The sequence below is a fragment of the Arvicola amphibius genome, chromosome 8 (genome assembly GCF_903992535.2).
Source record: "Arvicola amphibius chromosome 8, mArvAmp1.2, whole genome shotgun sequence".
Classification (NCBI taxonomy): domain Eukaryota; kingdom Metazoa; phylum Chordata; class Mammalia; order Rodentia; family Cricetidae; genus Arvicola; species Arvicola amphibius.
In genome coordinates this window covers 49,044,332-49,116,420 of record NC_052054.1, presented here as the reverse complement: position 1 = coordinate 49,116,420, position 72,089 = coordinate 49,044,332, and the positions used below count along the sequence as shown (strand labels likewise).

At 43.2% G+C, this 72,089-nt stretch overlaps 1 protein-coding gene across 1 annotated transcript; it reads left to right on the top strand.

The window, feature by feature from the left end:
- The first annotated feature begins 19,585 nt into the window (after nucleotides 1–19,585).
- Nucleotides 19,586–25,239, top strand: Marcks (myristoylated alanine rich protein kinase C substrate). The gene is made up of 2 exons (XM_038339183.1): nucleotides 19,586–20,067; nucleotides 21,711–25,239. The coding sequence occupies exons 1-2, from the start codon at nucleotides 19,966–19,968 to the stop codon at nucleotides 22,554–22,556; spliced, it is 948 nt and encodes a 315-aa protein (XP_038195111.1). The 5' UTR covers nucleotides 19,586–19,965; the 3' UTR covers nucleotides 22,557–25,239.
- The last annotated feature ends 46,850 nt before the right edge of the window (nucleotides 25,240–72,089 follow it).

Genomic DNA, 72,089 nt, shown 5'->3' with positions numbered 1-72,089 from the left:
ACACTTTCTTCTATCAGGGTTGCCTGATCAGGGTGTCTCTTCCCAGCAATAGAACAATGACTAAGACAGTAGAGAGTCTTGCCTGCGTTATTGAGGATGTTATAGTTTTTAGGAGCTAAAGAGATAAGTCATTGAATAAAGCCTTTGCAGCACCTTCAAGAGGACCCCAGTTGGAATTCCAAGGACCCACATAAATGTTGAGTGTTGTAGTGTGTACCTGTAACCCCAGAACTTGGAGGTGAAGGAAGGAATAGAGACTAATAAATCCCAGGCCATGCAGTCTAGGTAAAGGGTAAGACACAGATTCAATGAGAGACTCTGCCTCAAAACTAAAATGGAACCAGGCAGTGTTGGCACATGCCTTTAATCCCATCACTCTGGAGGTACAGGCAGGCAGATCTCTGAGTTTAAGACCAGCCTGGTCTACAGAATGAGTTCCAGGACAGCCAGGGCTACACAGAGAAACCCTGTCTTGAAAAACAAATGAACAGTAAGATATAATGCAGTACAGAATGACACCTGAAATCAGCCTCTGGTTCCATACTTACATACATAGTTGAGCACACTCACATACAAATACACACATACAACCTTCCCTTTTTAATGCTTCTGTTTTTGAAAATGAAAGCATTTTCTGGATAGAGAATAGTAATGCACAGAGCAGGAGTGATGTTTGGCACAGATCACTTCCTGTACCACGTCTTCCCAAGATCCATTGCACCGGAAGACAATCACAGGTACCACAAGTATAAGGCAAAGGTACTCTGTGTAATGTCTGTGTATATGGATGCAGAGTGTCTACCTACACAAAAGCCACAGCCAAGCCCAGTCATTGAGATATGGGAACTCCACTTGGCTTCCAAACAGTAGATGTAGAAGAGGCTTTGCCATCTGGGTAATTGTCAAGGGAAACAGGTGTGCAAAAATCCTCAATCTGGATACTACTTGATGCATGTGGGCCTGCTCCTGCAATTGATAACTGCCTCACAGGGGGTTGGAAGTCCACTCCCACCCCCAATCCCCGCACCCCCTTCAAAGCCCTGTTTTCACATTGTTTCCTTATCTACTTGTTCCACTGGCCTCTCTTCCAAGCAATTTCTTGCCTTTGAATCTCTCAGGCAATGCATACCCTAAGTCTTTCCTATTTAGAGCAAGCTATATATCTACCACTTGCAAACTTTAATTTTGACGAAGTAACATATAAGTGAGCTGGCTACTCTATGAATTTCTGGTTTTAAATTAAAAAAAATAGTGTTGTATATGCTCTGACCTAAAGGCATTAACTAGTATTTTGTTTGTGAATGTTAGTGCTTAAGAATAGAGTGGAGATGTTGTGGGTGTGGTTTGTGCCTGAAATCCCAACACCTGCTAGGCTGAAGGGGGGAGGTTGCTGTGCACTGTTGATCAGCCTGAGTGACACAGGGAGCTCTTGACTGAATAAAGAAATCGTGATGAAGACACATAGGTGGTTCAATCTTTCAGGGTTCTTCTTGTGAACAAATTGGTATACACGACCTTAATGTGAGTCCCAGGCTTCTGTATATTCCAGGAAAAGAAGTAAGTCTCCCATACAGATGATAGCCAGCGCACTCATCAACATCAAATTCATTCCCTGCCCTTGGTTTAAACTTGTTAAAATAACTGTCTAGTTTTCCTTATTTCAAACTTTGTTAACTGAAATTCATAAATTTACTCTGGCTCAGGATATTCCGTAAGCAAATCTCAACAACCTGACAATTCCTGATACAGTTGTAGCACTCGTGAGTATTGAGGGTGGTTAAAGAACTCCATGGCCCCCTATGCCACCTCAGGACAGACAATAAATTCTAGCTCAACAATACAGGCTAGGGGTTTCCATGTTTAATGAAATATAAAACCTATCAATGAGACGGTCGATGGTAGTTAATTTTGTAGGAAAAATCTGAAAATAACACTGTAAAAACTTGGCTGAGCTTGCAGCCAGCTGAAGCCTTTACATACGCATTGGGTAAAGAAAGACAAGATCACAAGTTCCTGTCAATAGAGACGCTACTTATTTGAGCTCGGGTAGAATTTGAGAGATTTAACTGCATGTGGGTTTATTGTCTTCTAGTTTAGGGCTTACTGACTTGTTCTGGATGTTCTTCCTCAAGAGCCTGTGAGAGAGCAATAAGGGGAACTATTGGTAGAGCTCGTCCCATACGAGCGGCAGCACCTGAAAGGCTGGGGCCCTAGACGAAATGCTGCTGTCAGCTACTGCAGTTTGACAGCCTCGGTCACATCCTCCAGTTTGTGGCACACGTGTAAGAAATCGGCTTTAAAATAACAGAAAAAAGTATATGTTTCCTGGGAATAATTTGCATACTGTACAATTACAGCCCTAAACCCATATTTAAGGATGCATTCAGAGTCCTGTCATGCGCTTCAAGGGAAAACTAGATATTATGCATCTAAGGATATTATGTAAGTTAACTACTTCAGTATGACCCCATCGAATAGTCAGAGAAGAAATCTTTCTAAAGTAAAACTGTGCATAACAAATGCAGTTGAATACTGACTTCAAAAACAAAAACAAAACAACAAGGCTAGAGAGATACCTCAGTGGTTAAGAACACTGGCTGTTCTTCCAGGGGACCTGAGTTCAATTCCCAGCACCAACACGACAGTTCACAACTGTCTGTCACTCCAGTTTCAGAGAATCCAACATCCTCTTCTGGCCTCCGTGGGCACCAGGCATGCAAGTGGTACACAGACATATATGCAGACAACACATACATACACATAAAATTTTTAAATTAAAAAAAGTAAAATAAAAGCTGTGTTAGACATCAGAATATATTATGATCATATATTACAAATTAATCAAACTGTACTAATGTAAGAACAGGCAGAAAGTTCAGCCAAACAGAATTAAACCCATGTTTTTTTCTAGAAGCTAGTACATACTGACAGTAGCATGTCAGGCTAATTGTCAGGCACAAGGGAAAAGAAAGTCAAGTGAGATCTCTGCTTCATGCTGTATTTCAAAATAAATAGTTAAATGGATAATTATATAAAAATTACAACAAGAAAGAAGAGCATATATAGTCTTAAAGAGCAAAGTCATTCCTAAACAGAGAACCGAACCAGAAGCCATAACCTATACCAGGCTTTTTCTTTTGGGCCACCAACCAGTTTCCAAATCATGAAATGGAGACTTATTATTAGTTTTGAATGCTTGACTCAACTTGGGCTCATCTGGATAGCTCTTTTAACTTATATTAACCTGTTTCTCTCTATCTACCTTTTGCCTTGGAGCTTTTAACTTTTTCTTTCTGTTTATCGTTCCCTGTTTCTCCTGTGTGCCTGGCTGGCTGGCAGCTGCCTGGCTTCTGGCCTCAGGTGTCTCCCACATTCTCTCCACCTCCTTCTTCTCTTGTTCCCCTCCTGAGCCTAGATTTCGCCTCCTATTTATTCTCTCTGGTCACCAGGCCCCCATCCTTTCTCCTGTCTAGTTGTTGGTTGGTCAGCTCTTTATTAGACCAATCAGGTGCCGTGGGCAGGCAAGGTGAAACAAATGCAACTCATCTTTGCATAATTACACACATTCTTACATGTTAAACAAATGTAACACACCTTTACACAGTTAAAGTAATAACCTGCCGCATATGCAAACGGAACACATCTTTGCCTAGTTAATATTCTACAAACATAAACAACTGACTACATTGTTTTCCGTGACTGACTTCAGATTTTTACATGGGGCTGGAGAGACAGTTCGGCAGCTGGGAACTCACAGTACTCTTAACAGAGGACCCGGATGTGGTTCCCAGAGTCCTTATGGCAGCTCATACCCACCTGTAACTCCAGTACCAGGGCACTGGAAAGCCTGGTCTGGCCTCCATGGGTACCTGCTTACATGTGGTACACATAAACTCACGCAAATACATGTATAAATTAATTAATTACAAATTTTAAGGTTAATGTTTACTAATGAACACTAAATTTCCACTTAGCAAAGCATGATATATGTCATGTTAAAGGACGATATTAAAAAGGAAATATTCACAACACATGGCAGAAATTATATTGGGTGTTACCTACCATGTATAAGGACTAGATTTCCCTAAATCAATAATGAAAAGAAAACAAATAGTCCAACACTAAAATAAAAGAACGATGATGAACAAAATTAAAAAGAGAATATAAAAAATTATTTTGTGATTTCCTATCAGACACAAGGCAAATTAGCAATCAAAAGATGGCAGTTTTGATAAAGGAATTGGAAAAATGCATTTTCACCCGTGTTCAGTTTTCACGGGATTTGCTGGGTTAATTTGACAGGAGCCATGGATATACTGAAACCTACTTCCTTTAAATTCAAAAGGAAAAAATCTTTTCAAATGTATTTTGGCAGAACAGTGGTGGCTCACACCTTTAATCCCAGCACTCAGGAGGCAGACACAGGTGAATCTTTGTAAGTTTGAGGCCAGCCTGGTCTACAGAGTCAGTGACAGGACGGCTAAGGCCGGGGCTACACAGAGAAATTGTCTTGGAAAACAAACGAAAAAAAGAAAAGGAAAGGAAAAAGAAAGGAAGGAAAAAGGAAGAAAGAAAGAAAAGTATTTTAAAGACAGGGTCTCACATCAGGTTCTTCTGGAACTAAGAGATCCCCATCTCTGCCTCCTGAGTTCTAATATTAACAGTGTGTGACAGCACACTAGGTCTCTAAGTTCTTTTTGTTTAACTTTGCTTTGTGTGTGTCTGTGTGTGTATGTGTGTGTGTGTGTGTGTGTGTGTGTGTGTGTGTATGTCTATGTGTGTGTGTATGTGTGAGTATACCCACATGCTCTTAAAGGACAGAAGAGGGGAATCAGGACGTTGAAGCTGGAGTTACAGGTGATTGTATTTGGACCAACACGGGTGCTAGAAATGAAACATTGCAAGCCCTCTGCATGAGCAATGAATGCCCACAACAGTCATTTCTCTGTGCCAGAATTATTTTAAGGTAGGGTCTTGCTATGTTGCCCTGGCTGGTCTAGAACTCACAGTAGGTCTTCCTAGTTCTGTGTCCCAAGTTCTGAGATGACAGTAACAGACCACCACACCTGACTAAAATCGTACTGTTTCACACAGCCCATCCTACAGGAAGCCTTATAGATGTGGACAAAAATATACATAAATATTAATGATATAATAGGGAATTTTTAAATAACCAAGATATTCATCAAATATATTTTTTAACATTTTCTGTATGAACAATGAAAATTAACCTGGGTATTTAAAGAGGATGAGATTGTTCAATAGATACTGAGAGGACTATTTCAGTGCTGCCAGCCTACTTGAAAAATGGAGCATTCCAGATTCAATAAGAGAAAACAGACTGAAAAAGAACTCATGTACCATCACACACATGTATACACACATATATGTCACATGTTTGTGTGTGTGTGTGTGTGTGAGAGAGAGAGAGAGAGAGAGAGAGAGAGAGAGAGAGAGAGCTAGTCATGGCAATGCAAGTCTGAAACTCTAGCTCACGTGAGGAGGCAAAGGCAGGAAGATTGCAGTGAGTCTGAGGCTTGGCCAGGATTACATAAACAGCCTGTTTCAAAAAAACAAAACCACAGTTCTGATGGGAAGCCAGGCATGGTTGTACGTGCCTGAATTCTCAGATGCAGGGGCAGAGGCGAGGACTGCCAGAAGTCTGAAGCCAGCCTGAGACCCTGACTCGAGGGAAGCCAAAAAGAATAAATAAGAATTTTCAAAGTATAGTGTTAAGGAGTCCCCATGTTATACAGCATGTCTTGGTAAGACAGAAGCCCAGGATAGTTATAAAACCCCAAACTTCTTTTCCATTCACATTCCCCTTCTCCGTTTTCTGTATTTACATATGAACTATAACTATAGGTCTCATAAAGGCTCAGCAGACACAGAGGCACTGAGAGTTTTTATGGGTATTGTTATGAGCTCCATTTCCACAATGCAACTTTTAAATTTGCTTTTTCTATATAAGCATGACCTAAAAGTCTGTAACTAACATCCCCCTCACTCCCGTGCAGTGTGCGCAACAACAGCTACAAAAGAACTAACACTGTCACCCTGGCGTGGGAAGGCAGTGGTCTGGGTTGAACATTATTTGTTGAATTGGTTGACAGCTGGAGTCTATAGGATGAGAATAAGATTTATAAGATTTAAACCTGATAAGTGTTTTTGTTTTAAGGTTCCTGAGCCTGAAGGGCAAGGAGTTTTTTAAACCTGGCATGATGATTAATCCTCATCTCATCGTCAACTTGGCTGGGCTTGAAATCACTTCCGGTGTCTCTGTGAAAATGTCCCAGAGGGGTTTAACAGAGTGATGGAGATTCCATGTTAGTTAGGGTTTCAGTTGCTGTGATGAAGACCATGGAAGGAAAGGGTCTATTTCACCTCTCAAATTAGAATCCATCATGAAAGGTGTCAGTGCAGGAACTAAAAACAAGAACCTGGAGGCAGGAGCTGAAACAGAAGCTGTGGAGGAGTGCTGTTGACAGGTTTGCTCCCCAAGGTTAGTTCAACCTGCTTTCTTATACAACCCAGGACCATATATCCAGGGGTGACACCATCCACAAGGGATTGGGCCCTTCCGCATCAATCACTAAGAAAGAAAGTGTACACAGGCTTGTCCACAGGCCAACTAGCGAAGGCATTTTCTCAGTTGAAGCTCCCTCTTCCCAAAAGACTCTGGCTTTGTTAAGGTGACAAAAAAGACCACGTGAGAATGGGTGAAACCATACAGTGGTCCAGTGTCCCCAAAACAGAAGGCAAGAAAGCTAGAGAAGCAGAGGCTCCTGCTTCATGGTCCTCTGAGTAGTCCTAGCCACACACTGCGAGCGCCATGACCTCTACCATGCCTTCCCACCTGGTGCTACCCTTTCAAAGTGTGAGCAAAGCAAACCCTTCCCCTACAGAAATGCATTTAGTCGGGTGTCTGTTCATACCATGGTGTAACAGCAGTCTAGGGATTTCCCCCTTTTAGGCTTCCCTATGTCTCTGGTCGTAAAATGAATTTTATATTGTTTTGGGAGCTGGGAAGTGGCTAGAAGACAGTTTTTACCAACATGTAGACATTGGTCTTCAAATGCCAGTAGAATTGGCATTTTCATACCTATACTAATTCTTCCACCCTTACCACTGGAGTCAGATTTACAGTCATTTAATGATGCAGTCCTCATAGAACAGGACTTCCCATATAGACAGATAGATAGATAGATAGATAGATAGATAGATAGATAGATAGATAGATAGATGATAGATGATAGATAGATATAGATATAGATATAGATATAATCTTTAGAATCAATCCCTCAAAGCTCAAAGAAAGTGGTTTTCAGCCTTCCTAATGCTGCCACCCTTTAATACAGTTCCTCATGTTGTGGTGACCCACAAGCATAAAATTATTTTCATCACTACTTTATAGCTGTAATTTTGCTATAAATTTGTCATAAATCATAATACAAATATTAGTGTTTTCTAATGGTTTTAGGTGAACCCCGTGAAAGGGTCATGTGACCACCTAAGGGGTGGCGACCTACAGGTTGAGAAACTCTGTTCTAAGAGATAATACCCCTACTTTTCTCAAGTTTCATGGAGGGAAAATGTCACCTAGCGCCAAATTCCAAGTAAGAATATAGCAGAGCCTGGACTCCAAGCTTAGTTTATTTGATTCCAAAACTGTTATGTTATCCATAGCTCTGCCCCCTGGTGTATTCATATTTCAAAGACTTTGATGATGAGAATAATAACAACTATGAGGATTGTAATTATTACAAATTATCTTTTCAACAGTTTTATTCAAAACTGAAAGAAGAGCAAACGTACAAAAATAAAATTTGCATACATGTAACAAGCTATTTCCCTAAAAAATTCAGGAGTAAACATATTATTCATACATTGTTGCTAACAAGAGTTTTAACTAACACTGGGGGTGGGGGAGGCAGGGAGAGGATCTGAAGAAAACTCATCACCCCATCTGGATTTTCTGGGAGGATGGAACATATGATAATGAAAATTTCTGTAAATTTGTTTGCCATTAATACCCCATTGCTGGCTCTCCTGACTATGGCTCTGATGAGTTGTTCAAGGGAGGATAAGCAGCTCTGCCTTGTAAAATATGTGAGCCACGGAGTAAGAAAATACAGTTTAAAGAAAAGCCTCATGTAGGGCTATAGAGTTTGCTTAATAATAAATGTCTAAATGTCAATTAAAACTGGCATTAATTAAGAAATATAATCCACCTTTCTCATGAGAGAGAGAGGGACTAGAAAAAAGAGTCAACACTAGATGAAATCACCAGCCTCAACGACAGCTTTGCTTTCTAGGGCTGCCATGACCTGCATGATGTCATCCTGGAAACCCAGCTGGGGTGACAAGGAGTGAAGTAATGATGGATTCTCATAGAGAAAAGCTGGGATCCCACAGGCTGTGACCACTTGGATAGAAGACACCTGCTACATAACCCCAGCTCTGTAAGTGTTTACTATGTACAGCACAAGCAAGAGGGTGGCTTGGTCACTGTTCTGTTGCTATGGGGAAACTCCATGCCCAAGGCAACTTACAGAAGAAAGTTTCTAACTGGGGACTTGCTTACACTTTCAGGGAATGAGTCCATGACCATCATGGCCGAGAACATGACAGTGGGTGGGCAGGCGTGACAATGGAGAAGTGGACGAAAACTTATATCCACTCCACAAGCACCAGGCAGAGAGAGAAGCTAATGACAAATGATGTGGACTTTTTGAGCCTCAAAGCCTGTCCCCAGTGACAAGCCCATACCTCCTAATCCTTCTCAAACATTTTACCAATTTCGGGGGTGGGGGAGCAGGACTCAGTAAGCATTCAAATACATGACTCTATTGGGGCCATTCTCATTCAAACCACCACTGAGGGGTTAGCTAGTCTGGGTGGGGGGTCTCTGCAGAGAAGCAACCTAAAGCTCTAAACATGCAGAGGAGTGGTTCTGGTGAATACTTGCTGGACACTGGTCTTAACTAAAGAGCAATCAGTGGTGCTTGAAACAGAGGAGGGCTTTGCCATTTCTCTAAGCCTGATCCGTGAAAGCTATACCATTGCCATGGGGCTGAGGCACTGGGATCCTTGACATGGCTGTGCCCATATCAACAATGCAAATTCAATCTGGACTTCATCTGCTCTTCACACATGGTTTTTGATAATCCCAGTTACCTTAAATTTCTTCGAGAATGCTTTCCAGGAGAAAAGAGAAGTAGAGGTACATTTCAAGTATTTCCTTTACAAATAAACAGTTAGGTGTTCCTTGTTTTTCTTTAACACAGAACCCTCCTGGATATATGCCTGCTGCCCTTGCATGATGGCTGTGCCAATCTTTTCCATATGGGTTCAATTCCTTTCCCCTATCAAGTCACTCATTCCAGAGGTGCCGATCAATCCTCCTTATTTCAGATTACACACTCGCAAGAAAACACAGTGCGTCCTGGGATTTTCTACATGCTAGGCCCTTGGCTACAAATTGAATTGTCTCAGAATGCTCATTCATATTCCTGCCTGTTTTATCCAAATCTCAACAAGAAACTTCCTGCTGCTACCCATTTGCCTTTAGAAATCTCTGTACTATTAATATTTTAAGTTTGATATGAGGCCTCAGTACACTGCCCAGGCAAATTAAAACATCCCACTTCAGCCTCGAGTTTGGTTCAATTGCTAGGTAGCAAGTGTGTGCCACTATAGCCAGTCTCTGAACCAACTTGAAATAGTGGGTGGCTGGAACTTGTTTTGTTTACTGATTGATTGCTGGGGATTAAAGTCACGGTGTCATGCATTCAGGGCAAGTACTCGGCAAATTGAGCTATATTCTTAGTTTGAACTATCAAATTATTATTATTTTGGTTTTCCAAGACAGGGTTTTTCTGTATATATATAGTCCTGGAACTTGGTCTTCAGACCTGACCCTGAACTCAGAGATCTGCCACCTTTGCCTCCTGATTGCTGGCTGAAAGGTATGTGTCACCATGCTTGACAAATGTCAGATTTTTTGTTTGTTTGTTTGCTTGCTTGCTTTTCGAGTCAGGGGTTCCCTATGGCTGTCCTGGAACTCATTACATAGACCAGGCTGGCCTTGAACAGATATTCACCTGCTTCTGCCTCCCTAATGCGGGGATTAAAGGTGTTCACCACCACCTCCCTGTGAAATGTTAAATTTTAACATTTTGAAGCAAGAATTTCTACTCACATTTCACAAAGAAAAGAGAGAGAGAGAGGAAGGAAGGAAGGAAGGAAACTGGCTGAGAGGAATCAAGTCAATTGTTTAGGGCTACAACATGCTCTCAGACCTTTGAACTTGAAATCAACTGACTGCTTCAGATGGTGTCATTCCACTATGGAAGCACTGCTTTGCCCCTAGAGAGATGCATTCTCTGAGGCCCAAGAATGGATTCTGTTGAGTCTGGCCTCATCGTGCATGTCAGATGAGCCTCTATTACTAAGCTCCACCAAAAGTCCTCCTTTGTTCACTTAACATAATTTCTTTATTGACTTTTTGGGACTTTTACATCATATACCCCAATTTTGCTCACCTCCCAGTCCCTCCATATCCTCTCCTCCTTCCTGCAGTGGCCCCACACATGGCAATTAAAAAAAAAAAAAACAACCAAACCAAACAAGAAAGCAAATTAAAAGAAAAAAAAAACAAAGCAAAACAAAACAGCAACAAAAATTCTTTTGTTTCTTGCTTCTCCAGCTCTCCTTTCGTCCTGGTGGTGTTGGGAGCCATGGTGTGTCACACCGTAGACCCTTTCGTTCAACCAGCTTTATTTGCAAATGTCCATCGCAATGGGTCTCTGGTCTGATTCCAGGGTCTAGCTCCTGGTACACCGTCATCACTATATCCTCATTGAAAATCCTCTCGGATTATTCCAAGGCTGCCCCAAGTCATGGAGAGTCTGAGGATATTGTTTCATAGGATCAGTCCCTTCATGAACTCCAGCAAGTTCTAGATGGGATAGATGTTAGGGTGGGCCAACCCCAGGTCTGGTTGTGGGCCTGAGTGGTAGTTGAGCTGGTCAGTCATGGTCACTGCTGCCAACCTCAGAGGAGCTCCCAAATGCCCTAGCTATCAGAGTTGGTTTCCCCACCTGTGGTGAGGGGTGGGGCCATTTCTTGAGTGTGGGAGTTAATTCAACTTTTTTTTTGTTGCAGGGGTGGGGTGTCAATCAAGACAGGGTTTCTCTGTGTAGTCTTGGCTGCCCTGAAACTTGCTCTGCAGACCAGGCTGGCCTCTAACTCACAAAGAACTACCTGCCTTTGCCTCCCAAGTGCTGGGATTAAAGGCATGTCCCACCATTAATGTCTTTTCTTAGTTGGCCCCAAACTGATTATGTAGCCCAGGTAGCCAGCGTTCTTAACCATTGAGCCAACTCCCCAGCCCTAAGTAATACAGTTTCTATAACAACAATAACAACAAAAATCACAGTAAGCAATTACAAGATATAAATGGAACATGCCTGTAACTCAGCATTTGAGTTGGGGAAGGCAGGAGTATCAAAAGTTAAAAGTCATCCTTGGATGTGTAGTGTACATAGTGAGTTCAAGGCCAGTCTGGGATATCTGAGGCCATGTCTCAAAAAAAAAAAAAAAAAAAAAAAGCAGATACACATACACACACAACTGTAAAGTGTCAAAGCAATTGCATTTTCCTTTTAACAGGAGAAAAGTGCTTTCATTGTATGTATAGGCCTGGGAGTATCTCGAAAATATACAAGACTCCCAGGTAAATTTCATGTTTGTCCTCTGCTGCCCAGGGCCTGGTAGAAAGCAGCTGTGTCCTATTCTATCTGGTGAGCAAATGGAAGTCAGTGTTTACTTTAGTTTACTTTCTCTTGCTCTGATAAAATTCTCTGGTGAAAATGACTTGGGAAGGAAGGGATTCTATTCACTTAACTCTTTTAATTGGCAGTCCATCACTAAGCAAAGTCTGGCAGGGACTCAGCGAGGAATATTGGAGGAAGGCTGCTTACTGGCTTACTGAACAACCATGCTACGCTTAGTTAGCTTTCTCATGTAGCCCAGGATCACAGTGTTGGCAATGATGCTACCCACAGTGGGCTGGCTCCTCTTATACAATTAACAATGAAAACAAACCCTAACAGGTCAATTCCTCAACTGAGACGCCCTTCTCAGACAATTCTCGTGTGTCGAGTTGACAATAAAGCTAAGCAGGATGGTGTTCTACGTAATTGTCCTATCACAACATCTAATGTAAAGCTCACGTCAATGAAAAGCCAACCAAACAAGGGAAACTTGCTGAGGTTCTGATTAGCAGAAGATTAAATTTTTAAAAATTGAGACGCTTGGGTTGCCCTAGAACTTGTTCTAGTAGTTCAAGCCGGCCATGAATACACAATCCTCCTCACTAACCCTCCAGGGATTACAAATTTGCGCCACCACAACCTACTGTTGAAGACTTCTAATTGGGTTAGAGATGTAGTTCAGGGGTAGAGTACTTGCTAGAATGTACAAGGTCCTAGATTTGAACCCCATCCTCCCTCTTGTGGGGACACCAAACTTTTATTTATTGTAACAAATATGTTCTTTTAAACATGACATTATAGGGCTGGAGAGATGGCTGGAGAGATGACCTAGCTGCTCTTCTAGAGGATTGGGACTCAATTCCCAGCACCCACATGGGAGCTCACATCTGTCTGTAACTCTAGTTCTAGGGGATCTGACACCTTCACATAGACATCCATGCAGGTGAAACTCCAATGCACACAAAATAAAAGAAAAATATAACATAAATCAGAATCAGGGGGAAATGTTTATTTTTAATTTATTTATTTATTATTTGTTATTTATTTTGGTTTTTCGAGACAGGGTTTCTCTGTAGCTTTGGAGCCTGTCCTGGTACTAGCTCTTATAGTCCAGGCTGGCCCTGAACTCCCAGAGATCCTCCTGCCTCTGCCCCCTGAGTGCTGAGATTAAAGGTGTGCACCACGGCCTGGCAAGATTCAGCTTTTTATCATGTGAAAGCAGTTCAAAGTAAGATGTTAGAACAATGTGAAACAAATCTAGGTAACTTTGTAAGCTGAGGAACCTGACCCTTCCAGTAAAATCTTAGATTGCGCATGTGCATGCAGCCTCCTGTTATCTCTGAAAACAAGTTGAAAGGGAACCTGCCTCCTCTCCCTCCCAACTCACCAACTCACCTTCTCCAAAGGCACACAGGGAAGGTGTCCTGCCTGTTCCAGGAAGGTCGGGAGAGCTTGTTCTGAGAACTGCAACTGTGGGTGAGCGTGGATTCAGAATTTCTAGAAGATCGGGTGTGGTGGCTCACAGTGTGGTGATTGGCTCAAGCACTCTGATAGCTGAGGCAGGAGGATCATGAGAATTGGAGGCCAGGCTGATCTGTACTGTGAGTTTCATACCAGCCTGGGCTAGAGAGAGGAACCCCTATACCCTGCCACCAAGGAGAAAAAAATGCCAGAGTTCTGGAGAAATGTTGAAAATTTTCCTTGTGTCTTGTTCTCACTGGTCTAAAATACACCCTACTCTTCAATCATCTTTTCTGATATTAAAAGCCAACTAATTCAACTGGTATGCTCTTAATGGACATGGGCTCACAATGGTTTTGTAATGAATACTTATATTTCTGCAGGAGATCCAGAGTTCCAGAAACTTCTTTCTTCTTGTAGATATGTTAGCCCGCTTCTTCAGATCAGGTAATCTAACTCTGAGTTTCCAAGCTGTGGAGTACTTTTCTGTGTGTGGGCCAGGGGCAGTTCATGTGGTACATTCTACTATGTGTGGGCCAGGGGCAGTTCATGTGGCACACTGCAGCAAATCCTAGAAGCAGAGAGGTGCATGTTTCACACAGGCTTTACAACATAATAAAGCCCCTCCCTACTCTGTGCTTAGGACAATTACTGAAGCTCGTAGAGGTGCCACTAGGAACTAGGTAACCCTCAATGGACAGTGTTGCATTTTCTTCCCTAGCCTGGTTAAATACCAGCTGTGAATATGTTGGTTAGATGAGGATAATGGTCCGAGTCTAGGGAGAGGCAAGCCAAACACAGACCCCAGCAGCAAGTGGTGAGCACACAGTGTGTCCCTCCCTCCTTTAAACACATCCGTGAAGCAAAGTTGAGCTCTGTACCAGCGAGACCATTTTAGTCTGTGTTTTAATCTGTGCATCTTCTATTCCGTGCTTGGGTATAGGTTGGGAGGGTGAATGGCAATCTTGAAGAGTATTGTAATGGACACTACTACTCAACGGAAAGCTTGTGTGCAACTCAAACAAGCACTCGCTGTTTCTCTAACATCCTCCAGTGCCCCCGAATCGCAATCCCTCATCTTCCATACCATCTAAAATACGACCAAACTTCAAATCTCTCGTTGTCTCAGCTATATAGTAGTGAGTTCTCATTCTCAGCTATATAGTAGTAAGTTCAAGACCAACCTGGACTATATGAGACCATGTCGTAAATAAATAAATATATATGCATATATGTGTCCACACATACATAAGTACACACATATATTTATATAGTATGTGTATATACAATGTATGTGTTTACATATATAATATATGGTATGTGTATATATAATGCAGGTGTATATCTATCCTCTCCAGTCATCCCAGCTCTTGCCTTTTCAAGGATGTGGTGTGTATGAATACAGGGTTTTCCTTTCTGGATAGGCACTTTACCAACTGAGCCATCTCAGACCCATCCACAGTTTTCCTCTTGTCTTTATAACATTTTGCTTTCTTATGAAATCATTTCCAGCCTATCAAGTAAGCTCCAATATCTTTATTCAAGGTGATAACAAAATCTGACTTGTCTTTCTAAACTCTTGGCTCAGTCAAGCAGCTCGACACACCAAGCCCTAAACATACATCCTTTCTCAGCATTCTGCAAAAACTGCTCTGGGAAGTCGGTTATGGCGGTTTAAGCCCGCGAGTCCAGCACTTGGGACACAGAGGTAAGAGGATCGCTGAGATCACAAGCACAGCTTGGATTGGACTACATAGAAGGTTCAAGGAAAGCCTCATTCTATGAATGAGGTTTCAATTGGAAAAAAGAAAGAAAGGCAGTAACTTCTGTAATGTTTTCAGTCCTTATTTTTTTGATTGCACACTACCATTTGGCAAAAGGAGCCCTTCCTCCTCCATACCCTGTTACCAAATTTCCCTGACCACACTCTTGATTTTTTTTTTATTTTTTTTTGCTTGCTCTTGGGAGTTTCTTTTCTTTTCTTTTCTTTTTCTTCTTCAGCCTCTCCTCTTCTGCCTTTCCTCTGATAGCAGAAGTTGCTCACAGTGATTTTTGGATCCTACCTGCTTCCTGTTGCAAGTTCGTATGACCTGGATTCTGATAACATTTGCACTTCGAGTGCTCACTAATCTTTATGCACTCTTTGAAGAACTGTGCGTATGGTGGTGCATCCATAGGTGAGTGTGCCATATGCATGAGTGTGTGTGTGGGTCCAAGACCACGTGCACAAAGATGAAGGTCAGAAGAGACGTCAGGTGTCAATCACTCAACAAAGGGTCTCTCGCTGAACCAGGAGCTAGGCTGGCAGACAGGACATACCAGAGATGTTCTCCCAGCACTGGGTTACAGGCACGCCTAGGCTTTTTACAGGGGTTCTGAGGATTTGAAGCTAGGGCCTCAATGCTTGTAAGCGCTTTCCCTTCCTAAGTCACCTCCCCAGCCCTATACTTATTTTTAAGCTACCCTGACCTCCAGATTTCGGGATCTGTGTACTTGATTTCTGTGCTGCAATGTCTCCTAGCTGCTTCAAAAGACATCATATGCCCCCATGTCGGAACACAAACTCTTCTCTCTCTGGGGGCTCTTTCTGTTTGCACTTCTGCGTGCAGATCTTCACCTGGCTCAACCCTACTGCATCTTTATGCTTCCGCTTCTGTGCCAGATTTAGACAATCCGTCTCTAACTCTTCTGGTTATATTAAACTTTCTTACAGTACCTTGTGTTCTACTGCAGAGCACAGCCATTTAAAATCACATATTTATTTGTTGGTGACTACTGCCTATTGCGATATTAGAAGCATTTGTGTTTGCTGCCTCTTTAGAATAGGTTTCCTCTGGCCAACGAGAGACTGAATATAAGGACCAGGAGACCATGGACTGTCTTTGCCTTTCTTACTTGTTCGAAGTTAAGCCCCATATCACAAGGTTCTCACCTACAGCATGCCCTCGAGATGTTGTGAAATGATCTCTAAAATTTAAGTGCTAATGTTTTATGGAAAAATAACTTTGAGATCTCTTAAACATACTCAGTGTATCCTTAAAGAAGACCATGTATTACCTTTATTAGAAGACATTGTATTACGTTTATTATTTGTTGTGTGTGACGGAAGTGGTGGTATGTGCCTCTGTACATGCTAAGGTACAGGCGCAACTTGCAAGAGTTGATTCTCTCTACACTCCATCTGGGTCCTAGGTTGGAACCTGGGTTTTCAGACTTGAGAGCAAGCACCTTTACCTACAGTGCCACTTCGACAGCCCTTCTCCACATTTTCGAAAATTTCAGAGCAGAATAAAATGGGAACACTGAACTGGCCAATAGTGGTACACAACTGTTAGTTGCCAGCACTTGAGAAACCGATCCTGTGAGTCATGAGTTCTAGACCAGCCTGGGCTGCAAAGGGTTGGAGGTCACAGTAAGACTCTGTATTGTCACACACACTACGTCGCTCCCAAAACAGTACAAATGAAGAATGACCGCCCGTTTTCCCTCTATCGAGTCGGCTACAGGAGCCAGTTTCCTATTTTTAATGTACTTCTTCTGGCTTCTTAAATCTCACTCATAGAAATGAATTTGGCAATTTTTTTCTTTTCTTTTCTCTTCTTTTCTTTTTTCTTTCTTTCTTTTCTTTCTTTCTTTCTTTTTTTTTTTTTTTGTAACCCTTAACTCTGTGAGGGAGACCACCAAAATGCTGGGGCGCTCCAGTACTCTAAGACCATCAGCTCCAAAAGCTTGCAGATGGTCCTTCGGGCAGGCGCACAGCCCACTCAACCTCTTCCATTTGCCCAGCCCTGCCCCCCTCACCCATCCTTGGCCTCTCCTACATCCCATTAGGCCTAGTGGTTGCCTAGGGAGGGTGGAGGGGGGGACAGAAAAGGGGAGTAAGATCTAGAGCTTGCTCAAACCCTCTTCCCCACCTTCTCTCCTGGGGACCGCCAGCTTTCCAACTACGCTGGAAATGTACTTTCTTATCCAAAGGAAATCACGTCTTCAGCTGCAAAGTAGGGTCCGCGGGGGGGAGGGGGGGTCCGACACGACAGCCTGCCTGTTTACACTCGTTTGCTCTCTCCCGCGCTGCTGCTGAGACCGATTGGCTCCCTTGCTCCCCTGACGCTCTACGGCCACGCCCCGGCGCGGCCATCTGGTCCGCGTGGGTCCCGGGGTCTCCACCAGACCCACTCCTACCGCCCCTCCCTTCGAGCGCATCCCCGCCCCCATCCCGCCGGGCTCCGCCCCTTCCCCCTCCCGGCGCTGCGGGCTCCGAATCTTCCCCGCGGTTGCCTGGGAGACGAGCCGATACCAGGCAAATAGGCATTGGAGAAAGAAAAGGGGGGAAAGCTGCACTGCAGCCTGTTAACAAAGGAGCCATAAAAGCAGCCCCCGAATGTCTGAGAGAAAATCTGAAAGCGGACTAGCAATCACCCCAATTTAAAACCGGAGGGGAACTCAGAGGAAGGGGCAAGGTTCCCGTGGGGTGGGGGGACAGATTGGCTTTTGAGCATTTGGGAATCTCCTGGATGGTGGCGTTGGATCAGCCCAGTTGGCTTTTCAAGTTGGAACTGCTAATGAGAGGGATTCGCGTCCATCCTGACGGCTGGGGTCTCAGGCCAGGCCAGAAGGCTCCCTTACGGGTGCGAACACGTTGGTTGGCAAGATGTATTTCGACGGAATGGTCCTTGCAGCTGCTCTGTGGAATATGACTTCGGGATGGACTAATGTATCTAAAGGAACTAACTGGACAGTCAGGAGATGGAGCTTCACACAACGATGTTCTGCTCAGTGACTGTCAAACAGCACTCGAACAAAGGGTTATTGGCTTGAACCAACTGTCCTTTTCACTCAAAGTGTGACCTATTTCCCTACAATGAACAGAAAATAAAACTGTTTGACAATTCCGAGCCAACACCAAGAGAAACGAACCATTCCCTCGACTGCTGGCCTCCATCGCTCACGATGCACGCTCACTAAATGCAAACGACAAAAGATGGTTTGGATTTTTTCATGAGCGAAATTATGGGTGGTAGAGGAATGTTTATTAGGTTGCACCCTCTATTCCCCTCCCCTCCAGTACATTAAATCAACGCCTTTTCTTTGACACACCAACAGCGTCTGGTGCTTCGGTGGTAAGGGGTGTAGTGACCTAGAGAGACATCCTACACAGCGCCTCAAGCCCGAGTTAGACGTGGAGTCTCCAGGGATTTTCGTGCTGCCTCTGAACCTTGCAGGCGATTTCTTCTGAGACTCGGAATCGGTCTTTTAAAATTTCCTCGCTGCTGCCTCCGTTCCAGGAGCACACTCGCGCGCGCACACACACACACACACACACACACACACACACACACACACACACGTTCAAAATGAAAGTCCCTCCGATGTTGGCAGCCGGCTTTGAAAACAACCCTGTCGACGAGAGTAGCAGCCTCCCAACTGTAAATATGGATTCTTGCATTCAAGGCGCTGTCTCGTTTTATCTCAGAGGAAATTCATTATGTCGTTTCATACAGTGATAAAACGCAAGCAGTTTCGATCGTCTGCAAATGGTCCTCACAGTGTTTGGTGGGAAAGTGATCGCTAATTGGAATAGCCGGAGAGACGCGATTTGAAGCGCTCCAAAGACCAATCTCAAAATATTTTATTTCACGCCTGTGGGAGAGGGAAAGGAGCATGGCTTAGGCTGTTTGTTGCTTTGGCATTTCCCACATCTGGCCTACAGACCTAATTCCAACTGGAGATCTCGCTAGATGAAATTCGATATTCGTGGTTTAAATACCTTTCAGTGTGGGACGATTTAACAATTGCAGCAGTTAAAAAAAAAGCCAACCCCCCCAAACCTTGTGCACTATCTGTGAAATCCATATGGAACGAGAAGAAAGAAAACATGCTACGCGCACACAAATCCTACCCATTGTCTTTAACACTTGCATACACACTCATACACGTAAACACACGGGAAGATGGGGGAGGGGAGAAAGTGGCGAGAGACAGACACGGATATAGACCGACCAGAGTCAATGCGAGTCAAGTTAAAGCTTTCTCCGCCCCCATCCATAAGTACTCCCTCCCGTGTTAATTGATTCCAAACAAAGCAAGCCAATCAAGAGATGCATGATTATATTCAGGCCGTGGGAGACGAGAAGCACGTATTTTTTAATTGATTTATTTATTTGGAGGACATTAATTCTCGGTCTGAGGCTGATTTTCAAACCGTTTGCAAAGCGCGGCTCCATTGTTCGCCCGGAGCGCAGGCCCCGCCCCCTGCTTTGTGTGCGGCGCGCGGATTGGCCAGCGAGCGCGGGGGCCGCGTCAGCGCCCGCGAGCCCATTCATCTGTGCACTTGGGCGTTGGACCCCGCATCTTATTAGCAACCAGGGAGATTTCTCCATTTTCCTCTTGTCTACAGTGCGGCTACAAATCTGGGATTTTTTTATTACTTCTTTTTTTTTTTAAAAAAAACTACACTTGGGCTCTTTTTTGTGCTCGACTTTTCCACCTTTTTCCCTCCCTCCTGCGCTGCTGCTTTTTGATCTCTTCGACTAAAATTTTTTTATCCGGAGTGTATTTAATCGGGTCTCTTCTGTCCTCGCCACCCCCACCCCCTCCCTCCGGTGTGTGTGCCGCCGCCGCTGTTGCTGCTGCCGCTGCCGCTGCTGCTCGCCCCGTCGTTACACCAACCCAAGGCTCTTTGTTTCCTCTCTTGGATCTGTTGAGTTTCTTTGTTGAAGAAGCCAGCATGGGTGCCCAGTTCTCCAAGACCGCAGCAAAGGGAGAAGCCGCCGCGGAGAGGCCCGGGGAGGCGGCTGTGGCCTCGTCGCCTTCCAAAGCAAATGGGCAGGTAAATTCTACCTGTGGTTCTGGGCATTTCTTGGTTGTCTTTCTCTAATCTGGACGCCTCTCCCTCTCGCTGATCGCGCCCGAGGCGCATTCCGGGGAGAGGAGCGTGGCCAGACCCTAGTTTGAAAGTTGAATGGGAGCCGATAGCCTAAATTGTCAATTTTTCATAGGGAGGGTACCTCCCCAGCCCCCACCTCAAAGGAGTGGTTGGTTCCTAAGGATCCTGGCGAATTCTTGAGTAGAGGAGAGGAAGAGTGATAAATCGTCTAAAATGGCGTGGTTTGGAGATAGGCTGAACGTGACTAGCTAGGTGACCCCCCCAACACACACACCCCTTTAGGTTGCATTTGGGTTTGGGGCCACAGCGGTGTTTGGGTGGCTTTCGTATTTATTGTCGAGATTGAGTCGTCTTTGAGATTTCTGGTGTGGTTGTGTGTGTGTGTGTGTGTGTGTGTGTGTGTGTATGCGCGCGCGCGCGGCGCGCGTGTGTGTATGTGTGTGTGTAGGAAGGGGGGAGCCAACGCGGATGGCGGTGGAGAAAGGCAAGCTGAGAAAGCTTATTGTATCCAGAGGCAGTGTGCCCTAGGTTCTTGGAAAGGTGGCTGCTTGGAGCCGGACAAGCAGTTTTTCCAAGTGCCTTTCGATGGGTCTGTTTTGTAGCTGTGTAATTACACACCCATACGACTTTTTAAATGATAACCCTAGTGTGCTGGCAATCCTCTGTGGGTTATTAAAGACCCTTTCCTGTCGACCAAGAGGGTGCAGTTTTGGTGTTTTGGTACTGACTGTTCGTGTGAGTGGCACCTCGGCCACCCTCGGGGACTGCCCAAGTGCTGCTGCGACCCAGGCAGAGAGAGAAAAGGAGATCATGGTTGGGTGGGCTAAAGAGGTCGGCCATGGCTGGCTGCTTCACAAACACCGGGCACCCACCACGCCTCTTTTCCTAGAGCAAAGACCGTGTGGCTTTCGCCTGCTCTAAATCGACTCGGGGCAAGACTGGCTCTTTCAAGAGGCTTTAAAGCCGTTCAAAAATGCAAAAGGAGCTGCCCGGGCGCGCCCCGATTTGCAGAATTATGGGCGAAGGTGGGCGTGGAAGCAGGGCCGAGACTTCAGAAATAATGGGTTTCCCCCGGCCCCGCTGGTTTCAGAGCCTCAGAAAGGCCGACCAGCAGCCACCTGAGCTTTGTTTGCGGACTCCCGGGCTGCGCTATCCGGGCTCGGGGGCGCCTCGGCCTGCGGGCAGGGCCCGGCTAGGCAGGGCGGGGTGGCCCCGCCCCTGAGCGCCCGTCGCCCGCCCGCCCGCGCCCGGCTTGGTGCGGTGGAGGCGCAGCGCCCCCTGCCGGCGCCGAGCCCGGGACGCGCGGCCCGAGGCCCGGGGGGCTCCGGTCCTTCGTGGCGGGAGGGATGGGTAACCTGCTGCTAACCGGAGAGTGGCTCGCCCCGGACTCGTGGGCTCCTCTCCGAAACCCCGGGAATGTGGGCACCCAGTGTCCCTTCTCCAGCCGCGGCCAGCGGGCCACGTGCCGAGTGTGCCGTCGGGCGGCCGGGTCCTTTCCCAAGCTGGTCCCGGGTGGGCGGGGACCGCACTGCCTCGGCCTCTCCGTGTGACACTCTCGGGTTTTTTTTTTTTTTTCTTCCCCGCAGGAGAATGGCCACGTCAAAGTGAACGGGGACGCGTCGCCCGCGGCCGCCGAGCCGGGCGCCAAGGAGGAACTGCAGGCCAACGGCAGCGCCCCGGCCGCCGACAAGGAGGAGCCTGCGGGCAGTGGCGCCGCGTCCCCCTCGGCGGCCGACAAAGACGAGGCGGCCGCGGCGGCCCCCGAGCCGGGTGCAGGCGCCGCCGAGAAGGAGGTCGCCGAGCCCGAGCCCGCCGAGCCCGGGTCCCCTGCCGCCGAGGCCGAGGCTGCCTCTGCCTCCTCCACGTCGTCGCCCAAGGCAGAGGACGGGGCCGCGCCGTCGCCCAGCAGCGAGACCCCGAAAAAAAAAAAGAAGCGCTTTTCTTTCAAGAAGTCCTTCAAGCTGAGCGGCTTCTCCTTCAAGAAGAACAAGAAGGAGGCGGGCGAGGGCGCTGAAGCCGAGGGCGCCACCGCCGACGGCGCCAAGGACGAGGCGACGACAGCAGCGGCGACGAGCGAGGCGGGCGCGGCCCCCGGGGAGCAGGCGGGCGGGGCGGGCGCCGAGGGCGCTGCGGGCGGAGAGGCGCGGGAGGCCGAGGCGGCGGAGGCCGAGCAGCCCGAGCAGCCCGAGCAGCCGGCGACACAGGAGCCGCCGGCCGAGGAGCCGTCGGAGGCCGCGGGGGAGAAGGCCGAGGAGCCCGCGCCCAGCGCCTCCACCGCCGCCGCCACCGCGGGCGACGCGCCCTCTACCGCCGGGCCCGAGCAGGAGGCGCCCGTCGAGGAAGCCGCGGCCTCCGCGGCCCCCACCGCGTCGCCGGAGCCGCAGCCCGAGTGCAGTCCGGAGGCATCCGCCGCACCCGCCGCGGCCGAGTAAGCGCGAGCCTCTTACGTCATCGAAGAACTTTTCCCCTCGTTTGTTTGTTGGAGTGGTGCCAGGTACTGGTTTTGGAGAACTTGTCTACAACCAGGGATTGATTTTTAAAGATGTCCTCTTTTTTTTTGTTTTAATTTTACATTTTTTTAAGCAGCAAATTTTGTTCATTCTTTTTTTTGCCCCCTTTCCCACAGATCCCATCTCAGAGCATTGTTACCACCATTCCGACAGGTCGAGGACAGTGTAGACAGCTTCCTCTGCCTTCTTTCTTCTTTCTTTATTTTTAATTTTTTTTGCATCAGTATTAATGTTTTTTGCATACTTTGCATCTTTATTAAAAAATGTAAACTTTCTTTGTCAAATCTATGGACATGCCCATATATGAAGGAGATGGGTGGGTCAAAAAGGAATAGCAAATGAAGTGATAGGGGCCACTATGGGAAATTGAAGCAGTGCACAACATTGCCAAGATAATATGCCACTAGAAATGATGGTGTAAAGGCTTAGGGTTTTTGTTTTGTTTTGTTTTTGTTTTTTAAAGAAAAATTATTACGATGTATTTTGTGAGGCAGGTTTACAACACTACAAGTTTTGAATAAGAAGGAAAGAGGAAAAAATAAAAACACCAATACCCAGATTTAAAAAAAAAAAAAAGATCATAGTCTTAGGAGTTCATCTAAACGATAGGAACTTCTTGCTTATCTCATGTTAGCTGTACCGGTCAGTGATTACGTAGAATTACAAGTTGTATAGGCTTTATTGTTTATTGCTGGTTATGACCTTAATAAAGTGTAATTATGTATTACCAGCAGGGTGTTTTTAACTGTGACTATTGTATAAAAACAAATCTTGATATCCTTCAGAAGCACATGAAGTTTGCAACTCTCCGCCCTGCCCATTTTTGTAAAACTTCAGTCATCTTGGACCTTTTAAACACAAATTTGAAACTCAACCAAGCTGTGATAAGTGGAATGGTTACTGTTTATACTGTGGTATGTTTTTGATTACAGCAGACAATGCTTTCTTTTCCAGTTGTCTTTGAGAATAAAAGAGAAACAAATCTTCAGATGCAATGGTTTTGTGTAGCATCTCGTCTACCGTGTTTTGTAAATACTGGAGGAGCGTTGACCAATTTGGCGTAGAGCTGGAATGTAACTTTCCTTACAGACATTGCTATTCAACTCCTGCTTAAGGTGTTCTAATTTTCTGTGAGCACACTAAAAGCAAAAAAATAAATGTGAATAAAATGTACAAATTTGTTGTGTTTTTTTATGTTCTGAGACTGACTTCTAGGTCTTAGGTAAACTTTTAGGAAGACCTTGCATGCCATCAAGTACATTTGGTTGTGGTTTCTGATATGACGTTTTCAAGCTCTGAAATCATAAATCAGCGTCAGATTACATATGTAGGGAGATCTACTGTGTCAGTTGTTACCACGTATCTGCTTTTAGTTTGCATTTAAAAGTTGACAGTTACTTTGTCTGTAGTTATAGCATGCCAGATTAAATCATGTAAGACGAAAGTGGTTCGACCCTAAGACTAGAATGTCTTATAAGACTATTTCATAAACCATTTTCTTGTCATGCAGGTCCAGAAACTTAAATTGTTTGATCAATCCAAGTGTTGAGTTTAGGCTGCACATTAGTCATGAAAAGATGGCCGGACATGTTTAAATGTTGGTGGTATATGACCTGCTAGTGTAAGACTTAGCATATGGCTAATTTCCAAATTATTGCCTAAATGATATGCTACACTTTAAGAAATAGGTTTCTATATGGAAGTAATGGTGTTGAATGGACAGCATTGTCAATGTATGGGCCATCTGCATAGCTGCAAGCTTTTTTTTTAAAATGTCAGCATCTTGTTTTTCAAAAGGAAAAGATGCTTTATATATTAATTATTACTAGTTTATTTTATACTTTTTTTCCATCTCATAACTAGATATTTTTACTGGACCCTAACTGATTGAGGTTATGGCTGTTGCTATATTAAATGCAAAATAGTCCACCTGTTGTGCTGTTCTTGAGCAGGGTGGGGTTCAGGATAACGCTGAACCACACCTGTGGTAGCACCTCAAGATTACATCGTATTAATAAGGAATAATAGCTTAGCTTTTCGATAACGCTCCTATAATTGAGGTGACGGAACACGTTTAATGGTTCCTTTGCTTTCTAAACACCCTCCCCACTAATGAAACCAAGTAACATTTGGAAAGAGGAAACTTGATCCTGAGTTTTGGAAGATTAAAGTCAAACCTGGTAACCAAAGGACTGATTTGTGGGTCTTTCCCACCTTAACCAACTTGTTCGAAAATCCCTAGTTGGTCAAGTATGGTGCCTGGCATGTCGTAGGACTCAACTGAAATGAATTTTGAAAAATAACTCCTGAAGTGATTAGTGAAGAACACTGTGTAGAAAATGATTCTATATTGCTAGGTTCTTTTAACAGCTGGGGTTTATTAAGATGCATTATTTCCATTCTAATCACTGCCTAAAATACTCTGGGTGGTATTATTGGAGTGGCGGATTTTCCTCCAAGTGACTAAATGCAATTTGACATACTTTTCATCCAAAGTTTTGTACATCCTGTTGTTTTCTAATGGAAAAAAATGTTAATATGGCTTTTTTGTACTACTAAAAATAGCTTTGAGATTAAGGAAAATAAATAACTCTTGTACAGTTCAGTATCGTGTTATTAAGTCTGTATTAGCAGTGTGGACAGTGGCATTTCTGTGGTCATGAAACACTTACTCTGGATTATAATCATTTGATCCAATTCCTATTGCTTGTAAAATAAAGTTTTACCAACTGATATAATCAAGCCTGCTATATAGGGTGTTTTACAAATTCTATTTTTAATTCAGATTTAGAGAAAAAGAATCAAGAGTTAAAGGTGTTTAGGATTTTAGAAGAGACATGCTTGATTCTGTAATTAGAATGGGAAATCTTATTCATTGAGTTATTGAATAAGTCAAATTTAACAAGTCATTCCTGTTTTTCTCCACATACGGATATAAATTTAACAACCTTGCTGATCAGGTGAAGGCGTTAGGGCACAGTGCATTCTGAAGCGTTGTGTTAGTTTGGTTTCCTGATGAGACTCAGGTTGGTCTTGAACTGACAACACTCCTGCCTGGGCTGGGATTACCGTCACCTGAACTCACTTTAAATAGGTCCCTTAGGAGTTGGTGCCAGTGCGGTGTATAGTTAGAAACAGCTGTACTTAACCTTGACGATGTAACGATTGGCGGTTAGAGTCGCCCATTTTAATCATTCCCTACAAATTGAACATCTCGACTTCCCAGCCAAGTGATGGTACTCAAAGCAGTTTGTAGCAAACAGAACTTAAATCCATGGATCTTTCAGTTCCAGAAATTTCAGTTGGAGTACTTGAAATGATGCCCAAGAACGTTATTCTGAAAACCAGAAGTAGAGAGAGTATGCGTGAATTTCAACAGACTTGATTTAGTCTTTGTTTTTTAATGCTTAAAAATAGAAGCCTCAAATAAGGGTGTAATTGATTAAACCAATGGGGTTATCTTTTTCCCTTTGCATCTTTACCTTCACTCTAGTGACAGGAAAAGCATGAACCATAGACTCAGCTTTCACTTCTACATGTTTGGGGGTCTTTTTTGTTTTAGTTTTAGGGACGTCAGAGCAAAACTGGAGCCATTTTTTTTTCTTTTTCGTCTACAGTTTCTTCAACACTAAGAGCCTTTTTGAAATTGTCTTCATTGTTTGTAGTTCTGGCTTTTGTAATCCAAATGGTAATTCCTAGTTTGATCTGTTAATGAACTAGGTGACAGCGACTGTCCTGCAAACAGCCTTCCCTGCACAGTGAAAGAGTTAACCTCGTTTTGGAAACTGTTTTAGATGATAGCCATTTTTATGAAGAAGTTTAAAAAACATTTTGAATTTTAGAAGCCCCTAACAAATGAGTAAGTTCTGGGATCCCCAAAGCAGAATCTCGTTTTTGGTTTTTTTGGGTCTTTTTCGTTTGTTTTGTTTTTAGGTTTTTTGTTGTTGTTGTTTTCTATTTTTCAAGACAAGGTTTCTCTGTGTAGCCCTGATCGTCTTAGAACTTGCTCTGTCAACCAGGATGGCCTCAAACTGACCAAGATCCATCACCTCCCAAGTGCTGGGATGAAAGGCTTATACCATCTCTACCCAGCATATTTGCATACCTTATCTGTGGTTCATTTTAGAGAAGTATTTACACTCTATGAACTTTCTGACCCTGTTTTGGAAATGTGAAGAAACACCCTTTTACACATGTTTATTGTGACCTCAATGTTCATTATGGAGTTGGAGGAAATTATAGGTTCTAACTCCACATTACAACGAAAACAGCTCTCAAGTATCACAATAGGAACATTCCATGTAATCATTTTCTCAGTCCTTGAGGGGCTAAATACACAGCAAAATGTCATGGTATGCTCCTGGATATACAAGGAAAAGATGTAAAATCATCTTTATAGTAAACCATTTCAGTCTGAAGGATTCTGTTGGAAGACCATGTTGCCGAGGCCGCTAAATTAGCGTTTGTGTTAGTTACATCATGTAATGCCGGGCCATGATGAGCATGTTCAAGAGTCCACCAGCCTCAGCAGGCCTTGCTACCGACTGACCCTTCCACCTACTTCTATTATTTTGCTAGAGCTCTGAATCCTCAAAGCTGGACTGCAGGAATACCTCCACATCGGACTTTTGACTCTTATTAAAGGGAAGTAGAACCTTGCTTGAGTCCCACTCTTCCTCACACATCCTTCTGCTCATTGCTCCCAAACGGAAATCCAGGCTCCACAGTGTCCCAGTGTGAAACAAAGTGCCTCAGCCATGGCATTTACAGCGACAACTGTGATTTACTCTGAGAGTCTAGGAACATTGACTTTATGGTGAAGATCATTTGCTGGAGACAATCAGAATGAAAGAAACTTGAGAATGTGATTGAAATGCTCTCTTCTTGCTCCTGTCTTACCTGTATTCCGCAGCTCCCCCCCCCCCTTTTTTGAGATGAGGGTTTCTCTCTGTAGACCAGCCTATTTTCAGGCCTACATCTATTTTCTGAAAATAACTATTTTCCCTGTTTTAATGCTTAAGCTTGTTTTTGAAACTGACATTTTTATTTATTTATTTTTGAGTTTTCAAGGCAGTATTTCTCTGTGTAGTCCTGTCTGTCCTGGAACTCACTTAGTAGATCAGGCTGGCCTCAAATTCAGAGATCCTCCTTGCCTCCCGAGTTCTGGAATTAAAGGCGTGTGCCACCAATGCCCAGCTAAAGACGGATACTTTTATTACAGAATATCTAAGCAGTTCCCAAAGTTTCCACAGATGGTCTTAGAAAGTAGTTTAGAAGCATGCAAAAGACGAGCTAACCTGGAGAGTTTAAGGTTTCCTGTTCTTCAGGTTTTGAACTGTTGTTCTGGCAAATAAGAAGTTAACCGTAGGATACCAGGGTTCTGCAGGCACAGACTCAGCAAACTGGACTTCACATAATTTGGAAAATGTTTATATTTGGAACATGTGTGGACATTTTTCTTTATTCCTTAAATAATGCAGTGTCACAAAGCATTTATACTGTACCAGGTATTGCACGTAATTTGGAGAGAATTTCTTCGGGGGATGTGTGTGTGTGTGTAGATGATATGTGGAGTTGGGCAGTTCACGTATAAAATTAGTTAGCCTTATTATTATTATTATTATTATTATTATTATTAATTATTATTATATTTTAGTGTGCGATGTGATGTGGAGAAATCTTTCATGATATAATTTAAATGATAAATGAAAATAAATGTGTGGCATTTCTATCACCGTTTAATTCCTGTAAGTCTAATTATATTTAAATGTTACCCAAATCCATCAGCATAATACCTTCTTGTGTGTGCTGAGAAAAATGGAATGTTCAAGCCTGGGGAGCAATCTCTAGCCACTGAGCACATATGTGTTAGGGTGAGGCAGCCTACTTGTTGCTCAACAGGCAGTGCTGCTGACCCGGCAAAATGTTCAAACTTTTGCCATGGAAGTGTGGTGGCAGTGTTTGAAAAGACGGCGAACGTTCTAGGGCCTGGTGTCTTCTATAGCAGGATTAGCTGATGGTGGTGTGTACAGAAGTTTGGGATGGTTGAGCTTAAATGATCGTGAGATTATATTTCTTTCTAAATAAGATTCCAACAGGAGTACCATATTTTAATGTTTTTAATAAAGTGCTGAGCATTGAATGAGGCCATGGATAGTTTAAGGTAACATTGAAAAGGAATTCAAGACATCTGGTAAGCTTATAAAGAAATAAACTTATGGAATTAATCAGGCTATATTATAAAATATTATTAGGTGGAAAATTAATAATGTATCATTTTCCTCTAGTCTTTGAGACATTTAGTTCATTAAGTTACAACAGTGCAAAAATATGTTATATGCCTGCTGGTGTTTTAAGTTTTTTGTTACATTTAATTTACTTGTATGCACGTGCGGAACACATGAATGGTGGGCCATGTGTGTGCAGGTCAGAGGACAGCATGTGGGAATCATGTATGTCTTGGGGCTAGAGTGCAGGTTAGCCCAAAGTGCCTTTGCCTCTGAGTCATCTTCCTGGCCCACCTCTTGGCTATTTTCAGAAGTACAAGTTACTGTCAAGACTGTTTTTCATTGCTGGAGATATGGCCTTGGTCATGTGGGGAGGAACTTCATCCCCAGTCCTGTTTCTTTTCCATTGTATTTTTGAGACAATGTTTCTGTCCAAATGCCTAACCGGCCTCCAACTCTTGACTCTCCTGCCTCAGCCCTTGGAGTAGCTGCGGTTAAATGAACCATGTGTCACTGTTCCACCTCTTGAAGCTTTTAAAAAGGAGAATCAGTTTAATAACCAAAACCAGTGTGTGTGTGTGTGTGTGTGTGTGTTGTGTGTGTGTGTGTGTATTTGATGTTTTGCTTTGGTTTCTGAGACAGTCTTAGGTAGCTCAGGCTGGCCTCAAATTTTCTATGTAACCGAGGCCCAATCCTGTCCCTACCTCCTGAATGCTAGGATTATGGGTACGCACAACCGTTCTGAGCTGATACTGATGCTGATTGATCCCAGGGCTTTGTAGATGCTACATACGAACTCTACCAACTGTGCTGCAGCCCTAGTGTTTTTGAGACAGGTTCTCACTCTATAGCCCAACTTGGCCTTAAGCTCAGTATTTGGAGTCCAGGCTAGCTTCAGATTCATAGGTGCTGGAAATACAAGCCTAAGCCACCATGTCTAGCATATACAACTTAGTCTAGAAATGAAATGTGCCAGAACTCTAATGCAATATATTACTAGGGTTTCTTTCTCCAAATATAGTGAAATTTGTTATGACTATTGCTTGAAAAATTACATTTTCAGCATTCTGGCACATCAAACAAGGATTATTTCCACTCTTAGTGATGAAGAACCGAATTGCACAACAGTTTAAGTATTTAACTATATCAATGTTGGTCAGATGTTTCCATGTTCTTGGTCTTTTATTCAAGGAAATGAAATAAAAGCCCATCCAGATTTGCAGAAGGAACATGGAAACTTTATTTAAAGCAAAACAATAGAAAAGACAAATATATTGTAGGGCACAATGGGCCTTGTGAGTAAAGGTATTCACAGGCCTAATCTGTGGTTGGGCTTCCTTTTATTGGATCCAAGATGAGGAGTTTGTTCACTAAGGGGCACAGTGGGAGTTGTTTTGATAGATTAGGTCGTATAATCATTTTCTACCAATATTTCCCCCCTCGATGCATCTGAAGTTTAAGCATATACTCCCAATTATGCAGAGCCACAAAATGCTAACTATATGATTCTCCCTGAAAGCTAACTTTGAGACAGTCTTGCTGTGCATGCTTTCAAAACCAGGAGGCTAGATTAACATCAGATACATCCTGAGCTCTTTAATTTGATTTTTTGCCATTGATTTCTATGCTATAAAATTTTAATAGTTACCACTGTGCATATCTGATGAATAACAAAGAAGAAAGTAGGCAGAATAAAGATTAATTTAGGCCCCAGACACTCTACTCTGCCACACTTCTTAACCTGTCCAGCTCCTTCCAGGCCCAAAATACAAGACTCCCACTTCTCAGTCTCTCCAAAGACTATAGCAGACAAGTAAGGGCCTCACCAGTATGTGAATACTCTGACACACTTTCTGTCATTCTCTGCTCCCTTCACAAACCAGTAAATGCCCTGCCACCATCTCCCTATCTCAAGGTTTCAACAAGAAAGTTATCTCCAGCCATCAGTCACAGGCCCATACTCTACTCAACTAACTCCAAATGTACAGTTTCAGCACAAAACCAGAGACACAATGAAAATCCAGGACAGTCATCGCCTCCCCAAATAACTAATCCCATGATAATGGGCCCCAGTGAAAGTGACCTCAAAGGATTTCCAGACAAAGAATTCAAAGAATGATTATAACTCTACCCAAGCAAAAAGAAGCAAGGAAATAAAAACAAAGAGATGGAAGCCAGGCATGGTGATGTATGCCTTTAATCCCAGCACTTGGAGTGAGAGGCAGGTTGATCTGAGTTTGAAGCTAGCCTGGTCTACAGAGTGAGTTCCAGGACACTCAGGTGTGGTAATATCTTGTTGTACTCTAACAAATAAAGCTTGCCTGAAGATCAGAGGGTAGAGCTAGCCTCCAGTTAACCATAGTGGTCTGAAGGTCTGTACAGACAGACAGGACGTGATTATGGCTGGGCAGAGAGAGGAACATAAGGCAGGAGGAGATAGGAGCTTGGCCTCTTCGGGCTAGAGATTTCATAGAGGTAAGAACTCTAGTGGCTGGCTGCTCTGCTTCTCTGATCTTTCAGCTTTCACCTCCAAATATCCAGCTCCTGATTTTTATTATTAAGACCAATTAGAACTCGTGCTACAGCCAGGGCTACCCAGAGAAACCCTGTCCTGAAAAACAAAAACAAAAAACAAACAAATCACCAACAACAAGAAAGTAAACGAGAAGGATTAAATGAGGGAGTCAATACCAGATAGGAAAATAGAGCTCAATAAATAAATAGAATCACTGAAAAACAAATTGCAATTATGCTGAAAATAAAAAATTAATAAGCCAAATAAAAGTCTCACTGAAAAGTCTCAGCAACAGAATGGATCCTGTTTGAAAACAGAGACAGGTATGGAAGATATAATAGAGGATCACTCAGTAAAAGTCAAGAGAAAACAATTTAAAATACATGAACCTAACCGGAGAGAGACTGGGGATATCATGGAAAGATCTAAATTTTGGGATATGGTCATAGGAGAAGGAGAAGAACACCATACCAAAGACATAAACTCTATGTTCAGTAAAGCCTTAGAAGAAAATTATCAATACCTAGAGAATTTATTGGCATTTGGGTACAGGAGGCCTACAAAACTCCTCTCTACCATATATTACAGCTGACACATTAAAGACACAAAATAAAGAAAGGGTATTAAAAGTTGCAGAAAAGGTCAAGTCACTTAGGAATGCAAGCCCACTAGAATAACACCTGATAATTTAAGAGAAAAATTTAAAGCCAGAAGGGCCTGGAAGGATGTATTCCCAATTCTGAAAGACCACAATCGTTAACCTAGACAATTATACCTAGGAAAACTATCTTTTAAAATTGAAGGAGAGCTGGGTGTGGTGGTGGACATCTTTAGTCCCAGCACTTGGGAGGCAGAGGCAAGCAGATCTCTGTGAGTTTGAGACCAGCCTGATCTACAGACCAAGTGCCAGGAAAGCCAGAGCCATTACATAGAAAAAAACTTGCTTTCGGGGAGAAAAAAAAAAGCAAAAAGTAAAATAAAATAAAAATAAAAACTTTCCGAGAGAAAAACAAATTACAGAAATGTATAACTGCCAAGTCAGTTCTATGGAGGATCCTGAAAGAAATACTTCCATGTGAATACAAGGATAAGAACACCAAAAAGGTTCCAGTAGGCTCACAGGGAGTGACACTATTAGGAAGTATGACCTTGTTGCAATAGGTGTGGTCTTGTAGGAAGAAATGTGTCACTGAAGATGGGCTTTGAGGTGGCAAATGATAAAGCCTGGCCAATGTGTCACTATCTCTTCCTGCTGCCTGAGGATCCAGGTGTAGAACTCTCAGCTCCTTCTCCAGCACCATGTCTTTCTGCACACCACCATGCTTCCTGCCATGATGATAATAGACTAAACCTCTGAAACTGTAAGCCAGCCCCGATGAAAGGTTTTCCTTTACAAGAGCTGCCTTGGTAATAGTGTCTCTTCACAGCAATAAAACCCTAACCAAGACACAGGGAATCAACAAACCAGCCAGAGCAGGTAAGCCCAAGATGTCGAAGGAAACACAAATCCCTTCCTGATAAAAGTGCCTGAGAATCTAAGGAAATGGGGCATTTGCAATCGTAACAAAGGCAATATACTGCAAACCCAAGGCCAGTGTCACGTGTAGAGGAAAATGAGAGTTTCCACTAAAATCAGGAACATGACAAGGCTCTTCACTCTCTTTTTACCAGTTCAACATAGCACTTGATGTCTTAGCTAACGCAGTAAGATAAGAGGAGGTAAAGGGGATGCAAACAGTTATGACTGTAGCAAAACATGATGAAGAGAAAGTCTGTGGAGGATAGGGTTCATTAGCTTAAAGTTTACAATCCATCATCCAAGGAGGTCAGGGCAAGAACTCAAGGCAGGAACCTGTGATGGGAACTGCTTCGGAGACCGTGGTGGAGTCCTGCTTACTAGCTCTATCCCACTTGTTTTCTTACATCATCCAGGACCACTTGCCCAGGGATGGTACCACCCACAATGAGCTTGGCCCTCCCACGTCAATCACTGAGCAAGAAAATGGCCCCACAGGCTCGTCTACAGGCCATTCTGATGAAGGCATATTCTCAGTTGAAGTTCTTTCTTCTCAGACGACTTTAGCTTGAGTCTCCTGCACTTTAAGAGACCTTCAATGCTTCACCATTAAACTGATACAGTCAATGAATACATTCAGGAAAGTAACTAAATTAACATACACAAATCAGCACCCTTCCTGTATACCAAAGCCAAACACACGGAGGAAGAAATCAGGGAAACAATCTCATTCGTGATGGCTTCAAAAAAATAGCTGAAAATAAATCTAACCAAGGAAATGGAAAACGAGACCAGCAAAGGCTTTGAGACCAAGAAGAAGAAACTAAGGAAGGAGTCAGATGTCTTTGTTTGCTCTATATTGTTGTGATACAGACCATGGCCAAAAGCAACTTGAGTAGGAACAATTTGTTCTACCTGAGGTTTACAGTCTGTCATGGGCAAGTCAGGGCAGGAGCTCACAGCAGGAACTGAAGCAGAGACTATGGAAGGAATACTTACCTACTTGGTAGTAGTAGGTAATACTGCTTACCTATGTGTGTATTTGTTTGGTTTAGCTTGTGGCAAGTTGAGAAGAAAATTAATCAAAACAATTGACCCCCTACTCATCTTGACACACTAATGCAATAATTTTTAAATGATAGCCTAACCTTTCCTGTTTATCCCCAAAATCTCATATTAATATCAATGTCACACTATAAAACATTTCAAGGTTTAAATGTCCAAACGTCTTTAAAAGTTTCAACACTTTAAAAGTTCAGTGTCTTTAAAATATTCAAAGTCTCTCAATTATGGGCTATCGTAAAATAAAAATAAGTTAAATATTTTCCTCCTCCAAGAGGGAAGAACTAGGGCACAGTCACAAACAAATCAAAGGGGAACCAAACTCCAACAGTTCGAATAGTTTGCTGTCTCATGTGGAGCCTGAGCAGCTCTGCTTCTCCTGTTTTGCCATTCACAGTCTACACACAGACACACAGAGTGGGAGAGAGGAGAGGAGACAACAGGAGAGCAGAGGAGAATAGGGGAAAGAAGAGTGGAGCAAAGGAGAGGGGAGGAGAGGAAGGGAGAGGAGAAGAGGGGAGAGGAAAGGACAGGAGAGAAGTACAGAGCAGAGGAGAAGAGGGGAGAGGAGAGGGGAGGAGAGGAAGGGAGAGGAGAAGAGGGAAGAGGAGAGGACAGGAGAGGAGTACAGAGCAGAGGAGAAGAGGGGAGAGAAGAGGAGAGCAGAGGAGAGCAGAGGAGAGGAAGGGAGAGAAGAGGGGAGCGGAGAGGCCAGGAGAGAAGAGGGGAGGAGAGCAGAGCAGAGGAGAGGGGGCGGACAGCAGATTAGAGGAGAGGGGAGGAGAGTGGAACAGAGGAGAGGGGAGGAGAGGGAAGAGGAAATAATGGACCAAAAGGACTAAATGGGGTGGCACACGAAAGAGCAAGTACTTCTATGATGAGATCAGAAATTGTGCTGGCTAGTCTTATGTCAACTTGATGCAAGTTAGAGTTATCTGAAAGGAGGAAACCTCGTATGAGAAAATGCTTCCATAAGATCTGGTTGTAAAGCATTTTTTAAAATTAGGGATTGCTGGAGGAGGGCCCAGCCCATTGTAGGTGGTACCATCCCTGACTGGAGGTCCTGGCTTCTATAAGAAAGCAGGCTTAGTAAACCATGAGAAACAAGCCAATAAGGAGCACCTCCAGTAGGTACTCCAGTAGGTAGTACCTTGCCTGCCCAAGAAGTTCATCTTTTTAAGTTGAGGAGCACTGTAACACTATAAGTTTTAGCTTTACTAGATACCATTTCAAATAGATGGTTGCATATTTTCTAAAGGAATGTAACTAGCTGTTAGGTAGTATATTCAAGAAATGCGCTTATACCATGAAGGAAAATACCTTCCCTTAATGTTCAAGTGCTATGAGAAATGTGTGCATTTTAAGTTAGTAAAATAAACCAAGTAAACCTGGTGTATACTTGGTGTAAATCTGGTGTATACAGTCCTTCTGTATATGTGTTGCTTTTATTGTTTAATGAATAAAGAAGCTCCTTTGGTCTGTGATGGGCAGAATAGAGCTAGGCAGGGAAAACTAAAGTGAATGCTGGGAAAAAGACGGCAGAGTCAGGGAGTAGCTGCCACCAGAAACAGACACATGGGAATTTGCCTGTAAGCCACAGCCATGAGGCCATACACAGATTAAGAGAAATGGGTAAATCAAAGATAAAAGAGCTAGCTGGCAATACATTTAAGTGATTGGTCAACTAGTGATTTAAATAATATAATTTCTGTGTGATTATTTTATGGTCTGGGCCGCTGGAAATAAACAAGCAGACACTCTGCCAACATAAACCCTTTGGGGGAAAATTTTACTATAGAATTTTGAGAAACATAAGAGAAAGATGGTATACAAACCCTTCTGATACTGGAAAGATGGGTGAAGGGCTTATTTGAAGAGCATTAAACAAAATTATTAATGAGTGAAAAAGGAAATAAAAAGAAACCATGATTGCTCCTAAGGGATTGAGATTTTTATTTTAGATATTTAAGGGGGGGCACAGGCAGAGGCAGAGGCCTCTGGAAGAGTCCAGAGTGAACATGACCAGCAGTCTGAACCTGCCTATGTGAGGAGAGGGGGAGGGGAGAGGAGAAAGCCAAGAGACGAGGACACCCAAAGTTCTGTGTAGCTAATTTGGCTGGGTTATATAGGGAAGAGCAGCTGGAGGAACAGCAGCCCATCTCAGCAGAAGCTGGTGCCCAGTGTCTGCTTTGATATGTCAAAGAGGCACCTCAGCTCTTTGTCTAAGACCCAAAGATTACTGTTTAGAGCATCTATTGCTTTTCTCCAGTAGAAGTGACTATGAATCGGAAGGAGAAAGCCTGAGTCCCTTACACTTTCGTCTTCGTCTCACTTATGGCCATCCCTCAACATCCTCTCTCTAATGCAAAGCATCAGTCAAGAAACATGGAAGAGGAAGACGACTCTCGAGTGTGTGCATGCTTGCAAGTGGTGGTTACTCTTTCAATTAAAAATGTTTGTCACTTGGAATAGTGCAGCTCGAAGAGGTCAATGATGCTAAAGTTTTGCTCTTCAGGCAACTGTCAAAGTGATCTACAGGAACAGGAAGTGGGAGCTGAGAAACAAGAGGTAAAGGTGGGAATTAAGGCAGGAACATTCCTTGGGAGAAGAGAAAGAACACAAAGCAAGCGGATTTCCACCCTTTTCCACAGTTTACATATATTTGTTTCTGGATGATTAAATCAGATTTTATATTAATTTCTTTTAAGGCAATCATTTCAGGGTTTTTGTTGTTTTTTTTTTATCAGTCTCTTTACCAATTACACTGTCTGCAGGGATCCTCTAATCAGGGTGAGAAACAATTAAAATTAATTACCATGGAAGAGGTTCCTAGGGTTAAAGTCCCTACCCACCCTCCAACATTCCAGGCTGCTAACAGACGCCTGCGTGTGCAAGGTAGAAAATTAGGGTCTGCTACTAGGGGCATTAGGTTAATTAATTAGCACAAGAGGAATGAGAAGTCACAGACTAGACACGGTAAGTCCAGTGAGGAAAGGAATGTGCAACTGTTCCTACATCGCTGAGCCAAGAATTCTAGAATTTCAGAGGTGCTTGTTCAAAATGTACTGGCCTTGCACCTAGTCAACAAATTTCTTCCAGGTATTGTCAGGACACGGAACTTACTTTGTGGAATGCAGTGCAGAAATAAAGGTTCTTCTGTGTCGGTATCCATACCTAAACCATACATGTACTGGGGGCAGTTTCTCACGTAGAAGCTCTTGTGACAGGTCTAGAATAGTCCTGAAAAAGACAAGCTTCCTGCTTGAAGAGCACATGGATGCCAGGAATAGATTATAAATATAAGTGAAAAACCACCTAACAAAATCTGGACTGATGTCCTGAGACAATTTAAATGCTAAAAGTGATTCTAAAAATTAAATGGGGGGGGGTGGCTAGAGGAATCCAACAGAGCTTCCAGCTATCAGAGAGTCCACTGATCCACCGCCAATGCTCCCACTTACAGGCTGTACGTAGATCAAGCAGACCTTGAATCCACAGTGACCTGCCCGCCTTTGTCCCTGCTTTCTGAGTGAGTGCATCTCTGTCCTAGTCTGCTTTCTCTTGTTGTGATAACACACCGTAGCCAAAAGCAAGTGGGAAGGAAAGGGTTTATTTCATTCTATAACTCCTGACGACAATCAATCATTGAGGCCAGGGCAGGGATGGAAGAAGAAGCGATGGAGGGATGCTGCTTATGGCCTTGTTCCCATCATGGAGGGATGCTGCTTATGGCCTTGTTCCCCATCACTTTCTTAGTGGACTGAGCCCTGCTATATCAGTCATTAATCAAGAAAATACCCCACCCATTTGCCTGGAGGACAATTCCAGGGAGGCAGTTTCTCTATTGGGATTTCTCAACCCAGACCCATTTAAGTTTGTATCGAGCTGACAAAAACCAACCAGTATATCCACCATGTCCAGCTCTTGAGTTAAATTCAAATGTGTCAGCTTCATTTTAAAAATAGAACAAGTGATGGTGGCATGTGCCTTTAATCCCAACACTCTGGAGGCAGTGGCAGGCAGAACTCTGTGACTTCAAGGCCAGCCTGGTTTACAGAGATAGTTCCAGTACAGCTAGGGCTGTGACATAGAGAAGTCCTATCTCAAAAAAAATCATGAAATTCTTTATATTTTAGATGAGCAAAAATCCATAATGTTCATAGCCCAGTGCCATGAGTGTGCAGGGGAGCAGTGACTTCATATTGGAAGAGCTACAAATTAGTGAAAGCACACACAACAGTGGTTTTGTAGTGTCTTTTAGAACCAAAAATACATACTGTCTTACATCCAGAAAGTCTACCCATGGGGACTCACTCCCCAGCTACACTAACCAAAGCTAAGTGACGTGTGTACATCCACACGAATGGCCTCATTGTTTGTTACACAGACAAGTAGAAATAGCCATCTATAGGGGTTGTGTGTGAAACAGATTATGGTCTGTCCACATGTTGGGACATCACGTGTTTTGGTACCTTCCCCAAACACAGTGACTTACAACAAGGACAACTACTGTTTCTTGGGTGAAAAGGCTTAGTTGGTGAGTTTGAATCCAAGAACTTAAGGTTGGCTGAGTTTGTAGTTGTCTGGACACCAAAGCAGGTAAGAATGGCCAAGAAGGCACACACACAAGGGTAGCAGCTGGGGTTGGCTGTAGGATGGGAAATCAGCTGAGGTTGCTGCCTGGAGGGTGGGAGCCCTTTAGGCTGTCTCCTTTTACAGTTCGGACTTCTAGCTTCGTGGCTGCTTTCTTAGGGGAGGCTCTTCAGGAGCAAGTGTGACAGTTCACTGAGACCTTTGGAAATTAGACAGCATCAGTCCCAACTCACTCTGTTGAGCAAGGTAAGTCATGTAGCCAGTGCAGCTACAAAGTGTGCTTCTTAATTCAAGACTCTGTCTGTCTTTACTGGGGTGTGATGGCATACGCCTTTAAACCCAGCAGGCAGAAGCGGAAGCAGGCAGATCTCTGTGAGCTCTGGCCAACCTGGTCTACATAGTGAGTTCAGGGATAACTAGAGCTACACAGTGAGATCCTATTTCAAACAAACAAACAAACAAACAAACAGAATGTCTTTAATCTATCAAACTATGTATCTGTAAAATAGAAAGAGGTAATATATTGTGTAATAATTTAGAAATCTTGCTTATTAAATCTAACTTATTAAAATGGTGGGTATATAAAGAATACATATAATAACATCTACCTATATATAGATAGATATAGATATCATTATATCTAATATATATTGTTTATACCTATAAAAATATCTTTAGAGAATGTACAAAAGACTGGGTAGTTAAGCCCTGGCGGGGAATAATGCTCACTGATTTCTCTTTGTGTCTGTAGAAAATCTGAATATATGATTACATTATTTATTTTAAAAATAATTTAAAAATTCAAACTCAATGAGTCTACAGGTTACATTTCTTAAACTAAAAGAAAAGAAAGGCTTGATTGCAGTAAATTTGAAGTCTATTCCCCTAAAACTATCTTCTTTTGTTGTTGTTTTTGTTGTTGTTCTTTTATTCAAGACAGCGTCTGTGTATATAACTCTGGCTGTCCGGCAACTCCTTTTGTAGACCAGGCTGGCCTTGCACTCTGAGATGGGCCTGCCGCTGCCTCCTGAGTGCTGGGATTAAAGGCATGTACCACCACTGCCCACACAAAGCTATTTTCTTGACATTGCCGATATTCATGATGTGATTTGAGCACAGACAGTAACAGGCTTTCTACTCACATTGGAGAGAATGACATAGGATGGACTTTTTATAATTATAGTTTATAATTTTTTAGATTATAATATAATTGCATCATTTCCCCCTTTCCTTCCTCCAACATACCCCTTTTGATTCTCTTTCAAATCCTTCTTTTCTTTAATTGCTGTTATATATGCGTGCATGTTTGAAGGCATGTGTGTATTTATACATGTAGGAAGGGAAGGCACTTTTTTAAGCTGTAGGTTAGTGGTTTCATTTACGTCATTTGCTGCATTCCTGTTGAGCTTTGTCTCCAGGAGGATGGGTGTATTCTTTCTTGTTCCCCTCTTAGTTTAAAGAATCTCTCTTCAGATTCAAAATTCTTTAGGAAAACAGAAACTACAAGAAAACCACACCAGCGACTTCCACTCACATGGCAGTGTTACACCAACTTGGAAAAGGTCAGCTTGCGGGGCTTCCTCCTATTGTTGCCTTTACCCAGTTCCTGATTATGTTACAGCCTGGTGGTGATTTTTTAAAGGTGCTCCCTTGATCTGTTTTAGTTTTCTAAGCAACATAAATTAACCAGGAGCTTTCTTTTTCACACTATTTGCCTTGGGAAAAGATTCACTTTGATAAACAAAAGAACTGGGGAAAATGAAAGAAATATTGTCTTTGGGGAACTTCTCAAAAACAGTGATAGCACTTGGGTGGACCCTGTAAAGGGACCCAAAGAGCCATGGACAGCTTATGAGTGACAGAGAGGTCCCCCGAGCAACAGTGTCTCTGTTCCATTTCCACGGACGTTCCATGGTCCATTAAGCACTAGATTAATATTTGTTGACTTTACAGCTTTTGTCTTCAAACTGGTTTCAGTTTACGTTGGTTTCTAGTTCTTTGAAGTTACTGATTTTCTTCCAATTATCTAAAATTATTCAATTCTACCACGCAGTAGCTGAGTATCGGATATGATAGGTCTAAAAATGTTCCCAACAATATCTTTAGTCTGATTCAGAAGCATATGCTCATTTTTATATTTGTTATCTAGCAGTTGAAGTTTACTTTTCTACTTTCCTTGTTTTTTGTTTTGTTTTCTTTTGGTTTTGGTGTTTGGGGACAGGGTTTCACTATGTAGTCCTGGCTGTCCTAGAACATCTCTGACTTCAAACTCATGGAGTTTACTTTTCAACTGCAAATTCTGGGTTAAAAAATGCCTATACTTTTCTTTTTTTCTTTTTCTTTTTTTGGTTTTTCGAGACAGAGTTTCTCTGTGGCTTTGGAGCCTGTCCTGGAACTAGCTCTTGTAGACCAGGCTGGCCTCGAACTCACAGAGATCCGCCTGCCTCTGCCTCCCGAGTGCTGGGATTAAAGGCGTGCGCCACCACCGCAGGACTACTTTTCTTTATAATATTAAATATCATTCATTTTACATGCTATACAGGCAAATCGTATTAAAGAAGTGAAATTCAATGTATAGAACATGAAAGAGAAATTGGATATTAACGATACTCCCCCAAATGTAAAGAACTCAAAACAGAGTAGGGGTGACAGGAAGAGACTATACATATGCAGGACTGGGCATTACTGAGTTGGGAATCCCTGGGTGGGGTATGGCTGGGCGGGGCATCGCAGGGTGGGGCATCGCAGGGTGAGGCATCTCTGGGTGGAGCATCTCTGGGCCGAACATTGCTGGGTGGGGCATCGCTGAGTGGAGCATTGCTGGGTGGAGCATTGCTGGGCAGAACATTGTTGGGTGGAGTATCGCTGGGCAGGGCATCTCTGGATGGGGCAGTGCTGGGTGGAGCATCGCTGGATGGAGCATAGCTGGCTGAGGCATTGTCTACACTTTGGCTCCAATTCACTTTCCCCCACCACCACTGCGCCCCACTACAGCATCATTTCCTTCTGAATCCAGACTATCAATGATGCCGCTTACCAGAGGAATGTTCTGGAGGTGATAAGGTATGCCTGATGGCTGGCGTTTAGGAACGGGTTTCCAAACAGGCAAGCCTAGGGACAGGGACTGCAGAGCAGTGGCTGCGCACAAAGCCCTGCGACTCTGGGCAATTACCCTAGCCCTTCTTAGCCTCCTTGAGGTGGTAGCGCTGTGAAAGAGCTGTCCATGGAAAGCCTAGCGTGGCAAGCAGAACCTCAGAAACGCCAGGGAATAGTCTGCAGATTTTAAATTTAGGGACGATTCTAGAGGAACCACAAAGATGGTGGAAGCTGTAAAACTGTGTCCTTTTCCAGACACCGAAAGGCAGCGCAAGAGCCTCAGACGCGATGGAAAGATCGTGAAAGAAGAGAATGGAAACTAGGTTTGTCCAAAGTTGGAAACAGGCTTAATTTATAGCTGGGGAATCTCAGCCTCGGTCCCTGGACTACCTGGTGCAAAATATCATTAGATACTAGCTGGAAATTGCAAAGAAAAAAACAAAGCTACTTGGTGTTCTTACTTGAGGTGGCATCAGTGCTGAATTTGAACCCTATAGGGGAAAGCAATGGTATCTAATGGTGTGTTAGAGGAGTTAGCAATTACTGCACATACCACATGCCATGTAAGTTATAAGAGCTTGAATGTTTAAGAAAATTATAAAGGTTTTGTTTTCTTGTTAGATTTACTTTGCTCTGATGTTTGAAACAGAGTCTTCTGTAGCCAACCTAGCGGAAGGAATCAAGAACTTGCTACATAGCCCAAAACAGCCTGGAAATCCTGATCATGTGGCCTCTACCTTGTAAGTGCCAGGGTTACAAGTCTGTGAAACCATACTTAGTCAAATTTATAAAGTTTTAAAATTAAGTAACATTTCTTAATATTTACTGCTTCATATTATGGCATAAAGTAGCATACAGATTTAAGCTCAGGATTATTTTTAAAACAGATTTGATTTTGGAACACATTAAAAATAACATATGTTTTAAATAACACAGTTTAAAAAGTGAATGTGAAGAAAATACAGAGAAATCCCAGAATAACTCACAGCTACAATGACTAAATTTTAACCCAAAGGGATTTTGAAGGTCACCTAATCTGCCTAATTTCTCCACCTGTGACAGGCTGCCTTACTATCCAACCATACCATGAATAGCACTTATGTAAATGACAATGTGCAGTCTGTGTGCATGGGACCCTGGACACTGATGAGAATGTAGAAATGAAGAGACATGTCTCAGGCTCCTTCTAGGCTTCAGAACACCCCCCCCCCAAATTTTGAAATAAAAGTTGACCTGCTAAGTCTAGGCCATTGATTGGTTAAAATCATCAAAGAAAACATAACAGATCTAAATCTTTACAAATACATGCTTCCCAGGCTCTCTAATTTGAATGCATCCTTCAAAATCATGAATATTTCAAATGGTGTTTTGACTTGGACTCTTTGAGGTCATAAATTAATTCTTCATTAATTAATGAATGAATGAAGACCCAAGGGAGGAGTGCATTTGCTATGAGAAGCTCTTGATGCTGGGAGAAGGCTCAGTCAGTAAAGTGTCTGCCAGGCAACTATGAGATGCTCTAATCCCAAGCACCAATGTAAAAACTGAGAATGTTGTCTCTTACTCCAGAGAGAGGTGGAAGGTGGGGGTGTAGACAGCTAGGTCTCTGAAGCTCATTGGACAGCTAATCTAGCCTAATCAGTAAGCTTAAGTGATGTGGGATCCCTTCTGTGTGTTGCTTGTAATAAAGAAACTGCCTTGTCCTGATAGGGCAGAATTTAGGTAGGCAGAGAAGACAGAACTAAATTCTGGGAGGAGAAAAGCAGAGGCAGAGAGATGCCATGGATCCACCAGAGACAGATGCTGGGAATTTTATCTGGTAAGCCACTGCCATGTGGCAATACACAGATTAATAGAAATGGGTTAAATGAAGATGTAAGAATTAGAAGAAGTTAGAGCTAATGGGCCAAGTAGTGATTTAATTAATACAGTTTCCTGTGTGGTTATTTCGGGGCTAAGCTAGCTGGGTGTCTGGGATGAACAAGCGGCACCCCCCTTGCAACACTTAAGTTCAGTGAGATATCTTCATTCAATCAAGAATGATGATAGCCATAAGGAATTCAAGACAGACTTCCATATGTAGATGTAAATACATTGGACATGCATACCACACACACACACACACACACACACACACACAGAGAGAGAGAGAGAGAGAGAGAGAGAGAGAGAGAGAGAGAGAGAGAGAGAGAGAGAGAGAGAGGAGGGAAAGAACACTAGGTGGGGATGCTTATTGCTTGCCATCGACACCCTCTGCCATATCAGGATGCAGCAAGAAAGTGTTGACAAGATGCTAACCCAATGCCAACTCTATGCTTCTGGATCTTTCAGCTTCTAGAATTGAAAGCCAAATAACTTCTTTCCTTTATAAATTATTTGGGATAAAGCATCTAGTTAAAGCAACAACAATAAAGCAGAACCCAGGCATCTCACTTTTTTTCCCAAAATAAATTTTTTATAATGGACACAAAAGGAATATATAGAACAGATAAAATAGCGCATAGTGATTTAGACAAAGACACATAACAGGTCTCCTTGTGGGAGAAGGGCAGCACCACCCTGGAGAAGTGCAGCCTTGGCACCCTCTGGCATTATAAAGCTCCAGCTGTTTTGGAATTTGACAGCTGTTGTATCCAGTGATACACATAATGCTTTACCATCTCATCATTTTAACTATGTGAGATTATTGTTTAGGTGCCTCGGGAAAATACACATTCTTTGGAGAATTGATAAACTGTAGAGAAGAGAGGCCACTGAAAAAGAACAGATGAGCCATTGGGGAAAAGTAGAACAGGAGACCAGTGTTGAGCAGAGGCCTGGCTGAGATGTTTCTTGTGCATTTGGGGAAATGCATTTAACTAAACTGCTATGCCTTTCGTATTCTTTGGACTTAAAAACAGATCGAATGTCTATGTGCAGAGATGCCAGGCTTTGTTTGTTTCTATATTGGCGACTCTTACTGATGTCATGGTCATTGTGACTCCTCTGATTCCAACTGTCCTTAAAGGGCAACAGATATCATTTACTTATTTACTGTTCCTCAAAACAAGATGCCAGGGTCAATCAGAGTTTTATTGCACATGACTTGGGATTTTAAGGTAAAGAAAGAAAGTAGAAAGTAGTTTCCTAGGCTTCTCTTCAGTCTTCCCAACACGTCATGTATTTGCCTTCCTACTTGTCACAGCTTGTCAACTCTCTGTGAACCTATGCTGTCATTCACAATTCACACACACACAAAAAAATGTATTTGAAATTGCAACCTGTCCCAGTGAGAAAAAGGAAAACAAAGCAAAACAAAAACAAAAGCAAACTGTCTGGCATAGAATGTGCTGGCAGACAGAGCAGTAATCTGTTGGTAATTTTGCAAGGTTTCCATGCTGATTACATTTGGGCAGTGTCTATGTCCCAAAGGAGGAGTCCAAACACCCCCAGCTACTCCAGGACTATGACAACATCTGCACAAAAACAGACAAGGATTACCTTAACAATTAAAAGAGCTGGTGACTGCTAATGCTATTGTCATTGATCTTCTACAAGAATGTCAATTAAATGAAAATCCAGTGCTCCTCTCAGATACCATATGGCATTCTGAAGAAAGGGCCCCACTTTTATAGCAAGGAGTCCAGGTTTCTGCTGTAGCTTTGCCAACTGCTAGGTGTGAAAGACAGCGATCGGCAGACACACACCCAGGGCATTCCACTCGGATGGAAAGGCCTGCTGCTAAGCAGCCCAAAGAAACTAACATACAGCTTGTGTTAGCGTTAGAAGGAGTGTGTCATACTCCCTGAGAGGGACAGACAACTCCTGGAGAGGGACAGACAACTTACAGAGAGGGACAGGCAACTCCCAAAGAGGCAGGAAAGGAAGACTGTGCTTGAAGAGGACCTGCTGAGAACCACCGCCAGAAAGAACAACTCTCAATCTTCAGTTTCTACAATATTCCAGTAACTCACTAATCAAAATTATTATTAATTATTACTACTATTATTATTGAAGCATGAAATAAATTGAACACTTTCCTTCCAAACTTCATTCATTGACCTCATTCAGAGTAATATCAAGAAGTCCACCATTTATTATTACATTTATTTGTGTGGTGTGTGTGTGTGTGTGTGTGCGGTGTGTGTGTGTATGTGTGTATGTGTGTGGTGTGTATGTGTGGTGTGTGTGTATGTGTAGTGTGTGTGGTGTGTGTCTTTGTGTGGTGTGTGTGATATGTGTGTGTGTGTAGTGTGTGTGGTATATGTGTGGTGTGTGTATGTGTGTGGTATGTGTGTGATGTATGTGTGGTGTGTGTTGTATATGTGGTGTGTGTGTGTGTGGTGTGTGTGTGTGTGTGTGTGTGGTATGTGGTGTGTGTGTATGTGTTTGGTGTGTGTGATGTGTGTGTGTGTGTGTGTATGTGTGTGTGTGCGTGCAAATGTACCACGGTACAATGTGGAAGTGAAAGAATAACTGATAAGGGTTAGTTCTCTCCTTCTACCGTCTGGATTTGGGACACCAAACTTAGGTCATCAGTCTCGATGACCAGTGTCTTTACCCTGTGCGCCACTCCACAGGCCCAAAAGGTGTGGGTGTTTTTGTTGTCCTAGCTAGGAATTGAACTTGGGGCCTCACACATGGTAATCAATTGCTTAGCAAGAAAATGTGATTGTGTTCTGTTGAAGAAAAAGATTCAAGTTCGATCCACAGCATCACTTCTTTGTACTTTATGTCTGACAAAAGATTCAAGACTGCTCAAAATAGAAAAGGCCCCTCCCTCACTAGATTACCAATAGATGATCTGAGATGGTGACACTTGATTTCAGAATGCTTTCTAGCCTGCTAGAACAGCATCTATCTGTAATCTCTGCACTCAGGAGGCTGAAGCAAGAGGATGGCTATGGCTTTAAAGCCAGCTTGGGGTACATAGTAAGACCTCATCCCCAAGCAAATGGAAGAAAATAAAAAAGAAAGGGAAGAAAGGGGCCGTAACTGTGGGTTCAGCATCAAATTGGCTGCTCTCGAGGAAGGACTGGCTTTTGTTCCCAGCTTCAATTACTGGCTTTCCATCTCTTGCAACTCCAGGTGCCTTTGCAGAACTCCGTGGGCACCAAGCAATGTATCATGCACACACATACATGCAAGCAAAACACTGATATACATAAAGTTAAAGTGATTTTTTTTTTGGAAGGAAGGAAGGGAGGAAGGGAGGGAGGAAGAAAGGGGAAAATGTTTCCTAATCTTTAAGCAGTTTGTAATGAGAACGAAGCTGGAAAGAAGAATGAAGCAGAAACGCAAGGATGGTTCTGAAAAGAAAGAGAGTGAGTAGCAAGCAAAAAGCAAGAGAACAAGAAAGCAGGGGAGAGCCCATCCATGTCAGCATCCTGCGAGGGGCCTGGATGGAGACTCTGCATTCTATAGAACAGTACAATGCCTTTCTCTGCTTCTCTCACAGAGAGGGTCCTGCTTTTTCCCAGATGTGATTTCTGCTTCAAGGGGAGCTTCAGACAGGGAACAAGTAATTGCCAAGCCAAGAAAGTTAAAGCAGACACTATACCAGAGAGCATCATTTTAAAAAATATCTATTTTGAAATTAATGTAGACAAATTTGGGCTCTTTTATGATGTAGGAGTGTTTCTATCTGTTGTTTCATTGGTTAATTAATAAAGAAACTGCTTGGCCTGATAGGTCAGAACATAGGTGGGTGGAGTAGACAGAACAGAATGCTGGGAAGAAGGGAAGTGAGACAGTCACCATGCCTCTGCTCTCTGAGTTGGATGCAGGTTAAGAACTCTCTTGGTAAGCCACCACCTCGTGGTGCTACACAGATTACTAAATATCGGTTAGTCAAGATGTGAGAATTAGCCAATGAGAGGCTGAAACTAATGGGCCAACCAGTGTTTAAATGAATACAGTGTCCATGTAATTATTTCGGGTGTAAAGCTAGCCGGGTGGCGGGACACAGCGCCACTGTTCCATCTACCCTTTTATGCTATAACATTATACATTAATATAGTGTTTATTTTAGATACACTGTAAATTTTTATAAAAACTAAGTGTCTACTAACAGGGGGTCAAATTGCTGAGGAAAGAAGATTGCAGAGTTTTCCGACATCTGTAAACAGCGCCTCTGCTGTGAAGCTCTGTTAGCTCTTGTGTGAGCATGCAAGTGTGTGTGCATCTGCATGCATGTGTGTGCACGTGTGTGTGTGCATACACGTGTGCGTGTGTGTCCACTTGTGCTCATATTTAACTCCTGCTTTCAGAACTTCCTGATGAAATTCTTTTCAAAAAACAACTAAAACAAAACCTCAGCCATAGCTAGGCAATACAAAGGGATTATGGTTAAAACAAGTAAAAATACAAATGAATGTTTGGCTTTCCCTTTCTTTTTCTATAAAACCCCTGAGTGTCTGTAGGAGTTAAAAAAAATATAGCAGTGAAGTTGCTCCAGTGGGTGCAGGAACACACGAGAAACACACAAGTACACCTGCACCCACAAGCTCTCAACAATACTGCTTCTTAAACAAGGCTAACACTGCATTATGGATGGGAAATCTTACATAGCTTCACCCTAGATAAGGGCTTATGGGAATCAATCATTGCTGAGATAGGGGGAATTCGGGTTACCCAGGAATAACCACCTCCCTAAATCATTTTCATATAAACAATACTAAATATATTCAACAGGTTTCATTCATTTGTATCATATATATATATATATATATATATATATATCATTAAGAAAAAAGAGATCATAAATTTGAGAAGTGGGACATGGGAAAGGGAAGAGTTGAAAGGATGATAAGAAAGGAGAGGGGATGTAATTATATTTTAATTACATTTAAAAAGTGTAAAGGACAAGAATTTGGGAGATAGGACAATAGGGTGGATCTGGTAGGGGTTGAGGATGAGTGCAGAGCAAATGATCAAAATGTGCTGTAGCAAATCCTCACATAATTAGCAAAATGCTTAAATGTTAATACATGTATAAAACAGTGAAATGCTCTCATCATAGTGTTTCATAATCTATCGACACCTAAAAGTCGTACTTATTATTTACCCTCTAATATATAGGTAGACCTAACCTCTTTACAGAATGCCACCCAGCATGCCTTGCTACATTCTACTCTAGAGCTTGCCATCAGGTTTGCTATGGTAAAAGAGGAGGCTCTATGACTCCCTTTGACCAACTCTTTCCAACTCTGCTCCTTTGTTTCAATCTTACAATGTGGCTCTAACCAATCTGGAACTCAATATGTATTTACACCAGGCTGGTAGAGAAACTCTTGCTTCTGCATCCTGAGTGCTAGGATTAAAGGTCTGATCCTGGTACTGGGAACCTTACTAACTACCCTGCTGTGGGACAATTGTGTGTACCCTGTCACTTGTATTTAAATAAATGCTGATTGGCCAGTAGTCAGGCAGAAAGTATAGGTGGAGTGACCAGGCAGGAAGTAGAGGCAGGATAATGAGAATTCTGAGAAGAGGGAAGGTTCCATCTGCAGTCCTCACCCAGACACAGAGGAAGACACACACAGAGTCAGCAAGATGTGACTGCCTCACCAAAAAAGGTACCAAGCCACGTGGGTAACACAGACAAGAATTATGGGCTAATATAAGTTATAAGAGTTAATTAGAAGCTTGAGATACTAGGCCAATCAGTTTATAATTAATTTGGACCTCTGTATGATTTCCTTGGGACTTAATGACTGCAGGACCAGGCAGGACAGAAACCTCAGTCAAACTACTCAATAGGAAAGTCATGGTCATTGGAGAAGAATCTAAAATGACTAATTTACTAAGTCAACATAATCTCTAACAACAATCTATAAATATTTGTACTAATACCACAGAAGTTCCATTGTCAAGGAACTTCTCTTTGCAACAGATGGAGACCACTACAGAAAGCCACAGCCAATCAAGATGCACAGGCATAGAGTCCTGTCCCAGTAGAAACATCTACAAAACACTTCTGCATCTAAGGCTCAGGCAACATTGCAGAAGAGGGTGTGGAAGACTGTAAGAGCTAGAGGATCAGAGAATTTGCTGTGAGATTGCATGTCCTAAGTAATGTGAGAAGCTATACCCACAAAGCATCACCAAACATGAGCTGAAAAGGATATCATCAAGGTGTTGATGTAGGCTGCTCCTTCGTTTCCAAGCCACCCAGACTCAAAATAACCATACAGAAACTATATTAATTGCAATACTCTTTGGCAAATGGCTTAAATGTATTTCTAGCTAGCTCTTATATCTTAAATTAACCCATTTTTATTATTTTATATTTTACTGTGAGGCTCATGGCATACTGGTAAGGTTCTGGCTTGTTGTCTCCTTCCACAGCTACATGGCATCTCTTTGACTCTGTCTACTCTCTCTGTACATCTCTGTTTGGATTTTCTGCCTGACTTTACTTTGTTAAGCTTTGGCCAAGAGCAGCTTCTTTATTAACCAATGGCAATAGTCATATTAACCGCATACAGAGGGAATTCCACATCACCAAGAGATGCGCCATACTGGAGAAAAGCTCCAAGGCTGCAACCCTACATGTAGAACTACAGGCAACGGACGATAGCTGGGAGCAGGAGACGTTGTCTTCCCCATGGAAGAGCAACTTAACTGGTTGACATGTACCAAACAGTCAGCCTTGAGAACACTCATACAAGAATCATTATATGGACTGAACAAGTTATATTTAGGAATATTTATGTATATACATATACACATGCAGTAATAGTTATTGAAAAGAAAGGCCATTAATTTGAAGGCGATCAGGGAACAGTATTTGGGAGGGTTTGGAGTGAGGAAAGGGAAGGAATGTTGTCTTTAAACAATAATCTTAGAAAGAGAGAGAGAGGTGGGGGGGTCTGGCTTAACTATCTGCTTTAATTCCACCCAAATAGGAGACACTCTGAATAAGTTCACCGATTAGACTTGGCACAGAGACAGCATCTAGCACCCCTAGGTGATACCCGAGAAATGGAGAAGATGATGTGTTGGAATGATGGTGTGGTCAGCAGGATGCTCATTTAAGATTACCTTTTCCTTGTGTAGTCTCCTTAGTTCATGCGTGATGTCGACCCAGAAATTAGAGAAAACATCTTGGCATCAAGCAGAGCTCAGAGAACCGGATTTAAATTCCAATTCTACCACTTAAGCCTTGGACAAGTCGTAACGCATTTCCTCAGCTGGAACGTGAGAAACTCCTGCCTGCTGTGGCTGCTTCTGTGGGCACAAGGTCAGGAGAGCATAAAGGGATGTGTGACGGGAAAGGACTCCACAGCATTGAATATTTCCTCATGATGCATTCGTTATGAGGACTGAATGATGAAGGAGGACTGACGTACACGAATGTCTGCTTTCTGCCACAGTCCGTGTAATTCATACCTGTGACTTTCCAACAAATCCCTTTTCATTAAGACAGTCATATACACAGTATAAACCTACCCTGATATTTTAATAAGAAATTCATCTTTAACATGCATCAATTTTTATAGATGTATTTATTTTTGTTATTATATTTTATGAAGAATAGATTTGAATGATTAAAATTTTTATGTAGTTTAGGCTGGGTACAGTGGCTCAAATCTATAAACTCAGAATTTGGGAGGCACAGGCAGAAATTTTTGTGAGTTTGAGGCTAGCCTGGTCTGCATGTTGAGTTCCAGGATTAAGGGTTAAGTTTAATACTAGAGAGACCCTGTCTTAAAAAACAAACAAACAAATAAAAAACAAGAAACAAAAACAAAAAACAAACAAAAAACACAAAAAGAATAATAAATAAAATCTATTAATTCCCAAAGCTAAGCAACAGAATGCAGGCTTCCATCTGTGGCCTAGTTTCCATCTAACAGATAACCCCTGTGTGAATGCCTTCTATGTAATTTTTGTTGTTGTGAGGTTTTACGTCTCCTTTACTGCCATATTGGCTTCTTTTGGTTTAGAGTAAGATAGCTGCTAACTTGTTTACAAAATGCCAAGTTGCTTCAGGATCAAGTACTGGCCTAACAGCAGCAAGACTGAGACTTGCCTGATTTCAAAGTGAACCCCACAACGGAGTCTAGAGGTACATAACCTGTGATCTCAGCACTTGAGTGGTCAGGTCCAGCCTGGGACACACAAGACTCTGTCTAAGGAAAGGGAAAGGACAGGGAGGGAGGGGAATAGCAGTGTGCCAGGCTAGAGACGTCATATAAACAAAAACAAAAAAGCAGGAATAGAAGAGGACTGGTGAGAGAGAAAGGAGGAAGTGTCGGGCGCTGGGGTGTTACGTGGTGAGGCACAGTGCTGTGTGTTCACCTGCATATAGGTACACGTAAGCAAAGGCGTTCAGGGGCTTGGCTCAGGGACTGTGGCCAATATGGTCACCATAGCTCATGACAAATTTGAGAGACAGTCAGGGAGGGTGGATGTGAGCCACAGGGCAATATTCACTCATCCGAGAAGCAGAGGAGTTGCCTTCATTAGTAATTTTTTCTTGGGGGACTGTCAAGATACCTCGGCAGGTAAAGGCTATAAATTCAATGCCTGGCATCCACACAGAGGTAGGGAGAATCAGCTCCACGAAGTTATGTTCTGGTCTCCACATCCACACACCACCCTCATATCATACTCTCCCACCTACTCAGACATACAATAATAAAATATAATTTTTTAAAAAATCTTTCTTTAAAAATCCAGAGGCCAGTCTGACACCTTGCCTCTGGGTGACCTCAGCTGGTAGAAGGGTCAGTGAATGAACCTGTTAGTGGGGTTTTTTCTCTTGAGATTGCACACTCAACCCTAACCCCTCCCTGCCTCTTCAATTTAGACAACTTTTACCAAGTAGCTTGGATTGGTCTCACACTTCCTATCTGCCTCAGCCTTGAGAGCTGAGATTAGCTGCCTGCGTCAGCACACCCAGCCTGAGGCTGAATGCTGAATAGCCTTCAGACACTCATTTTCCTTACCTTGTGACAGGCGCGTGAAGCTCTGAACAGTCTCTCGCAGGCCAGTCCTCAGCTAATTAGCCTAGTCTCGAAAGCTGCTCTTCCAAGATGATGTGAGATATTTTGCCAGAAAATTCTTGGAACTTGCGATGATCTGTTTATCAACAGTTGGATATCTGTTCTTGAACACAGTATTCTTCAGCACACATATACACAGACCCAAACCGCTCCATTACCAAGCAGGCCCAACATTGGTGAGGTCTGTTAGGGCCACGCCTGCCTTTTTCTTCCCTCCTACTAACAACTATTCTTCAGTAAACCCAGAATTTTAGTTTGAATCTCAAACACGTTTCTACATTTGTTTTTACTATACTAGTCTCCTAGAAATTCTTCGAACTTTTCTCCATTTTTCATTCTGTGTAGCTGTTTTGGTGCATTAATTTCTTCCTGGTCCTCCTTTTTCTTCTCTTTTTGGTGTTTTGTTTTTCTGAGGCAAGTTCTCACGTACCCCAGGTTGGCCTCAAACTCTTCTGAGGATGACCTTGAACTCCCAATCCTTCTGCCTCCACCTACCACCTACCAAGGGCTGGGATTACAGGTTCAGGCCTTCATTCCTGGATCATTTCTGTTTTCTTAGAACTAAAAGGGAACACTTGGAAAGTCATCAGGTTGGTTCTTTTCCAGAAGTCCATGAAACAGGAAGTACCTTGGGCTTAGGCAGTCAAGGAGGTTTAGGATTCCCCCCCCCAGCTCTTTCCTTCCTTCCTTCCTTCCTTCCTTCCTTCCTTCCTTCCTTCCTTCTCTCTCTCTTTTTCTAATTGATTGTGTATACAATACTTGATGGTGTGGGGCACTTGGATTGGGCCCTCTACCCCACCAAGTTAAAGATAGACAGATTGAGAGATGGAGAGAGGAAGAAAAAAGAAGAAGGGAAGGAAGACAGGGGAGGGGAGAGTAGAGGGAAGGAGAGGAGTGAGTGACAAAGGGAGGCAGGGGAGAGGGAGAGGAAGGGAGGGGAAGGGAAAGGAGAGACACTCTGGGAGAGTCAATTGGTGGGTAACTGATAAAGCTACTTAGATAGATTAAAATAAATAATCGTTTGAGTGAGAAGGCCAGCAGGCTGTGCAGTGATCTTGGTTGCCTGTGATACCTCAGCAACACATAAAGCTTGAGCAGAATATTAAATGTGATTCTCCACGACACTATCACTTACCATGTCCAAAGTGCTATAGACATAACAACACTCATGCAACATCCATTTTCAGAGAGAGAGACTGGGAGAACCTGAGTCAGTCCCTATAGCTGACTATGTGCTATACTATGTCACAACAATAACATGGAAGAGTCAAGATCAGTTCAGGAAACAGCAATGTCCACGTGTATAGTTAAGAGAACATCAGAAGCATGGTATCAGTATGTGTACATAGATACGTGTGTGCATGTGTGTGCATATAAAGTAGGTAAAAATCATTTAAAATATCCTTGTTGCTGGGCGGAATGATGCACAGATTGAGGCCAACACTTAGGAGGCTGAAGTAGGAGGACCAGGAGTTTAAGGCTTCTCTGAAGTAAACAGCAAAATATGCAACATAAAACTGGCAAAGTTCTAAGAAAACTTTCTATAGCTTCATCTCTGAACTAGATTGTATATGAAAAACAAAACAAAACAAAACACCAGGCAGGATTCACAGTAAGTTGTCAACAGAGGCCAACTCTGGAGAAGGGAACTGATATCTGAGGCTCAAGAGTGGAAAGGCAAAGTTGCTCTCCACTGTGTGTCGATTTATAAAAGCCATGGGCATATATGGCTTATTCATATACACATTTTATATATGTATATATACACATACACAACACTATAGAGTATATATATATATATATTACATATACTACATAGTATACATATTATATACACTATGAAAAGTTTTCATTTTCATTTTTATTTATTTATATTATATATGTGTTTGCATAATCAGAGTGCAGAGAGCAGGGAAAAACTTGCAGAAGTCAGTTTACCTCTATCTCATGCCTCCTACAGATCAAACTCAGGTTGTCAGGCTGGCATCAGGTTCATTTTCCCACTGAGCTAGCTCACTAGATCAACATCTATAATTTCTAAGGTAGGAAACTGTCAAGTTATAAGTGTTAGGGAGACAGGGATTGAGGCTGGCATAGGGGTACAGAAGAAGAGATGGTTCCAGCTGGATAACACGTGCCTGTTTCTGGGGAGCAGCACTGTGGGTGATGACCTATAGAATCATCCTGACATCCATATTGCCTTGGCGCTGTGCTCCACAGTCATCTTTGGGGGAGGGGCACTTGTTCCCAGCTCTTCTCTGATGCTACCTTGAGCCTGCGCAGAGGAACTTGAAACAGGTTGATGTTCTGGAAATGGAGACAGGGAGATTGCCACTGATGTATGAGACTGCCGGTCATGCAGGTATAGGAACAATAGCACAGTGAGCCAAGCTAAGAATTCTTTCACAGAAAAGGAGTCCAGAGAGCATGACATTTCAGACTGATCACTGTAGGAGCCCTAGCTGGCTTCCCAAAAGATCTGTTAGAATTCTGAGACACCTGGAAATCTGACAGGAAGTAGAGAGATTGGGTCAACAGGCATATGCCCGAGAGGCCAGCACTCAGGGGGGCTGAGGCAAGGCAGGAGGATGGTGAACTTAAGACCAGCCTGAGCTACAGAACAGAAGAATCCTATTAAGAAAAAAATAGAAAGATAAAGAAAACAAGTAAGGAAGGAAGAGGAGAAAACTGGTCCTGAACTCACAAAGAGGCTTATTACCTGGGAGACTAGAAGAAGGCTGAGCAGGATTCCTTAGGAGATCCTGGAGGCTGGCGATTATATATACCTTTAAGGAAGAGTCAGAGTAGAATCAAGGATAAGGTGAGCCTAGTGCACGACCTGAGCAGGCAACACTCTACCATGCAAGCTACTTCCTAAGGTGCTGAGATGTATCAACCAAGAGGTGGCATCAGGTAGATCTGGGCATGAAGTTCTAGCCTTGCCCTCTACTGCTCGGGCCTTTTCTCTGTCTGCCCATGTCATGGGCATTCTGAAACTGGGCCTCAGAGTGACTAAAAATTCATAATGGGAAAGATAAAAGGGACTCTTTAAAATATATTTCTAGTATACTTTTTATTTTGACAACTTTAGACATTTTATGATTTGTTTTCCCTTTTAAAGACTTCCACACCCTCTTTAGACAGGATCTCATGTAACCTTGGTGGCCTGGAACTTGCTAGGTTGCTAAGGCTAATCCTGCTTCTTCGGCTTCTACTTCCCAAGTGTGATTATGGACATGTGACATCACGGCGTGTCCCATTTCAGTTTAAAGTAATTTCAAATTAATTGAAAAGTTAGAAGATCACTAAAACCAAGCCTATGCTGACTCTACCCAGATCCAACGGCTTCTAAATTTGTCACTATAGCTGCGTATGTACATATGTATCTATGTGTCTGTCCATCTACTCATCTGCTGCCAAGCCTGACAACCTGAACTTGCTCCCAGTACCTATGGAATGGAAGGAGAGAAATGACTAACCAGAGTTGTTTCCTGAGCTTTGTATATCATGGAGTTGTGTGTATGTGCGCATGTAGTTCATTTATACATCATTTTTTACTAAAGTCATTACATTTCCTGGTAAGGAGGCATAAGCAATAACTAGACTGTCACCATGCAGATGCTGAGGCAGCGACTAATATATTTCTTTTATGTGTCAAATCTTTATTTTTTTATTGTACACAGCATACTAAGTATTAACTCATTCAGTCCCTGTAGTCAAAAGTGGGTGTAATTACTGCCTCATTCTATTAATGAGGAAACTGAGGCACCCAAGAGAGGGCACTTACTGGCAGGAAACAGCTGTTGATAGAATTCTGCTTGCTTATTTTTGAAAATTAAGCAAAGTTAGAAGAGAAATCGGTTATTTCTAAATGTCCGAGATAATGTATAGCTCACTACTGCTCTAGAATCCATGCTGAGAAATTCTCTCTAATAAATAAATAAATAAATAAAAATATTATGAAGGTATAAGAAATTAAGCTGGGGGTACCCAAAGCAAATTTGTTTTTTTTTTTTAAAGCGTTTGAAATGATAGATGTTAAAGAGAAGCTATTGAATTCAAAACACCAAATAATGACCAAACAGTAGAAGCTATGCAAAGCTGAATAGGTGGTGTACATGTCTCCACTTATCCAAAAACTCCATGGGGCTGGGTTCCCTGAAGAAATGGAAGTAAAGGTGGTAGCAAGGATGGGATGTCCCAGCCATGCACCACAGAGTTAGGAAGAAGCTGGTGTGGTGGCACATACCTGGGATCCCATCTACTTGGAAGATGAGACAAGGGGATTACAAGTTTGAGGCCTGACTGAGCTACAGTGTGAGCCTAGGCAATTTAGTCAAACCTGGTTCCAAGGGGAAAATTAAGAAGAGGGCCTGGTATCCAGTGGTACAAGACTTACATAGCAGACATAAGGTTCTGAGTTCAATTTCCAGCACCACAAGGGGTGTGGGTAAAGTGGGGGCTGGCTACAACGAGGACCTGTGAGGTATGGTAGTGTGAGGGATAACACAGGTTTGAGAACCCTTTCAGACAGCGGGAGGGCAGGTGAGCAAAGAAAGTTCCAAAGAGGACAAGACCCTCGAGTTGGGTCCTGAAGAGCAACAGAGAGTTGACAAGGTGAGGACTGGCTTCAGGGGGAAGGCACAGAGGACTGGAATGTCTGGGCACATTTATAGAGCTGCAAGTAGTTCCGTGAGGTTAGAGGAGGGATACAGGGTCACAGGCAGCTCTATCTCAGATTGCAGTGAGGCACGCGTTAACAATCCCACCTTTTAGGCCACCTGAGTGTGTGTGATGGTTTGTTCTGGCTGGGCGTGTCTGGTGGTTTGTTCCAAATAGGTTTTGTTTTTCATTTGGTTGTTTTTCACTAATCTTGGGGGATGGTTCATATTGTCAACTTTAGCACATCTAGATTCATATGGGAGACAAACCCCAGACATACCTGTGAGGGAGTATCTAGATTGGGTCAATTTAAAACTATTTTTATGGACTTCTTTTTTTAAGTGCACTTGCAAAAGACAGGTTGGCTGACAACTTGTGGGAGCTGGTCCTCTCGTCCCACCTTTATCGATATTCTGGAGACTGAACTCAAATCACCATGTTTGATTACAAGTCCTTTTACAAATGAACCATCTCGTATTGGCCCAAGATTGGGCTAGTTAAGGTTGGAAAACCTTTCCTAAGTGTGAGTGTGGGTGATAGGCTGGGGTCCGGAGTCGTGTAAAGAGGAGAAAGTGAGCTGAGCGCATCATCCTTAGCTTTCTGTTTCCAGACTGTGGATGTGAGGTAACCAGCTGTCTCCTGCTGCGATGCCTTCTCCACCGTGATGGGCTGTTTCCTCAAACTGTTAGCCAAGATAAGTCTATCCTTCCTGAAGTTGTATTTTGCTGTAGCAATGATAAAAACTAACCTACTCCTGTCTATTTCCTGTTTCTGTGTTCTTTTACTCCCAAATATATATATACATATATATCTAACATATATATGTATACATATACATATATGTGTTACACAAACACACACATTGTGAATATTGTCTGAATTTTTCTATAGCACTATACACTTCAGGAGTGCAGGTATTTCTGTTTCTTTTTTACTTATTTCCCACAACTGCATGGAGCGTACTAGGCAACCAATAACTATTGGTTGGATGCACATAGCATACAAGAAATGTAGATAGTTCAAGGCATCAAATCAATTATAACTGGAACTTTCCAATCAGCTGTGTACAGACCATATCTCATAGCCTATGTTCCTATATTTAAGGAGCCACTTGACACACACACTTCAGTAGTGATATTTTGTTTGTAATCTAACAAATAAAGCTTGCCTGAAGATCTTTTAGACTACACTTTCTTAGTCTGCTGAGATTTTTAGTATTGTCTGGCTGGCTTATTAGTAGCTCTTGCTTTATAGGGACAGGTTAAGGTAGAAAAGAATGGAAAGTAGCTGCCATATTGATCTCAGCCAGGAGTGTCTTTCCACTGAGAGTGGAGACAGTAGTGTGGTGGGATTCTCCCCCAACCCCTGGAATGTGTAGGGGCTTGTACCAAGAAGATGGTGCTGATGGCAGTCTCTGTTGGTTCTTAGGAAAAGAAAGCTTGTGAACAACCTGAACCACAGCATCCTCTGTGAAGTTGCTGCCTAGCGGAACCACACTGACAAATTTATATCTCTGAGATCCTGAAGCAAATCAGAAAGGATCAGTCAGGAAGGGCACCACAGTAGACAGAATGAGTGCTCTTTGAACCTGGCTGTGAAAATCCCATCTGTGCTATACACTACTTGAAAACGGCCAAGCCGAGTTTCTTTGTGTGTGACATACGGAATGTAATGGCTCACTTTTGCTGGAGGGGACCCTGGCAGCTTGCTTCTCTACCCTGTGAAGGCTAAAGTGTTCTGAAACTGACTGAAAGGAGATTGGCTCATGGAAGGTTGATGTGTCTGGAAAGTTTCCTATCAGTGAGAGAGCTGTCCAGGGGTACTCCCGGAGAAGAGATGGAACTCAGATTTGCCAGGACAGCTTTCCTCAGTGGCTGAGGGGCGGGTTGCCTGGCACCTTGCAGCCAGCAAGTCCACAGTTGCTCAAACCTCTTCTGCATGTAAGCCATGCGAATCCTCCCACATACTTTAAACCCGCTCTCGATTACCAGTGGGAAGTATGGAAATGCTGTAAAAATGCTTGCAAACCATTTCTGTTTCAGGAACAGTGAGAAGGAAAGACCATATACACGCTTAGATCAGGCGCCTAGTTCTCTATAATGCTTTCTTTAGATCCAGAGCTGATGGTATCCATGGACCATGCAGAGACACAGGAGGAATACAAATGAGGCTGTGCAGCTGAGACATTGTGCTACTGGGTTGCATCTCCTGGTCCCAAGTCTCTGGGCTTAAGATCTGTGGGTCATTCCTCTCTCCTAAAGGTGGATAGCCATCGTGGATAATGCAAGGGTTAGGTAAGTGCCACAAGAAAGACTTCATTTTCTTGCAGTCGAGGGGGTTACTGTCATCCACAGTAGGCCAGAAGTTAGTCACGGCTGCCGCCCCGCACAACTGCCTCTTATTTCATTACTTACCACAGATTCAATCAAAAGGGAAGGAGGAAGTTTATTATTTCAAATAGTTTCTTTAACTCTGAAAAATCAGGAAATAAGCCTGCAGTCATAAAAATATATAAATTCAATCGTGGCACCTCAGTCAGGAAACGTACCACCATCCCTCGTAAAGCAAGCAAACTTAGCTCTGCCCCTCTATCCCCCCCCCACCCCAGGCGGGCGGATGTAGAGCCTAAAGGAGCCTAGACACTCCTGCACTTCTGTGGAAGCGGGAGGAAGAGGTGGCCTGTGGAGCATGCTCAGCAATGGACACCTCTTTGCTGATATGTCTCCCAGCAAGGCAGCTACAGAGCCATGTTCCCAGACAAATCTTCTACTTGAAATTAAAAAGAAGAAAGAAAAGAAAAGGCTTCTAATAAACTTGCTTGGGTTTCACAATAAAATCTGTTTATGTTTTTGCCGATAATATGAGATCTTCAGGGTAGATTTCCACTTCCTTAATCTTGACACCGACAATTCCTTAGGTCCCAGCACCTGAATAGGGGGCAACCGCTAAGAGAGGTTGCTGAGTGGGCTAGTAGGCACTTCCTGTTGTTCCTGGACATCAGGTCCACTTCTGTGCTCCTCAGATTCCCTGCCCACAGGATGCCTACTTCATTGCTGGTTTTATTCCATGAAACACATGCACCAGTCTCAAAAACAAAAGAAATACTTTTAATAATTTAGTTACTGGAAAGGGTTGAAACTTGTACGGTTTTTATTATTTTTTGTGGGGTTTTTGGCCTTTTGTTCTAAGAATATAACCCATACTTAGGATCTTTAGTCAACTCTCATTTTTCTTATTTATTTGCTTAATTAGTTATTCTTGTTTTACTTATTTATGCTGTTATATTATTATTTTCGACTCTCTGATCTCCCCATTTCCTTCTCCCAAATTCTGGGATCAAAGGCATATCTCCCACCACACTGCATTTAATTCTTATTCTAAAGTCAATTGAAAATTTTCTTCCCCGAGAAGAGTTGCCATCAACTTAATGCAAAATTAGGTCTAGTTCTTTCATTTCATTTTGAATTTTTCGATCACATCTTAAAATATTAGCAGTGCATTCTAATAATCTTCCGTAGTGGCAAATAAACAAGTCATTCTTCATTTCTCTTTATAGCTGTACAATATCCCATTGTATAACCGTCTCACAGTGAAGATTCCTCTAGTGATGAACATGTGAGCTTTTCAATGGTCTTGGGAAAAATCTTCCAACCCTTGCCAATTCATCTGCGCAGTAGTTTAGAAAATGGAGTACTAGCCAGGCAGTGGTAGCACAGGCCTTTAATCCCAGCACTCTGGAGGCAGAGGCAGGCAGGTGATATCTGTGAGTTCGAGGCCAGCCTGGTCTACAAAAGATAGTTCCAGGACAGGCACCAAAGCTACACAGAGAAACCCTGTATTGAAAAACAACAACAAAACAAACAAACAAAAAAGAAAGTGGAGTGCTAAATAAAACAGTCAATAAAATCTTTTAAATTGCATAGGCAGGAGGAATACTCATGTTTTAAGGCAGAAACATGCTACCTCTTCAGGCAGCAGAAGGAAGAGCCTTTGACTCCTCATGAAAGTCGACAATCATCTTTTCCAGAAAACTCATGGAGTCTTCATAGCAAAGAACTTTCTGGAAGTATACCAAACATGTCCCAGTGGAAATAAATTCTTGTTAGTAAGCACCCTAGGCAGGCCTGGAACATTGCCACAAACCAAATGGAATCCGTGTTATGCATGCATAAAAAAAATCAGGCAAGGTCCAAACTAATCTTAAAACTCCTCCAGAGGGCAACGTACTGGAGACTGTCACACAGTAAACGCCTGCAGCTGTCTTTCCTCCAACACGAAAACAGTGATCTAGGTTGAGCCCTGCATGAAAAAATGACCTACCTGATAATCAGTACAAGTCATTTGCCACCGAATGCACCGAAGAAGGCAGTTGGCAGCGGCCTTTCCCTTAGCCGTTGAGTTTGGTTGCTTTCAATACGAGTCTCCAATGAAGGCAAATGCAGGAGAGAAATACAGCGCTTTGTAAGGGTGTTGTTTTTATGGAGATAAAGCAATATGTAGTTCCATTTTGTAAGATTTATTTTTTTAAAATATGTGTATATGTGTATCTGTATATGGTATATGTATATGTGTAGGTGAGTCTGGGTACCCACAGAGTTAAGAATAAGGTGTCGGTGCTCTGGGAGCTAGAATTAGTAGGCGGTTGGGAGTCAGAGAGCTCCACAGTGAAGTGGTCTTAACCAGTGAGCCATCTCCGAGCACCCTGTGTTTCCACTTTTTAATTCAGTTTTTAATTCCTTATGATAATGCATTGTCTTAAGGTTCCACGGCAGCTTCTTTCACTTCCACAAGCAAGGCACGGTCTTGGCCGACAGCTGTGCCACAAAGGGTTTCTCCACAAATAATCCAATCAATTCCCACGAAGCCCCGTTTTAAAAGGCGACATCTGCCCCGGGGAGAATCCAGCTGCGTCTGGTGACTCCCCCATGACATCTAAGAGTAATCTTTGCCAAGTGATTGTTACAAAAAAAGAAACCCGAAATCGCACCTATCAAACAGAAAACAAAATAAAGAGCGTCATGGAAAATGTCAATACAGGTCATGGCTGGTCCAGGCGGGCCTCCTCTGTGGAACGTGCATGCGGAAAGCCAGCATGGAAATCTTTGCCCCGCATCTCAAGCAGAGCCGGAAGCAGCCCCCAGTGGGCCCTGCTCTGCAGACTGGCCGGGTGTTGAACTTGGCAGGCTGCCCACTGCCTCAGCTCCCGGGCCTCAGGCTCATTGTTCCAGGGCCACAGGCAACATTTAAGACGTACTGGGCCGATGTGACTACTTAAAGTTCCCAGCACAGAGAAGGCCAGAGTTCTTATCTGGTAACAACAAGCTGATTGCACTTCAAATGTTCTTAGAAGAGGCTTTATCATATTTGTGGTTTGGGCTGAGGAATTCCGCTTGCATTGGGGCTCTGGAAACAGAAACAGGATGAGTTAAGTCAAAAGAAAAAGTCAGGCATAGTCTTTTGTAAAATCCTGGGAGATATTTAGAGCAAAGAAGTCTTTCAGTCTTAAAAGAATGGATGCCTCTTTAGTTTCCTGATCCAAGCTATTTTTTTTATTATTATTATTTTCTAATTGCCAACTTTGGCAACAATCGGTACTGAATACCAAGTGATAAATTTATGTGGATACTTTTCTATACCCTAAAGTCATCTCAAACACAAGGAAGTTCTAGCTTTTCTGGCTTACTCATTCATTCAAAATGGAGGGCCTTCCTGTTCTCCAGACTGTCATGGGGGCTCAGTATTAAAGTCAGGTTGGATGCTGACAAACGTCAACCCCAGGGACAAAATAGTGTCGGGCATGACTGCACAAGCCTGTAGTCCTAGCGTCTCTGAGTGTGGACATGCAAGGTCCGGGTTCGAGGCCAGTGCCTGCTTTGATGCTCATTGAGGATTCCTGTTTGTTCCACGTGGGTTTCTCATGCTGCAGATGGAAAAGGAATTCCCTTACTCACACCCACTCCACCTCCCAAAACCATCAGAAAGAACTTTGGTTCCTAGAGAGTAAGGAAACCTGCGGGTTCTTCAGTCAGGCCAAAGGGGCAGTGCACCCAACATCTCTATGAGGTCTCTATGATGCGCTTCTGGCTCTTCCTGACACAAACCCGGCGTCCTGGAGATGCTTCAGAAGAGTGCCAGAAGAGTGGTGTTAAAAAAGAAGGGGTCCAAGGGCATCTCCCTCGCGGCTGGCCTGGGCTGGGGCCATTATTGCTGGTTCCGGTTCGGTTCCTTCCCTCCCTTGCCTTCCTTTATCCCAGGCGCCACGATCCCAAGGTGGAGTCTGCAAGCAAGGTCTTGTCACTCATTGATCTTCTTGGAATGAGGTCAGGGGACATTGTTTCCTGAGGACATCGTGCCTTAGAAACATAGTTAGCAAGGCTGGAGGACAGAAGGAGCCGGTGCAGCTTAGACATCTCCTTGGCCTTCCCTTTGCTGATGACCTTTTCTCCAGGTTTTGCTTAGTCATCAATTTACTTTAAACCTTTACACTTAAGCTCGCTCCTAAGACCACACAGGCTTCAAAGGCATGCGCGGTGTGCTCCCTGCCTGGCCTCAGAAGACAGATCTGAAGTTTCTGGTGTGGATAGCCTTTGTTGCATATGCGTGCAACAGTGCATACACTTCCTCGATTCGCTTGCCTCGGCCATTCCTGGATGCTCACAGAGCACCAGAGGCTTTTTCCACCCTCCAGTTTTAAGTGCAAAGGGTCTTAAGGGATAAAGAGCTCCTTATTGTTAGCAAGCAGCGCCCCAAGTTAGGTAGCTCTACAGACCGAGCCACAGCAGTTTTGCAGGCCTTGAGGACCGCTCCAGCCCTCATCTTGAGCTTTGCCCCTCCTTGACATTTGAAGTGAGGAATGGGAGGGAGGTGAGGCACCCGGACTCTGTTGAGGCCCGTGAAGGGAAAACTGTTTCTTCCTGGCCAGTAAGTAGGCTCTAAGTTGACCACTCACACGAGTGGAGTGGAGACATAGCAGAGACATAGTATTATCCCTTTCTGTAAGGGGCAGTCAGTCACTTGGCCAGGAGGACACCCCTTAGGAAAGCTGATTCTCCTGAAGACCTGTGAAAGACGTGTGTGTGTGTGTGTGTGTGTGTGTGTGTGTGTGTGTGTGTGTGTAAATTATCCCATTAATGAGGTAATGTACTTTTACCCCCAGAAGCCCCTCCCTAATTCAATTGTTTGCAGATTCTCAGTGCTAAGCTTGCTTGCTTTTCATACTTCTAACGCTAAAGGAGTAGCTTTTCCTTTCCCTCCTTCTTATTCCTTTGGCTACTGACCAGAAAGAATCCCAAGCATTTGGGTCTTGACATTTTGATCTTTCTCTGTGTTTTCTCTGAAGACCCGGCACCATTTCCACATCTGCTCGCAGACTTTTGCTCTATCTGCTTATTTGGACTCTACCTGAGAAAACATCTCCTTCCTCTCATGCATCTCCCTCCTCCCCACAGCAGCTGGGGTCTACAGCTTCTCTGCTCTCTTATTTTTCTCTCAAACTCTAGGAAAATGGTTCTCAAGCTTCCGGCTGAGTACATTTAAAAATTCTTTCGATAATGAAATTAAGAGCCCACAAAAAGACCCCCTACTGCTTAGTAACCCTTCTGCCTGATGAAAACCACCCGAGAAAGTCTAAGCATTGTTCTAGAAGTAGACCAGAAATTAACAGCCCCATTCTGTATCAAGTCTAAATAATGAGAATGAGTGAATGACAGAGTATATTTCCTATCCTTGCCCCCTTCCCATTCTACTACCATTTCAGGCAATGTCCCCATTACATCTTTCTTTTGTAGACTCCCCTCCCTCGTCTGTGTCCAGATGCCTGATCTCTGCTTATCGAGGTCTCTGTGTATTCTCAAGCATTCTCAAGCCTGTCTGTGGAGTCTGCCTATCTAGACTAGCCCAGGTTTCCTCAGCATGGAGGCCTCAAAACCTCAGATTGTATAGACACTGAAACCTTTAAGACTTGATTTTTTTTTTTTTTTTTTGGTTTTTCGAGACAGGGTTTCCCTGTAGTTTCTAGAGCCTGTCCTGGAGCTAGCTCTTGTAGACCAGGCTGGCCTCGAACTCAGAGATACGCCTGCCTCTGCCTCCCGAGTGCTGGGATTAAAGGCGTGCGCCACCACCGCCCGGCCTAGACTTGATGTTTTAAACAATGTTTCTCCTGTCTTGTCTTAGACCTCACCTCACATTATACATTTTATATTTTCATAACTTTTTGCTTTACTTTGTTGGATAAAACAGAGACTGTTGGTTGGTTGCTATGGGAAAGAAAGAGCATGGGCCCACCCACTTCTCCTCTCCATAAGAAGAATATCAAAGGTTCTGAACATATATTGTATGTTCATATATATATATTGACCATGCTAGATGAACAGACAGGCTGAAGGTAGCTACGCAGAGGAGCTGTGTGCAGAGATTTCTACCATACCTGTGCTGGGTAGTCAGGTGTATAAGTGAAGAAACCAGCTTTGACATGTAGCCTGATGGAGGACTCAAATGATTTGAGCTCAGTCACAAACCACTGTGACTGCATTCTGGAGTCCAGGTGAGAACCACTTGACTGGTCCAGCTAAACCTCAGAACTCTGAGAGGCAGTATTAAATCAATACTTAAGTCTCTAAATGCTTACTGGCTTTGTATGCAGTCCAAACTCCAGTCTCTTCAGCTCACCTCCCCCCAGCACACACTCTCCCTGGACATCTCTGCGCTCTGGTTCTCACGGACTGGCCTTCAGCATCAGTAGCCTGCTGCATTGAGCCTTCCATGCTGGTTTCTAAGCAAGGACGCCTGCATTTAGGAGGTTGTTGGAGGTGATATAAGATATGCCCGCAAGCATCTAGAAAAGAAATCGATGTAGAGATGGGGGTGGGGTGGGGTGGGTAAGACCCGTGAGAACTCAGAACAGGTGGAGCATTATTATTCCTGGAGCCCTTTAACCTGAAGAGGGAGGGATATTCAACTGGATCTGCATGCCAAGGGGCAGTTTGTTGATTTGTTGTGTAGAAACAGGGAACTACTAAACATTCTTGAGAAGAAAACCAATATGAGCAAGACTGTGTTTGCTGAAAATTAGTCTGAGGACTGGAGCTATGGGTCAATGGTAGAGGAAGCTTAGCATGTGTGAGGAATTGGGCTTAGTCCCCAGTGCGTGCATGCGCGCGTGCACGTGCACACACACACACACACACACACACACACACACACACACACACACATTTGAATGTGATACACAAAGTCAGTTCTGTTTGGATGACACCAAACAGAAGTTCTCAACGTGGATGAGACAATGATGAAGAAATGATCCTGGCAATCTTGGGGGAAGTTCAGGAGGTCCTAGAACCAGGCTGTTTTAATGGGAAAGGGGTGAAGGGAGGCAAACCTGAGTCATACCCAGGGCTTGATGTGTCTCAGAACTCTGCTCATTCCATGTATGTGTGTATATACAGATCCTAATCACAAACCCCATACAATAATTATGTATAAACAAAATAAATAATTCCACAGTTTTTGCATTTAGGTAAATGTGACTTTTCAAAGAGAATGCTAAAAAAAACTCCACACTTTTGGAGGAAGTTTTTAAAATTAATTCTACAATTTTGCATGCATGTGCTTTGGGGCACATGGAGTTTTTTCTAGGATTTGTTTTGACTCTATTTTCTTGAGACAAAGAAATTCGATGTGACTCTGGCTTGTGTGGCCTGCACTATGCAGCATAGACTGTGCTAGTTGGGGTGTTTTTTTTAAATGTACTCTTGTTTGATTCATAATTTATGATTTCTTGTTACCAAAAATAAATCCCTGATTTTTTAGTTTAACCAAACCAAAACAGAACCTTTAAGCACAGTCTTAAAACATCTATTGACCCTATTATTCAATCTCAATTGTCAGTGTTGGAAAAAACATAAAATCTAATATGCACACGGTGGCATGTTTCCTCCGATGTCTGTTTCATTGTTTGTGGGTGCCACATTAAACAGTCAAATACATTTAAGTGATGTATAGATGACTGCATCCCTGCAGCACTGATAACGAGATAACCAACCGGACTACAACTCAGTCAGCAGGTAACTGTCTAAAGGACAGCTCTTGCTTCCATCATCCCTTGCTTTGATCACTTCTGGGGAAAGAAGGGAGCCTGCTGGCCACATGGAAATACATTAAAGCTAAATCTCCTCGTATCCACTTCCAGAGGTGTCTCTCACATGGATTAAGGCCCCAGTTACAAGGCAAGCCCATGTCTGTGGTTGCCAGCATTGTTCTTCCTGCCTCTGTCTCCTCTGTGCCCGGCTCCCAGGTATGAGCCTCCATGCTCTGCATTGTAGCCATTTCTCACGCACTCACGTTCATTCTTAGCCGTGTTTCTTACCCATCCTTCTGGTGTGCGAGAAGCCTGGGAAAAGCCTTTGGGGCTTTAATAGCTTGCGGAGGTTGACGGAGAAACTGTGTTTTTTTTTTTAATGTACGTGCTCCCTCTAGTGTCAAAACAGCCATTGCCACTTTCTCCAGCAAGTTCTGTATTTAGAACGTAAAGGGTTTTTAATGAATAAACTTTAAAAGTGCTTGTCTTGCCCTTTAACGTTTTATCTTGCTTGCTTCTGAATAGGCTCCATGAGATTCATGATGAGCCTCAAATTCTATCCTTGTCCTAATTTGTAATTATCAGTTTTCAGTAGTGTTTATTGAGTTTCAGACTACACCAAAATGCAATTATCACCTAATATGGATGAGCTAATTTACGATGATTGTTCCAAGAAAGGGAGGTCATCTGTTATCACCATAAAATGTGTTCATTGATTAATTCATGGCCTCTTAAAAACTATTTTTGCATTTTCCATAGTATTCCCATCATGCCTTGCAGAAAGAGCCCACCATAGGTAGAGTCCTCTGAGGTCACCTCTAAGACTAAGTCACCTTCTATCTTAGTTAGGGTTTCTATTGCTGTGAAGAGACACCATGGCCTTGGAAACTCTTATGAAGGAAAATATTTAATTGGGACTGGCTTATAGATTTAGTTCATTATTGTCATGGCAGGAAGCATGGCAGCTTTCAGGTAGACCTAACCCTGAGAGTTCTACATCTGAATCGACAGACAGCTGGAGGAAGTGAGCCACTGGTCCTGGCTTGAGCTTCTGAGACCTCTAGTGACATGCTTCCTCCAATTAGGCCACACCACTCCAATAAGGACACTTGTCCTAACCCTTTCAAATAATGCCATTCCCTATGAGCCTGTGAGGGCCATTTTCAATCAAACTACCCCACCTTCTAAGATAGGGTCAGGCACAAACTACCACAGAAAAGCATTGCAGAGGAGGGGGAGTAAAAAGGGAGATCGGGGTTGAGTGTGCATATCTGGCTTCTGCTTCATGTTTTATAACTGGTTTCTCATTTAAAACCTTAGAGATGCCATTCCATTCTTTTTCTACACACACACCACACATACACAGACATACACACACACACCACATCACTCATATGCTTACACCACACACATACATACCACATCACTCACATACACACACCACACACACACACCATGCACACACATACATACACACATACATACCACATCACTCACATACACATCACACACACACCATACACACACATACACACATACCACATCACTCATATGCATACACCATACACATACATACCACATCACTCACATACACATCACACACACACACCATACACACATACATATCACATCACTCACACACAAACACCATACACACATACACATACCACATCACTCACATACACACACCATACACACACATACACACCATACACACATATACACACCATAAACATACATATATACCATATCACTCACATACACATACCACATGTGCACACACACCGTACACACACATACACACACATACATACCACAGACACATACACACCACATCCCTCACATATACACACCACACACACACACACACATACACATACATACAGATGATGTGGGAGAGTCTTCTGTTTGTGTTGATTTCATTTGTTAATAAAGAAACTGCCTTGGCCCATTTAATAGGCCAGCCCTTAGGTGGGTGGAGTAGACAGAACAGGAAGAAGGAAGTGAGGTAGATTGCTCAGACAGATGCCATGCCTCTCCTCTCTGGGTGAGTCACCATGAAGCCAGCCACCAGGTCAGAATCTTTCCCGGTAAGACACCACTTCGTGGTGCTACACAGATTATTAAAAATGGGTTAAGCAAGATATGTGAGAATTAGCTAATAAGAGGCTGGAACTAATGGGCCAGGCAGTGTTTAAATGAATACAGTTTGTGTGTTGTTATTTCGGGGCATAAGCTAGCCAGGCAGCCGGGAGCTGGGCGGCAGGAACACAGCCCGCCACTCTCATTACTACGCACAGACACAAACACACCACACTTTTTAGTCCTTAACAAGGTACAATAAGGCAGAGGAATGAAATGGATCTCCTTAGCTTGACCTTTAAGCTCAACTTCAGGTGGGAGAACCATAAAGTGGAGTTCAGCTCTCTCGGAGGTAGAGGCTCCGACGCTAGGACACCCACCTGCAGAAGAAGGGCTTGGCAAGCAACTCGCCTCCTCAGAAGAGGGGATCCAAGTTGAGGATAAGGCGTCAGCACTGCCAGTGAAAGCTAGAGCCAAGTGTCAGAAGCAGTAGAATGGGGAACAGCACTTCGGGAGAAGTGTAAGGGATTAACCACCCCGTGGACACTCAGAGACTTGAAGAATCCTGATGTGGGAGGTCCTTCTGTTTGGGTGTTGCTTTATTGGTTGTTGAATAAAACTGCTTTGGCCTATGGCAGTACAGAATGAAGTCAGGCAGGAAATCAGAACAGAGATATATGGAGAGAGTAGGCAGAGTCAGGAAGATGCTGTGCAGCGGCCAAAGGAGAAAGGCTCTTACTGGTAGGCCACAGCCTTGTGATGATACACAGTTGAATAGAAATGGGTTAATTTAAGATGTAAGAGTTAGTTAATAAAAAGCCTGAGCTAATAAGTCAAGCAGTATTGTAATTAATACAGTTTTTGTGTGATTATTCAGGTCTGAGCAGTCAGGAGAAGCAGCCTCCACTTACAGCATTCTGCCTACCAGAAGACAGTGGGGCCTCAGGGACTGTATCTCTGCCCTCTATCTGCTTTATTGGGGGAAATGACAGCCGTGGTGGAGGTTCTTGATTAGAAGTCACTAAAGCCATCTGAAGCATTTGTGTGCCCAGGTTCAAAATTACTTCTGTCACTGAAATGGAATGTGACTAGGTCAACAGTTCATTCCTGAATATCTAATTTATGGTGTATGTGGGAGGGGGTTCCATTAGTGTGTGTTTTTGTGTATGTGTGTGTGTGTCTGTGTGTGTGTATGTGTGGTTGTGTAGATCAGAGGACTCTTGTGAATTTGTTGTCTCTTTTCACCATGGGCTCCTCAGATGGAGCTCAAGCCAGAGATTAAACTCAGATCATTAGGTTTGTATAGCAAGTACCTTTACCCATGGAGCTTATCTTGCCAGCCCAAGTGTTGATGTCTTAATCAAAGTAAGAATACCAGAAGTGATTTGGTAGACACATAGGATAAAAGTAATATAGCCATCTCTAGACACAGGCAGCATCCTAACCTGAAGATGACTCAGCCTTACAGCTTGAGCTTAGTTAAGTGCACTGGTACCCCAGCCACACTGGTACAATCACCAGGGGGAGTTTCATCTTTTAGTGAAGGTGATGCCGACCATGAGGAGGAAAGCTCACAAAATGTGTGCAGTCCAGATTACCCACAGAGAGCCCTTAGACTACACCGTGCGTGTGGCACGTAGGCTTGGAAGTTCAATCTGCCACTGAGTGCTAACCACCTAGGACAGTGAAAGACAAGACACAGGCTGCTTAAACAGATGTCTGAGTGTCTGTCCGCTCTGCTTCCAAGACTGTCAAACTGTGGCCTGTTATCAGGGTGATCGGTATAGAGTATTCTAAAACCCGGCTCACCTGTATAGTTTAGTCCATTCTTTACTGCCATGAACCCTCTTTAACTTTGTATTTTATTTGACTCAATATTCTTCTTCAACATTTCTGAAGAAATATTCTTGTTTTAAAGTAGAAAAATAACATGTTACAAGTTGGAACCCAAATACTCCAAAGATAATTTTCAAATGTTCTGTTTTAAGGACAGACTCTCATTGTAGCTGCGGCCCAGACTGGTCTCAAACTCACTAAGTGGCCCAAGTGGAAAATGGTGGTTTGTAAAGGCAAAAAGGGAAATCCCGTGTTAGCATGAAGTGTTTAATTTTGATTGGACAAGTCAATTAGGTGAACCAAAGGGGGCTTTTGATTGCTGGACCTTGATAGTCAGCCTCAGGAGGAGGAAGTGGCCAAATAAGGGAATGGGTCTTGGGGGCTAGCTTTAGGAATGTAATCTAATGGTCTGTAGCAAGGCAAAGAGAATGGAGGAGAAGAGCAAGACCTGCCAGAGCCATGCTTGCTGTGCTTGAGCTGGCCAGAGTCCCTTCAGGTAAATGACCTGGACCTTCTAAGATAGACAGAAGCTCGGTGTGCACACGATGGTCTTTAACTTTACTTCTTTGAATTAATCTTTTTATAGCATTCACTTATTTATTGTGCATGTGTGTGGGCACACACATGGCATGGAGCCAGTGAAGAGGTCAGAGTACATCTTGAGGGAGTTCTCTCCTTCCACCATGTGAGTTCTGTTTCCCACATTGAACTCAGATGGCCGGACTTGGCTGTAAGTGTGTTTATCCGTCATTCTGGACCTGACTTCTTTGAATTTTAAGGGTAGTCATTTAATGGTCTAA

Excerpts from the sequence above, each read along its gene's own strand:
- Marcks (XM_038339183.1), top strand. The coding sequence starts at position 19,966 with ATGGGTGCCCAGTTCTCCAAGACCGCAGCAAAGGGAGAAGCCGCCGCG. Across the intron at positions 20,068-21,710 it reads CTTCCAAAGCAAATGGGCAG|GAGAATGGCCACGTCAAAGT; the intron begins GTAAATTCTACC and ends TCTTCCCCGCAG.